Source organism: Mustela erminea, chromosome 19, assembly GCF_009829155.1.
Source record: "Mustela erminea isolate mMusErm1 chromosome 19, mMusErm1.Pri, whole genome shotgun sequence".
NCBI lineage: Eukaryota > Metazoa > Chordata > Mammalia > Carnivora > Mustelidae > Mustela > Mustela erminea.
In genome coordinates this window covers 49,451,062-49,523,150 of record NC_045632.1, presented here as the reverse complement: position 1 = coordinate 49,523,150, position 72,089 = coordinate 49,451,062, and the positions used below count along the sequence as shown (strand labels likewise).

Below are 72,089 nucleotides of genomic sequence, written 5' to 3'. Positions count from 1 at the left end.
ACAAAACAAATAAGCAAAGGGGAAAAAGAGAGAGAGGGAAAGAGGTAGAGGCAAACCAAGAAATAGACTCCTGGCTATAGAGAACAAAATGATGGTTATGAGAGGGCAGCGGGGAATGGATGAAATAGGTGATGGGGATTAAGGAGGGCACTCGTGAAGAGCACCAGGTGTTATATGGGAGTGTTGAATTCCTACAATGTACATCTGAAACTAATAACACACTGTCTGTTAAAAATAAATAAATAAGAAATAAACAAATATTCCACTAGACAAGGAGAGCAAAATAGTACTGAGTGGTCACTGCTTTTTTGTGAATAGCCTTTTTCTCTGGCTTCACCCACAAAACATCTTTTTGACAAGGATTTAACATGACCTCACTTAATTTCCTTAGCAGACAAAAGCAGTTTCTCTATCCTATATCTGATCTCAGGTTTGCCTAGATCTTCTTCTACACTTGGAGGTTTCTCAATAGAGTTTGACAGTAGATATACCCTGGGGATAGTTCAAAACCCTCTCCCTGATATGGAAGACTGTGCTCCCTGAGTCCTCTGACCCACAATTGCATTAAAATTTTAGATACACTACCAATATTACCAGCTCTAAGAGAAGACGAGCCTCACTTCTCAGTTGGACACCACGGAGTTAACTGTAGCTCAGCTGGACATAGAGGTGATCTTGGAAAGAGATATGTTTCTCCTCTGGGGAATGACCTCTTTATACTTACATCATTCTCATTATCATTAAAAAACAGAGTTTACTAATAACCGAACAATCCTGGTCCTTTGCCCTCCCATCATTCTATCCATAAACTTTCTCAGTTTCTGATCCACGTAGATCATGCTAAAGTCAAACACCAAGCCTTTGATCAAAATGGTCACAATTCTCCTGCTACAGTGACTCCCCCTCACTCTACCTATGGGCTGATCTGATTTCCCTATCAAATGTGTCAAGTAAATCTTTAAAGGTGTCCATCAGTTGCCAACATGAGGTCTGGCAGACAAGAGTGCTGCCTTCAAGAAGGAAGAAGAAACCTCCAGAGTAACAGTATAAAAGGCAGTGAGGCTCTGAATATCCGGGGCAGTAACACTACCAACTAACTGAAATTCAAGTCTAGATGTTCATAAGCTGTGGAAATACAGGAAAGCAGTTTTACAGCAGACTTGAAAGTGGGGGATATTCCTTTATTTCCATAACAAGATTAATTTTTCATTTATGGGGGAGAAAAAGCTCCTCGTGAATTTAAACATCATTCCTTGCAGACTTTCAAGGAGCTAGAGAATTTCTACTAAAAATTTTGGATAACCTATTTGAAGTCAAAGCTGTAAGACTCTTTTTTTCTTGTCTCGACTCTATAGAAAGCAAGCCTATATTTAGTGTGAGTTATTGAATAGGGGAATGGCAATTCTAAAGTGGTCTAAAGACTTCTCAATGGCTAGATGTCCCATCTTATCATTCCTTAACAGGGAAGGCTAATGAAGAGCTGCCTCAAATAGTTGATCTATATAAGTCTCATTTCAGCTCCGCTGCTGATTCATCAGATACATTTCTCACTCTGTGCAGGGGCTTTCTGTCTGACAAGATGAAATTTGGCTTAGTAACTAGAATTCTGATTGCTATATCTTCTACTTTCATAATATGTTCTCCTAAAGGTCTTGAAATGAATAGACCAACTCCCCTTGCCATCATCCTCTTGTGCCCTCTAGCAGAAACTAGAGAAGCACATATCTGAGATTTGTATCAATTCTACAAAAAAAGTTGAGAAAAAGAATGCAATGAATGTAATTTTAAAGTAAGAGATAAATGATAAGTTCCAAATGGTCTAGAGTATGACGAACAAAAATTGGAAAGTAATAGAATATGTGGGAGAAATATTACTGGTTTCTTTTGAGATGACAATAGGTTAATAGATTACTTGTTCAGAAAATGTTCAAGGATTTTTGATTGCTTAAGAATAAATTAAAGTGCAATGCTTGCTTTATGAAAGGAAAACTTGAGATAATTATCTGAAAAGTATTACACATTTGAATAAGTGAAAAGAACTTGGCATATTGAAGAATTATAACATAAAGTCTCTTCATTCTGTCTATACAACATTTACTCCTAATATATTTAAATCAAACTGAATGCCTAATAATAGAAGAGAGTGATTTAACATACACATACACATGTGTTTTATATACATCTATATATATGTGCACATGTATATACTCCAATGAAATACACTTTTTTTGTTTTTAAAGATTTATTTGAGAGAGAGCGGGCATGAGCTGGGGGAGGGGCAGAGGGAGAAGGAGAAGCAGACTCCCCACTGAGCGGGAAGCTGGATGTAGGGTTCCATCCCAAGACCCCAAGCTCACGACCTAAGCCAAAGTCAGACGCTGAACCGACTGAGCCCTCCAGGTGCCCCCTTTTTCATTTGTATATACACATATATCCCATGTGCACATGTATGATTTATTTAGAATTAAACTATACTTCTAAAATAATACATTGGAAGTTTTTTTCATTACATTGCAAACCACCAATATACCAAATGAAAAGGGTACAAAAATATTTTTAAACTATGCAATAGACTAAAAATTACACAAAAAGTCATTATGTCGGGGCGCCTGGGTGGCTCAGTGGGTTAAGCCGCTGCCTTCAGCTCAGGTCATGATCTCAGGGTCCTGGGATGGAGTCCCACATCGGGCTCTCTGCTCAGGAGGGAGCCTGCTTCCCTCTCTCTCTCTCTGCCTGCCTCTCTACCTACTTGTGATCTCTCTCTGTCAAATAAATAAATAAAATCTTTTTTTAAAAAAAGTCATTATGTCATATGTAAATTACCTGTAATGTATACAAGATATAACTGCCATAAAAATAAGACGGTTGAGAGATACTGCAGCACAGATTTCAAAGACTTTTTATAACTGTGTTCCTCATTAAGGAGATAATAAATGTCCATTTTGAAAAAAGTGAAAGGGTTTTTTTTTTTAAGATTTTATCTATTTATTTGACAGAGAAAGAGAGACAGCTAGAGAGGGACAAGCATGCACAAGCATGGGGAGCGGAAGTGGGAGAAGCAGGCTCCTGCTGAGCAAGGATCCCGCTGCGGGGCTCGATCCCAGGAGCTCGGGATCATGACCCAGCTGAAGGCAGAAGCCTAACAACTAAAAACTAACAAATAAAAGGGTTTTTAAGCTAAGTTTTTTTTAAGGTTAAATTACAACGAATTATTTTTTTTCCCTAAAGATTTTATTTATTTATTTGACAGACAGAGATCACAAGTAGGCAGAGAGAGGAGGGGAAGCAGGCTGCCCGCCGAGCAGAGAGCCTGATGAGGGGCTCGATCCCAGGACCCTGAGCTCACGACCTGAGCTGGAGGCAGAGGCCCAACCCTCTGAGCCACCCAGGCGCCCCTACAATGAATTATTTTTAAAGAAAACAAAAGATCACCAGAGAAGACTATGAGCACAATTTGATATATAATCTTCCAAACTGGTTTTCAAAATGTATCCTAACACATTGCTATTTTTCAGAAAGCTTTGTTCATTCACTTTGATTCAAACTCAAAAGAAGGAAGAGGAGAGGGTGGAGGAGCAGGAAGTGTTGAAGAGTGTCAACGTTGAACCCTCCGTACTGCATACCCTCATGGTTCACTAGCACATAGTTAATAGAGAGTTTCTGTAATCAAACAGGTCAGTGCATTTATTTACATGTGTTAGTTCAGTAGGCCTATGTCTCAGCAAACAAGACACATCATGTAATTACAAACATATTTGGAGACCCTGAGGTTCTAGGCAATCCTGCACCACCAAGGTGCAAAAAGTTTCCCCTGGGCTGGATTTCTTTTCCCCCATGAAACATGCATGTTTATTTACACTAATACTGCCAATGTATTCCTGGATTCTGGTTCCCTTGTGATAAGGAGAGGGTGTAAATATCATTAACATACAGGAACACCAAGGAAAGTGAAGGCATCGTTGGTATGCATGTCAGTAACACACTGCCACCCCACCACTCTGCTCGAAGTCAGCCACTTCTTTTTTAATAACTGAGCATCACGTGGTTTTCTTTTCATAGAAAAATGGAAACTCTTCTTGGACGCTGTTCCAGTCAGTCAAGACCACACACGCTTACTGAACAGCATCTATGTACGTGCCAGCCACTGTTGCTGGTGCGGGCACTTATGATAAATTATTCTATCTCTGTAACATGTTATTTGGAGGAAGACTGACACTACTGACAAGGAATTTAGGGTTTAATTCTCATCTAAAAATTTTAAATACCCATAATTGTGGATGGCCAGGAACATTACCCATGGTTAATTTGCATATTGTTCCTGTTGTCCCTAAAATACGACGACATTGAGCAAAACCTTATGCCATGTGACATGGCACACCAAACTGAAAGCAAAGATCATTTGATGGATGCTTGGTATGGAGGACTGGTGGGGTCATGATGAGCCACCAGGTTCACGTCATGCACACTGAATCTTGCCTCTGAGCTTACTTCCTGCCTAAGCTCTTGCAGATTCATCCCAGAGGTGTCTGGCTTAGTTATCTTGATCCTAGGTTGCTGTAAGCAGAATTGTACTTCAAGAGGTTCAAAGGGCTCAGGGGTTATCCTTCAGGCCAATTCCATTTCAAATATTAAAAAAAAAAATCTTGTGCGCTCTGGTCAAATTGACATTTTCCCCCATCTTATGTGTCAATAGCACAAAAACTAAAGCTCCTTCCATATTGAGATTCTGAACTTTATTCTCCTTTAATGTAACAGTCCTTTTCCTAAATCCTTTCTCAGGCTCACTGATTGCTTCTCTTGAAAATACTCTAACCTTGTATCCCTTTCTTATAATGAGTAAAACAGTCATCCAGACCTCGAGAAATTTTCCTACGTCTCTAGCACTTTCAACCTGCAACTCTGTGCCAATAGTAAAAACTGAATCAAGGTTCTGTAGGGGAAAAAACTTCGCTTCAAAGGGAAACGATGCATCGTCTATACAGCACGTATCTTCCTGTTATCTAATTATGATTCTATGACAACTCTTCCCCATCTCTGCAAACTCTAGATCACTGATAGCAATGAAGAAAAATTCTTATCTACAGACATGCAAACCTGCCCTACCCACAGAGAGCCAGCTGGCCTCTCAGCCAGCTGTGTAGAAGCCAGGATTTTCTTTCTAATCTATTAAATGTCTACTTGATTCCCTCATTGATTCACCAGTTAAAGAAAATCTCTAATAATTATTCACTTTATATCAGCACAGGAGTCACAATTTCATCTTGTTTTGGAAATTATTATTTAACAGCTCCAAATGAGGAAAAAGAAACATAACTGGATTACTAAGCAGGGAATGTATAAATATGAGATGAGGAAAGAGGACATATCCAGCAAGAGGGGACCAAGAGTCATATTCTCTCATGCTTTGCTTGCTTGCTTGCTTGCTTGCTTGCTTTTTCAGAGAGAGAGAGAGCATGAACAGGGAGAGGGGCAAAGGGAGAGAGGTAACTCTCAAGCAGACTCCCCACTGAGTACAGAGTCCATCATGGGGCTCGATCTCAGGACCTTGAGATCATGACCTGAGCTGAAATCAAGAGTCAGATACTCAACCAATGGAGCCACCCAGGCACCCCTCATCCTTTGTTAAGCATAAAAATATCATAATTTAGGGGGGATGAAAATGAAGATTTATTTAATAATTTTCTCTTAAATTAATAACACTTTTACATTCATACTGAAGTCTTGATGGAAATGATTAAAGGGTGATGGTTAGTGTATGAAACCATTGCCAAAACCACTACACCAGATGAAGTTAAACAGGCAAGGAAGACTTTACTCAGAGCGGTTGCAGTGAGGGAGAAAGACCATTCTGAACTTGATTCCAGTAAAACTACAGGCAGGAGGGTTTTTTGAAGCTGGGTTGGGTGTTATCATAGATCACCTGTGTTCAAATATTGGTTTTTCCAAAGGGAAAATGGAACCAGAAAGAGATTTTAACGCTGAGGGAAGATGATACAGAGTGGTATCCACCAAAACCCAGAAAACAGAAGGAGATTTTCCCCTCTAAGGCCACCAAAGTGAGCACAGCCCTGCTAACATCTTGACTTTGACCTAGCAATACTGATTTTGGACTTCTAGCCTCCAGAACTACAAGTGGAAAATTACCTTTGTTTTAAGCCACCAAGTTTGTGTTTGTTATAGCAGCCACAGAAAACTAATACAGGTGTGCCTGGGTGGCTCAGTCAGCTGGGAGACTAACTCCTGATTTCAGTTCAGGTGATGATCTCGGAGGTCACAGAATAGAGCCCCATATTGGGCTCTGCACTCATCTGGAGTCTGCTTGTTCCTCTCCCTCTGCTCCTCCTTCTGCTTGGATGCTCTCTCTCTCAAATTAAATAGATAAATAAATAAATGAATAAACAAAATCTTTTTTTAAAAAAAGAGTACAGATTTTGGTACTAAGAAATTGGGTGTTGCTGTAACAAATACCTAGAACTGTGGAAGAGACTTTGAAATTGATAATGGACAATGGCTGAAAGAATTCTGAGGCAAAGTCTAGATTGCTTTAAATGGACTATTGGTAGAAATACAAACATTAAAGACAACACTGGGACCACTCAGAAAGAAATGAGAAGCATAATACAACAAGCCTGGATCATCTCAGAAAATGTCTATATTGCCATCAGCAAAATATTGGAAGCAAAATGGTCACTAAAGATGCTACTCAGGAGTCTCAGAAGAAAATGGTAAATGTGATTCTGGAAAATGGAAAGGCAATCCTTGTAATAGAGTGACAGAGAGCTCACTTCACTGAGTTGGGATGTAACACTGCATGGGAAATAGAACTTGCAAATGATGAATGCGGGTATTTAGCTGAGGAGGTTTCCAAGCCAAGCACAGAAAATGCAGCTTGGTTTTTCTTGCTGTTTATGCTAAAATGCTATAGGAAAGAGATAAAGTGAGGAAAGAATCATTAAGTAAAAAGGATCCAGGACTTGATGACTTGGGAAATTCCCAGACTGTCTATATTGCAAAAGATACTAAAATCAGGAGATTCGATGTTATGAAAGCGTGCTCAGGAAAGAAGGCTGGAGAGGGTGCTCATCAAGAGATGAAGCATGAACTAAGAGAAGCAACAGTTGGGGGACTGGAGCAATCTAGGTGAAAAGAAGGGTGCACTGGTCCAGGAATTATGCATGGTGGTCCACCACTACAGGTCCTGAAAAGTGGTTCTTGATATATGGGTTTTTTTTAATATTTTATTTATTTATTTGACAGATCACAAGTAAGCAGAGAGGCAGGCAGAGAGAGAGAGGAGGAAGCAGGCTCCCCGCCTAGCAGAGAGCCCAATGCAGGGCTGATCCCAGGACCCTGGGATCATGACCTGAGCTGAAGGCAGAGGCTTTAACCCACTGAGCCACCCAGGCACCCCCAAGTTCTGGATATATGTTGAAGACAGAACCGATGATATTTTCTGACTGAATGCACATAATTTGTGAGAGAGAAAGGTTGGGGATTGTTTCAAAGCATTGGGTCTAGATAACTGGAAGGATGGAGTTGACATTTCCTAAGATAAATTTATAGGAAAATACCAGGAGGTCAGTTTTTAGCATAATAGATTGATATTTCCATTAAAAAAAAAGTGGAGATTTTGGAAAGATAATTGAATTGAATATGGCAGTTCAGCGATCAGCTTCTAGGTCCAGACAATAGCTATAAATTTGGTATTATCAGTATAGAGATGCCATCTAATGGATAAGACTGGAGGAAATCATCTGGACCGGACTGTAAAATACAAAATAGAAAAGGCTAAAAAAAACTTAGTCACGACAGCCCTCAAAATTAAAAGGTCTAGAAGAGAAGAGACCGAGCAGAGGAGACTGAGAAGAAATGTGGTAGGAGAAAAGCCAGGAGATTGTGGAGTTCTGTTAAGCCAAGTGAAGACACTTTCAATGAAGGGGAGATCAAAAATGTCCAGTCCAGCTACGCAGGAGAGTTAGAAGAGGTCTGAGAAGTGTCTATGGGATTTAGCAAATGCAAGTCCTCAGAGACAGTGTCTAGAGAAGTTCTAATAATGGAGATGGAAGATTAACATGATGACGGCAGAGAGGGGAGGGGATAAGAGAGAATTTAAATATAGTAGCTACAGGAAGTGAAATGAAATGGACTGGAAAGTCAATTAATTTTGCTTTTAAAAAATCCACAAATTTGGCCAGATTAAGCTCATTACTAAGTGAAAAGAGAAAACTTATGCTGAGAGACACCAGACGGCTAGAGGTACGGAGGAAATGAGTAACCAACATGACTCATTCAATTAGAGAGTTTGCTAATTAAAGAAAGAGGTAGTAAGTGCAGCGTAATTTGCAAGATCTAAGGGGAAAGCAAATGTGATTGTTTTAATCTGTTAAATCTGTGTGGTAAAATGGAGACAGAAGAGGCTGAGTGGGGTTCTTGAAGGATGAGAGGCGATGTGAACAGCAGGCAAAGGTGAAGGAAGGAATTGATTTTTGGAAAGAAGTACCTTTTCCTTAGAAACCATAAGGATGGGCAAGAAGGGAAATGTTCACCGGGGTTTCTCAGTCGGAGCACTACTGACATTTTGAGCTGAATGATTCTTTGTTGTGGGAGAGCTGTTCTGTGCACGACAGGACAATTGGCATCCCTGACCTTGACCCACTAGGTGCCAGCAGCACTCCCTCCCATCGTGACAACCCCAACTACCCCCTTAGAGAAAAGCCACCTTGGCTGAGATCCGCTGATAGAGAGATATATTGAAAAGAGAGAATTTCCCTGTTGAACTTAGAGCACTAAGAGCGTACAAAGCCTGAGAAGGGCCTGGGTGATTAAGAGAACTTCTTGGAAAGACATTTTTAATAACAGCTGATACTGTGGTGGCTTTGTTCTGTATTGATTTAGCTGACCACAGACTGTGTTTGCCGGAATCCCTCTTCCTGTGTGGTTCTAGACTCCTGTGGACCACAGGGGATATTTTACATGAGAATTGGAAGGGGAGGGAGTCAAGCCCATTCCTTCCATACTCCGAGGCTCCGTGGCAGGCCCTGGTGCAGCCCACGGAGCACCCCTCATCTGTTGATTCACCTGGGAGTGAGGTCACAACCACACAATTCCTCCAGATACCTCCAAGTGCCCTCCTGCTGTCTCTCCCACTTGGGGAGATCCATCTCACTGAAGGGGGAGACTTGGAAGCAGTGCGAGACCTGTGAGCGTTCCCGTTCATGTCTGAGGGCTCCAGCCCATCCTTGGATTTCCAGTTTGTGCCTACTCGCCCTTGCTTCCCATCCATCTTTTTTCCTAACTGCCAACCCTACTGACTCCAAGCTGTAGCATCATGCCATAACTGTACATAAACTCTTTAACAAGATCTCTCAGTTGTCAGAGGTGAAATCCCCCCAACAAATCCCACATTCTATACCACTTCCTTACTACTGCCTATATGACTGGTATAATAGCACTATAAACTGTGTTTTAGCTTCCTTATTTTATAGAGGAGGACACTGACGCTCGGGAAGACTAACTCCCTCTAGGTCCCATGTTCACATAGAATGTGAACAACATTCACTTTTCTTTAAAATCCTCTCTCCTTCCACTGCATTGGTCTATCATGCTGTCAGTGGCTTTAGGAGGTGAAAAGGAGTAGAACTTTTCAAATGCATTAACCTTGACCTATGGATAAGCGACTCTCTATTGTATTCTAATAATGGTAGCAACTAAATAAAGGCTCCTTCCAAGATAGCATTTAATGATTACTAGAGGTAGGAGGCACAAAATTCCAAGATACAATTTACTTGCTCTTCACAGATAGAAAATAAGAAGAGTTAAAGTTTCCCATCTTTTATGACTGCGTAATGCTTATGAGACACTAACATTTGGTGGCAGCAGATGTCCTAGAAGTTTAGAAGGGACTGTAATCAACCCATCAACATTCAGTTTAATCAGGACTAGGAAAGAGTGATCGGGGTTTAATGGCTGTACTTATGCCACCGTCAACGCCCTGGCTCTAACTTCCTGCCTCTAACTACCACAGGCAGAGCTTCTAAACCTCTCCCTCCCCAAGTTACACTTACAGTAACAAAGCAGCCATATACACAGTACACATGGACGGTGGCAGTAGACCAAAATAGAACGAGTCTTTATTTTTATTTGCCGGTGTTGTACAAATCAGCGGCATAACCAGCCAGGCGTTGATGAAAACATATTAGGTTCTCCGGGTGAACGATCTCAGATGTACATCTCTCTTGTGTCTGCTGTAAAGTATAAAGTCCTAAGGTACAGGGACAAATCTATGAATTGCTTTCCCAATAAAGCTAGACTCACAGAATATCAACATTGGAAGAGATTTTTTTTTTCAGGTCACCTAACCCATTTCCATTCCAAATGGTTGAATCCATTCTAAAACAAGCTAGCCGTCATCCATGCGCTTTTTGCACTCCAAAACACCAGACAATTACCCAACCCAAAAGAGAGCCCACATTCTCCTCTGACAGCTAAAAGCTAGGATGCATTTCTTGCTTTGAGCAAGACTCAAATATGCCTGCCCATGATTATGACCCAAAGGTGTTAGAAGAGTCATTTTGCATCATTCAGAGTATATTTCCTCTATCCACTGTGTGCCATATTTAGTATTTAGTGCATGCTCTGTTGTTAGAATAATGGCAATAATAACGAGATTGACATTAAACTAGCTACTTTGCAAACCAATTTGTTCCATCAGTAAAATCTTCATTAGAGTGATTACTAGAAGCATAAATGATTATTGTTTTTGCCATATTTTTTCACTTTATATCATAGTAGCATGATGGTTATAAAAGCTCAAAAAGGTAATAATTGTTTTAGTAGTCATTTTGAAAAGTCTCTTTTTCATGGTTTGCACAGAAAACTATTCACTTGAACAGTTTATTTTTAAGTCATAGTGAATATAAGATATGTGGGTGTTGTTTTTTTTTTAAATCTTCTAAAAATAAGCTTAGTGTTCCAGGCCACCCTAAGATCGCAGTTGTATTACCTGAGGACAGGATAAAATTTTAAAATTGAATATCTTCATCAAAGAGGGAGTGTAAGTTGGCAGAGTAGCAGAACTCCAAGCTCAATTCATCCCATGTTTATAACTAGATATCACTCACATCCAAGGAAATAAACCAGAGAGCCATCCAAAGACTGGCAGAACAAGCTCCACTACTAATTGTCGAGAAAAAGCCCTATCAGAGAAGTTAGGAAAAACAGAAACAGTGGTTGGGAGCTGCCCACAGGCCAGAAGGAATTGGGTCATAGACAGGCGAAAGCATCAAGGAGTCCACACAGGCAAAGTATCTGGTTTATCTGGCCTTTATCATACTCAGTAGGGAAAAACTGAGACCTTTTCCCCCAACGTCAGGAACAGGATAAGGATGTCCACTCTCACTACTTTTATTCAACATAGTACTGGACGTCCAAGCCACAGCAATCAGACAACAGAAAGAAAGAAAAGGCATCCAAATTGGGAAGGAAGAACTAAAACTTCCACTCTTTGCAGATGGCATGATACTATATAGAGAAAACCCTAAAGACTCCACCAAAACACTGCTGGAACTAATAAACAAATTCAGGAAGGTCACAGGATACAAATCAATATGCAGAAATCTGTTGCATTTTTATACATCAATAATGAAGCAGCAGAAAGAGAAATTAAGAAAGCAATCCCACTTACAGTTGTGCCCAAAATAATAAGATACCTAGGAATAAGCCCAACCAGATAGTGAAAAGCCTATATTCTGAAAACTATAAAACACTCACAAAAGAAATTGAAGATGACACAAAGAAATGGAAAGACCTTCCATCCTCATGGATTGGAAGGACAAATACTGTTAAAATGTCTAAGTACCCAAAGCAATCTACACATTTAATGCAATCCCTATCAAAATACTAACAGCACTTTTCACAGAACTAAAACCAAAACACTCCTCAAATTTGTATGGAACTACGAAAGATCCCAAGTAGCTAAAGCAAACTTGAAGAAGAAAAGCAAAGCTGGAAGCTTGACAATTCCAGAGTTCAAGTTCTATTACAGAGCTGTAATGATCAAAACAGTATGGTATTAGCATAAAAATAGCACATAGAGCAACAGACCAGGATAGAAAACCCACAAATAAACCCACAACTGTCTGGTCATTAATATTTGACGAAGCAGGAAAGAATATCCAGTGGAGAAAAAACAGTCTCTTCAACAAAGGGCGTGGGAAAACTAGACAGCTACGTGCAAAAGAATGAAACTGGGTCACTTTTTTATACCATACACAACAGATAAATTCAAAATGCATTAAAGACCTAAATGTGAGACCTGAAACCATAAAAACCCTTGAAGAATACACAGGCAGTAGCTTCTTTGACATCGGCTGTAGCATCTTTTCTCTAGTTATGTCTCCTGAATCAAGGGAAATAAAAAGAAGAATAAGCTATTGGGACCAAAAATAAAATAAAATAAAATAAAAATATTCATTACAATGAAGAAAATAGTCCACAAAACTAAAAGGCAACTTACGGAATAGGAGAAGATAGTTGCAAATGATGTATCTGATAAAGGGCCGGTATCTAAAATATATAAAGAAATTATAAAACTCAACTCCCCAAAAACAAATAATCCAATTAAAAAATGAGCAGAAGACATGAACAGATTTGTCTCCAAAGAAAACATCCAGATGGCCAACAGATACATGAAAAGATGTTGAACATCACTCATCACCATGGAAAGGCAAATCAAAACTACAATGAGATATCACCCCATGCCTATCAGAATGGCTAAATTCAACAACATAAGAAACAACAGGTGTTGGTGAGGATATGGGGAAAAAGAAACCCTTGGGTACTGTTGGAGGGAATGCAAACTTGTGCAGTCACTGTGGAAACAGTATGGAAATTCTTTAAAAGTTAAAAATAGAACTGGGGCACCTGGGTGGCTCAGTCAGTTGAATAGAACTGGGGCACCTGGTTTTGGCTCAGGTCATGATCTGAGGGATGTGAGATTGAGCTGATTGGGATTTTCTCCCTTTCCCTCTGTCCCTCCAGGACCCCCCCGCCTCTGTCTCTCAACCTCTCTTTCTCTCTTCTTCTCTACCCATCTAAAATAGATAGATAGATAGATAGATCTTATGATCCAATAATCACACTACTAGGTATTTACCCAAGAAATACAAAAACACTAATTCAAAGAGATACAAAGGTCCTGATGTTTATTGCAGCATTGTTTACAATAGCCAGACTATGGAAGCAGCCCAAGGGTCCATCAAGTGATGAATGGACAAAGAGGTATATATATATGTTATACATATATAATGGAATATTATTCAGACATTAAAAAAAAAGAATGAAATCTTGCCATTTGCAATGACATGGATGGAGCTAGAGAGTACACTGCTAAGTGAAATAAGTCAGAGAAAGACAAAGACCATATGATTTCATTCATACGTGGAATTTCTTTTTAAGATTTTATTTATTTATTTGACAGACAGAAATCATAAGTAGGCAGAGAGAGAGGAGGAAGCAGGCCCCTTGCTGAGCAGAGAGCCAGATGTGGGGCTCGACCCTAGGACACGGAGATCACGACCTGAGCCGAAGACAGAGGCTTTAACCCATGGAGCCACCCAGGCACCCCTCATATGTGGAATTTAAGAAACAAATCAAATAAGCAAAGAGGAAAAGAGAGAGAGAAGCAAATCAAGAAACAGACTTTTAACCATGGAGAAAAAACTGATGGTTACCCGGAGGGTGGCAGGGGGTTTTGGGTGAAACAGGTGATGGGGATTCAGGGGTACACTTGTGACAAGCACCGGTTGTTACATGGGATTGCTGAATCACTGTATTGTAAGCCTGAAACTAATAACGTACTGTATGTTAACTATACTGGAATTTTTTTTAAAAAATTTTTTTAAAGAACACCTTCATCAAAACTAGGAACAATTAACTCTTGCGTATTATCTTCTGCTAGTGCCCGATGGATTTTGATTCATGTTGTACCCCTTTCAAGATTGGAGAAATCAAGTCACAAAGGGCTCTTACTATTTTTGAAATCTCACAATCATCTGCCAGATACAGTAGGAAGGGCTTTCAGTGGCCCGTCTCCTGGTACCGAGAGCCCCGTCCCTCCAGGAATGCCTGATTTCACCTCATCAGGCTCTGTCTCCGCTGAGGGAAAGTGGATAGTGCAGGTAGGGACAATATAAATGACCTCAAGAAGAAACTTGTAAGCATGACCAACATGTATTAAAGCACAGAGTTTATCAGGATTAAGAACTGATTCATGGGGCGCCTGCATGGCTCAGTCAGCTGAGCGTCTGCCTTGAGCTCAGGTCATGATCTCAGGATCCTGGGATCAAGCCCCACATCAGGCTCCCTGCTCGGCAGGAAGCCTGCTTCTCCCTCTCTCACTGCCCCCACTTGTATTCCTGCTCTCGCTGTTTTTCTCTGTGTCAAATAAATAAAACCTTTTTTTTTTTTTTAAAGAAAGAACTGATTCATCAGTTCAATTTCTCAGTTACTGGATTAGTATCTGTCCTCTGAATAAATCTGCTTCAGGGATGCCTGTGTTCTGCTCAGTTTCAAGTAAAATAATGTTTAATATGAAAATGAATGAAGGATCACTTCTTTCAGATAAAAGAGTGAAAAGTCCTAAAGGGGAAAAAAAGAACTAGAAATAATAAGAAGCAAATTTAATGATTCAACTTTATATAGCAGTACACAATGGAAAAAAATGCAATTTAGTAAAATTCAATAAATAATTCTTTTAAATTAAATTATTTGTTAAAATTAAGCTGTGCTCTGGGTTTTTAAATCAAAATGAATATACTATGGTAATTGGGGATATGAGAAAAAATAAATTAGCACTACTTGGAACATAGTTAATGTGTCTGAACGGATGCCAATACCTGTTTGTGAGAGGGAATAATATTCTAGTAGATGAAAGTTGCAAATTATGTTTTAATAGGTTCATATACAATGATAGGCACATTCTGATACTCATTTTCTTCTGAATACTTCAATTTGCACTGTTTTCTTCCAATAATTTCTGCTTCAATGATTGTATATTGATCTTTACTATGTATTATTTTTCCTTAAATTAAATACTCTATTTGTAAGTTGCAGGGGAGGTAGGGGATGACACACATGAAGACTCACCCAGATTCTCGTGAAACCACCCAATCTTTCATCACTATGGTGTTTCATTTTCAAAAATAATTCCTGTGGGGTTTTTTGCCTTGAATATTCAGGAATTGGCTGTCCAATTCATTTGTATTTATTCATCTTGCTTTTTCTTCATATTTGATCTTTGTTTCTGCCTTGAGTCATTTCACAGCTAATTAATTTCTCTACCTCCCAAGTGAGAAAAAGGCAAAATAATGTAAGCTATTCTGGTAGTGTCGAAGGAGAAAAAAATTAGAAAGAGACTACAGTTGCTCCAAATGTCTGTGCCCGCTGACCCTGGGTCCACTTCCTTCCTTCCGCACTGCCCTGAGTAGGAACAACTTTTGACATGCAGCTCTACCTCTGCCCCACTCAGAGATGCAGCCAATCCTGCCAAGCCTGGCTATATATATGGAAATAAACATGACAGCTCCATGCCTGTGAGGTTACCAATAATCCTGGTTCCCTAATACAAGATAGCCCTGGAAATGGCATGCTTACTGAGAATTCCCTCCATTACCTCCAAATCCATTTCTCCTAAAGTATACAGTTCTACCTCCTTTTCCTGACTAATAATCTGTCTTCTCTGAAGGGTCTGGAGTTCTCCTCACTCTTACCCTCATGTAGCTAATTTCCAACCACACACCAGCTGGCTCCTCCTTGCCTGCTCCCTTCTCCCAGGGATGAGAATTTGAGCCTGTAACATCAGACACTGTTTTGAACTAGAGATACCCTTGGGAAATGTGTACCACGCACTTATGACAAGTATGTCCACCACCTAGAGATCTCAATAAAGCAGCCCTGTAGAAAGCCGTAGCTGGCTAGAATATGGTTCTCTTCAGCACTTACCCCACGGATAATGTTTGGAGACTTAGCCACTTCTTTGAAGGCAACTCAGCCTTTAATTTGTCCTACTAATTAGTTATCCCCTGACCTTTCTTGGTTCTCTCTGCTCCCCCACACCAGCCAACATTCTAAGTCCTATAACAGCTCATATAATTTAGGTTAATTTCATCTTTTTGTCATTATGTTTCTTACTCCAAATAACCAAAATTTGCCATCAATTGTAGTAATGGCTCAGAACTGATGTCAGGTCTCTCTATAGTAAGTTTCTTTTTAGCAAGGTTGATAAAGTCTACAAGAAAACTGGTATAAAATATTGACCCACTCTTTCTATGTGTCTATGAATGTTTTAACTACTATGAAGAAGGCCTGGAGAGATACCCACTAACTAAAGGGATTACCCATACATTGATATTTTAGTTGGCCTCGTGTTACAGAACTGAAAGATCCCCAACAATACAGAAGCTTATTGTCTTAATCATTGCTGCATCCCTAGGACCTATTGCAGTACATTACTAAAGGTGGGTTTCTAAAACTTTAGTTAAATAAATAAGTGAATGGATGAAGACAGGACCTTGTATCTGAATTCAAGTTATCAAAAATAACTTGAATAAACATCAGGCATGAAATAATAGTGCAAAAATAGTGAGTACTATCAAAATCAGAAGAAAAGAGAGAATGGAATTTAATGAAGAAGTTGGAAGAGAATACATAGAGAATTTGGAACTATTCAGCCTTAAATTTGGGGTAAGATTTAGCATCAGGTAAGGGGAAACATGTATTCTTAGCCCAGAGAACAGAATACATGAGAACCCACAGGTGCATAAGAGAAAAGACTAACAAGGAGGATGACTCTTTGGAGTGAAGAACGTGCAGGAAATACAGTTAGTTGGAGAGACTGAGGCTAGAACATGGAGATCGTGAAAATTCAGGCTAGGGAGGACTGGAAAAGCACCAGTAAAGTTGAGTCTAGTCAAGAAAGATGTTTGTTGTGCATCAAGACATCAACTTCCTCTCCATTCCACTAAGTCCATTTTACCAAAAGATGCTTATTTCTTTCTCATGCTCTGTGTTGAACATAAAACTCCCAGATAAACAGGGGGTAGAGAGTTCATGGTGGACTGAAAAGAGAAAGCCACAATCAAGTACACGACATAGTAACTTGGGCAAGGATATTGTCAAGTGCCTCTTTCCCAAACTGTCACCAAAGCATCTATTGATAAAACAAAGCAGTTAATTGCTCACCATGGTACCGGAGAACACTAGGTCAAAAGAGTCTAGTAATGTCTTAGAGAGGGAAGGACAAAGTCGGGATGTCGACTGAGATTTTGGAGTCTGCTTAAGGTGGGTGTTTCAGTGTGGAGGCTTGATGACTACTGAGCAGGAGTCATGATGTAATGGCTTAGACTAGTGGGCACAGCAATGTGAGACCATTGAGGTGAGGGGTCAGGGTCTGGTGTAAACTGTCCACAGGTGCTTTCGATTCATGAGCTGATAGAACTATCTGGAAGTCCTTGGCATTAAAAAGCTAGTTACATGTTGTATCTTTCTGGGAAAGAGTCTCACGAAATATTGACGTCATGTCAAAGACAATGGAATAATTAAGTCACGCTGCAGAGATGGTGAGCCACAGAGATGGTTTTGATTCTCAATGTACATGCACGCAAAGAGTAGAGGAAGCAGAACCAAAGGAAGAGGGGCCATGCTGTGCTAAGTAGATTGGGAAAAGTCTTCAAAGAAGACATGACCTCCATGCTACCTCCTGAAAACTGAGCGGGGAGTTTGACCCGTGTACAGAAAGAAGAAAGAATTTCAGTGCATATCACTGTGTACAAAAAGGTCTGGAAGAATGTGTTTAGTCCAAAGGACTCTAAGGAGTTTCCATAAGCAGAAGGCTTTTATTCTGGTTCTAAAATAGCAATTGGTATACTTCTATTTTATTAATTTTAATGATTCAGAATATATTATTGGGAATGATCTTTGTGTATAAGAACTAATTTTTTTTCTAATTATTCCTGAAACCCCTTTAGTGTTTTAAGATTAGTTCAAAACAAATATAATTTGGAGAGACAAACTTAAACTCAAGCGGGTTTTTTTCAAAATAGTTTTTTTTTTTTTTTTTTTAAGAATGAATTGTTAAAACATATAGAACCTCGCTCTCACCTAGGGAGAGCTAAAAAGAAAGGAAGCATGGAGCTTCCAACAGGGTTCGTAGTTTCTCTGATACAGTGTGATAGCATTCTAACCCTCCAGGAGAGAAAAGGAAATATTCTGTCCTACTGAAAGCCAGAGTTGAGACCATTTAGATCTCTCTCCTCCTGCATGTCAGGGGACTCTCGGTAAACTAACTTAGAAATAAAACCACATAGGAAACGACTGCCATGCTATATAATAGAAGAGATGGCTTTGAAAGAGATTTAATCAGAAAATAAATTTCAAAATCAAAAGCATGTTTTGCCTGGATTCACCATTCCGGACTTAAACTCTGGTCCACAATGGAGCTCAACAACAAGGAACTAAAATCCCTCTGTGAACCCAGAAAGAACCTCAAACTAGTCTTGAAGTGACTAGATAAGTCTTCTTAAATGTAACTTTCCCTATATGCCATCAAATCATAATACTAAAAAAAAAAATCATAATCCTTAATGCACTCCTTTCGCCTGCCCTCTCCTCACAGCATGTGGGAAGTTCACTAAAACAGCCTCTGTCTCCTTCTGGACCCCTGGCTGTACTCTGTCTTGCACTGTGCTTTGGGCCTTGCCTTCTAAATGCCCTAACCTGCTTTATATCCTCCAGAATAAAGGTCATCAAACTCCAGATGGTGGTTCAGATGGAGTCTCCTATGGACGTCAAATCAAACATCGACAGGGGACCCCTTAATAGATGGGGACAAGGAGAACCCTGACTGCTGCCCTATACAATCACTGCCCCTGCCCAGCAGGAAGTAGCTACAATCAGTAGTCACTCTTCTTCCCTACCAGCAGTTAGGGTTACCTCTTCAAGGGGGAAAATGATGCAAGATAGTTGGAAGGCAGGCAGTCAGGGACAAGGGCCCCCACCCCACCCTAAAAGGAAACCGCCCTTAAAAGGATTTTGCACCGGTCGCCTGGGTGGCTCAGTCGTTAAGTGTCTGCCTTCAGCTTGGGTCATGATCCCCAGAGTCCTGGGATCAAGCCCCACATCGGGCTCCCTGGTCAGCGGGAAGCCTGCTTCTCCCTCTCCCACTCCCCCTGCTTGTGTTCCCTCTCTCACTGTGTCTCTCTCTGTCAAATAATAAATTAAAAAAATAATAAATAAATAAATAAGGATTTTGCGCCACATTGTACGTTAACTTTAAAAAAAAAAAGGCTTTTGCACCAGGCTGGAAGGAGCCCTCCCCCCTTTCCCACATGATAGATAAATGACAAAAACCTGATTGGATGACAGGCGCCAGGAAGGTTCATCAGATTAAAACAACCTACCAGCAAGCCCATAAAGACCCCTCGACTGAGAAACTCTGGTGGCAAACCTCTTGGGTTCCCTCCCTCCTTGGGAGCTTTGTACTATCACTTTGCTATGGCTCAGTAAACCTTGCTTTGCTCTCCACCAAAAGAAAAAAGGCATGCTTTGGTGCCAACCAGCATTTGATCTCAGTAGCCTCACCTAGAAAACTGCATCCTTAACTCTTTAGTGTCCTTGTCACCTGTCCCTTCTGTGAGGTGGTCGGACCCAGGTCCTCCAGCCAGTGATGAGCACAGCTCAGACTCAACACGCTGCCAGCCTGCGAACCCCACACCTGAGAGCCCAAACAGATTCAAAACAACCAGCTAATTAAACCTGGAGCACCAAAAGCTATCATCATCCGAGATTCATGGGCCTCCAACAAGCAGAAGAACTAGCAACACGGCATTCAGCAACAGCTGTCACCTGCTATAATGTTCTTTAATTATCTTAAAATCTCTAAGAACTGACAAATGGGTGACAAAATGCAATTTTCTGTGTCAGGAAGCGAGAGACAAGCCTGTGTTCCTTTGATGAAAGGAAATACTGTAAAATCATCTCTCTCAGCTCTTCTTATTGGGGAGGGGGGCTGTTGTCACTCAATCCTAGTCTGTAAACACTGTTTGCTTCTTCCTAAAGATTAAATGGAAGAAGTCAGAATGGGCACTGGGCTGTGCCAGGCTGTCGCCCTGACCCAGCTCTGGCCCCAGCCGCACAATGTTACTTCACTTCCTCCCACCGAGATGCCCTCCTGGGCTGGACCATTAGCAAAGACTGATTGACCCAAGTTCCCTGGAACCACATCATGCCTCTGGCCACAGATTTCTCCAGGTGCCTGTCCAAATTGTGACCTAACCCCTCTAGGTTGCCATAACGTCTGTTATGACCCCCGTGAGGATTTCCAGGGATCCCTAATTTCTGTTTTGGTCATTACATTCTACCAAATACACATGATGACGTCCTTTGTTCCTCTGGGGCAAGTTTACTTCTACCATTTACACAGCTTTTCCAGCCTTTATACGTAAAAAATGTTCATAAGAACACAAAATAAATTGTAGAAAGAAGGTCACTGTGTAGTAAACAGCTCTTAACATCAGCTAGAAAACCACATCATCTATATAGAGTAGTAGGTCACTCATAAGCCAAGAGCATTCCACTACTCATGGTCACAGAAATAAAACAGAGAAAAATATGATCAAGCTCACATTGCCTGAGAGTATAAGATAGCCCTTACAGCTGGAGGAAAACATATATTAACAGTGTGCTACAACAGATTGTTACATACAATTAAAAGTGATAGATGTGTGTGTAGTTTTTGTATTTGAGAGACAAATAGCATAACCAACCAGCATGCTAGTGTCTGTTACCAGGTATAAACAATCCAAAAGGATCACTAATAATTCTCTAAGCATACAGTATTTGTGACTTGTTCTTAAATACAGACCTGTACCCCTGGCGCTAATAATACATTATATGTTAATTTTAAAATTGAAAAAATAAAATAAAATGAAAAAATTTTTTAAATGTGCAGATATATCAATGCATGTAACAAGGACTATAAGCTCTGGTTACATTTTTGAAACACCAAAACACAGTTTTTATATTAAGATATTAAATTAGAGTGCTAATAGCTGATCCATGAACATTCCTGCCCATAGTTATAGTATAACCACTTAAATTTTGTGTTTGAAAATATTTTATACAGGGACACCTGGGTGGCTCAGTGGGTTAAGCTGCTGCCTTTGGCTCAGGTCATGATCCTAGGGTCCTGGGATTGAGTCCCGCATCGGGCTCCTTGCTCAGCAGGGAGCCTGCTTCTCTCTCCGCCTCTGCCTGCCTCTCTGCCTGCTTGTGTGCTCTCTCTCTCTCCTTCTCTCTGACAGATATATTAATAAATAAATAATTTTTTTAAAAAAGAAAATATTTTATACGATTAGCACATTATTTTTTAATACCTGTTAATAGTTAAATTAGACTGTTTTGTGAGGTCTGAGATGTTAGTTCTCTGGGGACAAGGCCAAGATCTGTCAAGAAGTTTTGTTAGTGACATTCTGATAATGTTAATATTATCAACATTTGGTATCTGAATTTCTTAGAGAAAGAGAGAGAAAGAGCACATGTGCAAGCAGTGAAGGAAGGGGGAGGGCCGGAGGAGAGGGAGAGAGAGAATCCAAGCAGGCTCCACACCCAGCACAGAGCTCAACACAGGGCTCAATCTCATGACTATGAGATCACAACCTGAGCCGAAATCAAGAGTCAGACGCTTAACCGACTAAGCCACCCACGGGTCCCTAATAATTTTTTTTAACAGTTTTATTTATTTATTTGACAGACAGATCACAAGTAGGCAGAGAGGCAGGCATGGGGGGCGGGGGAAGAAGGCTCCCTGCTGAGCAGAGAGCCCAATGCGGGGCTCAATCCCAGGACCCTGAGATCATGAACTGAGGTGAAAGTAGAGGCTTAATCCACTGAGCCACCCAGACACCCACCCCCCGATAATTTTTGATGACAGAGAAAAGTCAACTGTTTTCTTTAAGGCCATGTAGTCAAATTCATCCATTTTTTTCTTTTCTATTTTCAATCTCACTAACCATTCCCATCACTGCAGCTCACCTTATCACTTCAGAGCACAGGTCTGGGAATCCCAGTGTTTAGCACATTATTAGGCCAATGATTGAAATGGCACCTGAAAAAAAAAAAGAAGAAGAAGAAATGGCACCTGAAATGGACATGCCACTAATCTAATGAGATGAGAAGATATTTATTTTCCCATTCGACGTCCACTGAAAACCAAGGGTGGGGCATGATGTTGATCCAGAAAAAGGCACAGCACCAAAAATAAATTAATTGAAACAAAAAAAAGAAAGAAAGAAAGAAAGAAAGAAAGAAAGAAAGAAAGAAAGAAAGAAAGAAAGAAAGAAAAGGGTGGAATCTATGGATTCAGAGAAACTTAAAAAATATATTGATAAGTGCAATTTGGAGCCATTTATGTCCTTATTATTTTGCCCCAGATGTAGAAAGAAAGAAAGGAAGGAAAAGGAAAAAGGAAGACAGGAAAATTTATACAAGCACCAGGTGTTTGATTGCATTAACTATTATTAACAATTTAAGCCTAACAATGAAATCACTTTTATATTTTAAAGATATACACTGAAATATTCATGAACAAAACAATATAATTTATTTTAAATTCCTCCAGGTGGGAGTGGGGTGGGTTTATTTTTGAAACAAAATTTTTGAACCAGGATGATGAATACGTGGCTGATGACTAAATTATTCCGTCTTTTTATATGTTCGAAATTTTCATTAAAAGTTTTTGCAAATAAATAAAAAATAAAACTCATGGTTTGGTTTGTGGTCCAGAGTCATGTATTTTTCATTGCAATGGGCTAACTAGATTCTATTTAGAATGGAATGTGGTTTATATAAAATGCAGTATTCGGTTCAGTCTAATTAATCTACCTGTCCACCCATGAGAAAAGGGAATAAGATAAGAGACACACACAGCTTTCCCCAGTAATTCCTATACCATGTCCAAGGCCAGGTTTCAACAGCCCATGGTGGAGAGCGTCAGTGAGCCACCTTTCAAGTGCCCCAGGCGACCACCCCTGCCTCCATGGACAGGAGCCACTCCCTGCACACTGGCCTGGCAGGCAGAAGTGCTGAGGAAGTAGCAGCCCAAGGAATGGTCCTCAGCAAATGACTATCAGGAGTTGTACTTAGCTTCATAGCCTGTTTACTAGTAAGTTCTGAAGCATGAGCTTTGCCAGATTCCTTGTGGGATCATTCCAGCTGACCCATGATGGCGACTGGCCTGGGGCTCCCCCTTCATTCGGTTCCCTTTGATCCTTCCCTTCCCACCAGTTTCCTACCAACATCCCCTTTGCTTCCCTACTTTCTATCTCAGAATCTGCTTTGGGGAGAACCCGAACTAAGAAAAATAAATATAAGCAGTGAGCTTTCCTTAAAAATAAACTTATTCAGGGGCACCTGGGTGGCTCAGTGGGTTAAGCTGCTGCCTTCGGCTCAGGTCATGATCTCAGGGTCCTGGGATCGAGTCCCGCATCAGGCTCTCTACTCAGCAGGGAGCCTGCTTCCTCCTCTCTCTCTCTCTCTCTGCCTGCCTCTCTGCCTACTTGTGATCTCTCTCTGTCAAATATATAAATAAAATCTTTAAAAATAAATAAATAAATAAATAAATAAATAAACTTATTCAAAAATACTGATATGGAACAACTAATAACAACAAAAACCTAAATATGCTAAATACTGAGTATTTACTGCAGGCTGTGAATATACATACAAGTATATGCATATGCATATGTATATATGTAATAAATATGTGTTGTGTGTAATAAATATTATATGTAATTTATATGATATATAATAAACATATGTATATGGTATATATTTATCTCACCTGATATTCATAATTACCTTATTTTATACATAAAAAGAGATATTAACCTGACCAAGCTCATACAGCTAGTAAATGATGGAGTCAATAATAATATTCTTACATTTTGGTATTAAGCTGATATTGTTATTAAGTTGATAGTGTTAGTTGTTTTGGGGAAAGTTTGGGGAGGGGTGTGTGTGTGCTATGATAGTCTCACTCGGCAAAATAAAATGTGTACTCTAAGTTCTTCTCACTAAAATAATTATGAAAATCACCAGGAAAACTACATTAGCCATATCTTCTGAGAAGGAATATACACAAATGAATAGTCCTTTTATCTGAACCTCCTCCCCCCATCATAATGATGCCAATTTTTTTCTCTCAGAAAGAAACATTTTGAAAACAGAATGAAGAGGAAATGTACACCAATAGGATAATTCCATCACTCCAGGCTTCTGCCCTACAGAGAAGAAAGCCTTCCCGAAATTAAAGCTGTGGCCGCTAACAGAGCACCAAAGACAGCTCAAGATAACTCAAATCACCACATCAGTAGAACAGAGCTGAACCTCAACATGTAGCTGGCTCTGAGACTTGCAAGAAGTATCCCCAGCTGTCAGTCAAAGGACATCTACCTTTAAAACAGAAATACTTTTAAAAAAAGAAAGAAAGAAAGAAAGAAAAAGAAAAAGAAAGACCTCAAATGCAAAAGATCAGTGATACTAAGGGAACTGTTTTATAGCACAGAGCAAAAGAGGTAAATGCTAATGATGTCTGGCCCTGGGATATATCCATCCTGGACAGCGTGAACTAAAATGATTCATCCTAAGGTCTTCACATTTTTGACAATGCGGATGGACCTAGAGGGTATTATGCTAAGCGAAATAAATCAGACAAGAGAAAAACAAATACCATATGATTTCATGTCTATGTGGAATCTAAAAAACAAAATAAATGAACAAACCAAAAAAAAAAAAAAGAAAAGACTTACAAATACAGAAAACAAACTGGTGGTTGCCGGGGTGAAGGGAGGAGGATGGGAGAAATAGGTGAAGGGGATTAGTAAGTACAGACTTCAGTTACAAAATAAAAAAAAAATTTAAAAGTCACAGAGATGAAATATAGGACAGATCATCAATAATATTGTAATAACATTGTATGGTGACAGATGGCAACTCTATTTATTGTAGTGAGCATTGTCTAATATAATCAATTGTTGAATCACTATGTTGTACATCTGAAAGTAATAAAACATTGTAAGCCCACTATACTTCAATAATGAAAACTTAAGTTACTAAATAAATAAAATTATTCATTCTTAGATATAGTTGTTCTCTGCTTTAAGAGAACCCCAGTGGAATACTCAAGTGAGTGCATTTTTATATTCGTAAAACTTATCAGGCAGTAGATGGTAATACATATCAAAATGAACGTCTGTTTACATTTTGACTTGGAATTTCAATTCTGGGAATTAATTGAACAGAGATAACAAATATAGTAATATGTATCTATAGGATTTTTTATTAAACTTATAATCTTGATAGCACAAAACAGAAAGAACTAAATTGCATACAGTATTGACTGAAGTATAATATACATATAAAATGCAATCACAGGCATCCATTGAGAAGAAGGAACCATGTCATCATTGGGCATGGAAAGTATTCTACCGGAGAACATGGTGAGTGAGGGCTCCTCATGTTCTAAACATATATAGAAATATTTAGAACTTTGCATAACAAATTCTGGATAGCTTTATCTCTTCAACTGAGATTAGTAAGTTTTCATTTCAAACCTCATTAATTTCATTATTTTCCAAGTGTATATTTTTACACCACTTTTTTACACTTTTGCAACCAACAGAAAGTAAAGATGTTTCGAAAATCTAAAAAGACAATATAACACAAAAGAAACTGAGCCTACCTGTAATATTATAGCCCTAACAAGGAAATTCTATCCACATCAAAATTCTTCATCAAAAGATACCCTGAGGAATGAATTGTGTTGGTGCTTTTATACTTAGTCACAGATTATAGGCTCCTTGACTGAAGGTGCTAGAAACAGAGAAATTCAAGATTGAGGTCTCAAAAGGCTATTGTCAAAAAGTGAAAAGAATCTCCAAATTTATATCACTACAAATATTATAAATTGGAAAAAAACATAAATTTGCAAAACTCCCACTGAAATTCAATTCCTACAAGCCTATGTCTCTAGCTGCTTAAAGTAGGGTCCAAAAGCCATTGTGCCAACCCAGCTTCCTTTAGGTCTCATGGGAGCCCAGGTCACAGCTGTGCCTCCTCAGGGGCCACTACACCTGCATAGACAACAAAGCAGCAGCACCAGAGCACAAAGGTAATGGATCTGAGTCCTAAGGAAGGAAGATAGAAGTCATTGGCAAGGAAGTGTGGTGCCTGCTGACTTATTACAACCTTCCGGTTTTTTATTCTATTAATTCTATGTTATTATTTACCTTCCTCTTGCATAACCAAAGAGGACATCTTTGTAAGTCTTTGGCACCCTCTTTTGGACAGTCTGATAACTTCCAAACTGGAATTTGTTTCAATGAAACGGGTTTCTGAGTATGGTATAGGCACAATGAAATTAAACCTGTATTGATATTTTTAATATTTTTGTTTTCTATGATTGATAGACTTCACTTTTAGAGCAGTTTCACATTTGCAGAAAAATCAAGCAGATAATACAAAGCTCCCTTACCCTCCTCTCCCCCGTAGTTTCCTCCATGATTAACAACTTGGGATTACTATGGTACGTTTGCTAACGTTAATGGCAGAATATTAGTATATTACTGCGACTAAAAATCCATAGTTTACAGGAAGGTTGCACAGTCTCCTATGTCTGCCACGATAGTATCAGGGAATAGTTTCACTGCCGACTTCATCCTGCCTCTCTTCCCCACTATCCGTGTAACCGCTGATCCTTCTGAGTATCTCTACAGTCTTTTTATGTCTCTCTAGTTTTCCAGAATGATACATACACATATTTTGGGGGCATGTGGGTGACAGAGACAGTTAAGAGTCCTGAGATCAAGCCCCAAGTCATGCTCAACACAGAGTCTGCTTGAGTTTCTCTTTCCCTTTCCCTCTGCCCCTCCCCCCTGCTCTTCTGCACGTACTCTCTCTTTCTAACATAAATAAATAAATCTTACTGTGAGTGTGTATGTGTATGTGTATTTTTTAGACTGGCTTATTTCATTTAGCAATATGCACTTTAGGATCTTCCATAGCTTTTTGTGGTTTGATAGTTCATTTCCTTTTGTCTGAATAATATTCCATTGTATGGATGTACCAAAGTTTGTTTATCCATTTCCTATGGATGAACATTTTGATTGCTTCCAGTTTGGACAACTATGAATAAGACTGCCATAAACATTTATGTGCAGGTTTTTTTGGTGTGTGTTAGTGGATATGTTTTCAACTCATTTGGGTAAACACCAAGAAGTTTGCTGGTAAGACCATGCCTAGAAACTGCCCAACTACCTTCCAAAGCGAATGCACCTTTCTGTATTCGCACAATATATTCTGTATTCTCCCGCAATGAAGGAGAGTTCCTGCCATCCTGTATCTTCACCAGCTCCTGGTATTACTGGATTTTAGTCGTACACACTTGACATATATCCTACTTAGTCATGATGTATAATCTCCTATTCGCTGTTCAATTCAATTTGCTAATATTCTGTTGAGGACTTTGTGTGTATGTTCAAAAGAGATGTAAGTCTGTTGTTTCCCTTTTTATAATGACTTTATCTGGTTTGGGGCAGGAGAGGTTAGTGTAATGTGAGCTTCATAGGATGTGTTAGAAAGTGTTCTCTCTCCTTCTAATTTCTATAAGAGGTTGGAGAGAATTGGTGTCATTTCTTCCTTAAATGCTTTGTAAAATTCACCAGCGAAGCCATCTAGAATTGGTGCTTTCGGTTTGGGAATTTTATTAAATAGAATTCATTAAATAAACACGATTCAAAATAGTTAATAGATACCACCCTGTTCAGATTATCTACTTCTTCTTGTTTGAGTTTTGGTGGTTCTGTTCCACTGGCCCATTTTATCTAAGTTACCAAACTTGTGTCATAGAGTTGTAAGCAAAATTCTTTTAATATCCTGCTATTGTCCATGGAATGAGTAACGAAAGTTCCTTTTTTTTAAGATTTATTTATTTATTTATGAGAGAGCATGTTAGTGGTGAGGGGGGCAGAGGGAGAATGAGATAGAGAATCTCCCATCGACTCCCCACTGAGCAGGGAGCATGATGGGGAGCTCGAGCTCACCACCCTCACACCCTCTTGAGCTGAAATCAAGAGTTAGACTTTTAGCCAGCTGAGCCACCCAGGTACCCCAGAGTAATGATCAGTTCTATCAGTATTTTTTTTAAATAGTTTATTTATTTCTTTGACAGACAGAGATCACAAGCAGGCAGAGAGAGAGAGAGAGAGAGAAGTAGGCTCCCTGCAGAGCAGAGAGCCCAATACGGGGCTCGATCCCAGGACCCTGAAACCATGACGTGAGCCAAAGGCAGAGGCTTTAACCCACTGATTCGCCCAGGCACCGCCTTCTATCAGTATTTTACTTCATATATTTTGATGCTGTTTTGTTGGGAACATGCATATTAAGGATTGTCCTGACTTCTTAGAGCACTGACCCCATTTTCCCTGTGCAGTACTTTTTATCCCTGACAAATTTCCTTGTTCCAAAGTCTGCTTGACCTGAAATATAGTTACTCCAATTTTGTTTTGATTGAAGTTGGCATGGTGGAATTTCCTACAGCCCCTCCCTCTTTATCTATCTGTGTCCTTATATTTAAAATGGCTTCTGGGGCGCTTCTGGGTAGCTTCTGGGTGGCTCAGTCATTGGATGTCTGCCTTTGGTTCAAGTCGTGGTCCCACGGTCCTGGGATCCAGCCCCGCATCCGGCTCCCTGTTCCCTGGTTGTGTTCCCTCTCCCTCTGTGTCTCTCTCTGTCAATTAAATAAATAAAAATCTTTTTAAAAAATAAAATAAAATGGCTTCTTTATAGACAATATATAGTTGGGCCTTTTTTTCTTATCCACTTTAACAGTCCCTCTTTTAATTGGTGTATTTAGACCATTCACATTTAAAGTAATGATTGATATTTTGGATTAAAATATGCCATATTTATAACTTTTCTATTTGTTGCCCTTCTTTGATTCCTTTGCTTTAATCCTCCCCTCTCTTTCTGCCTCTCTGGTTTTAACTGAGCATTTTATATTATTCCATTTTCTCTGCCCTCTAACATATCAATTGTACTTCTTTCCAAAGTTATTTTCCTGGCTGCTATAAAATTTGCAATAGTTATTTACAACTAATCAAAATTCACTTTCAAAGAACATCATAACCTTTCTTCAGTATTGCAGGTATCTCATCACAAAATATCTCCTCCAATTCCTTCCTTCCATCTTTGATAACATTGATGTCACTTATTTCACTTAAAATCTCTACCTAATGAGTGCTGTGAAGTGTGTAAACCTGGCAATTCACAGACCTGTATCTGTATCCCTGGAGCTAATAATACATTATATGCTTATTTAAAAATTTAAAAATTATAAATGAAAAAAATAAAATTTAAATAAATAAATCTCTACCTAAGGGGTGCCTGGGTGGCTCAGTCAGTTAAGCAGCTGCCTTCAGCTCAGACAATGATCTCAGAGTCCTGGGATCAAGCCCCACATCAAGCTCCCTGCTCCGCAGGGAGCCTGCTTCTCCTTCTCCTTCTGCCTGCCAATCTGCCCACTTGTGCTCTCTCTCTCTCTGTCAAATAAATAAAATCTTTTTAAAAAAATTTATACCTAAAATCACCCAATACCCTGTTGCTATTCTTGAATAGTTTTCTATCATATCAATTAATAATAATAAAATATCTTATTTCATCTTCATATATGTATATCTGAGTTTCTGACATGCATTTTCCTTCTCCTTTTGACATTTCTTATAAGGCATGTCTACTATCAACAATTTTCTCCAGTTTTCTTTGTCTGAGAAAGTAGTTTTTATTTCTCTCTCACTTTTGAAAGATGATTTCTCTGGACACAGAATTCCAAATTGGTGGGTATTTTTTTTTTAAGATTTTATTTATTTATTTGACAGAGAGAGACACACTTAGAGAGAAGGAACACAAACAAGGGGAGTGGGAGAGGGAGAAGTAGGCTTCCCACCCAGCAGGGAGCCCAATGTGGGGCTCGATCCCAGGACCCTGGAATCATGACCTGAGCTGAAAGCAGACGTTTAACGACTGAGCCACCCAGGCACCCCCAAACTGGTCGGTCTTTTAAAAAGAAAACAAACATGGTGGGGATATGGACATTGGGGAGTGTATGGGCTATGGTGAGTGCTGTGAAATGTGTAAACCTGGCGATTCACAGACCTGTACCCCTGGGGATAAAAATACATTATATGTTTATAAAAAAAAAATTTTAATTAATAAAAGAAAAAAAACATTAGGGGCACCTGGGTGGTTCAGTTGGTTAAGCATCTGACTCTTGGTTTCAGCTCAGTTCATGATCTTAGGGTCATGAGATCGAGCCTCATGTCAGGCTCTGCACTCAGTGCAGAGTCCGCTTGTTCTTCTTCCTCCCCCTTTGCACCTCCTTTGGCTTACACACACACACACACACACACACACACACACACACACACAGTCTCTCTCTCTCTCTCTCTCAAATAAAAAAATAAATAAAATCCTTTTTTAAAAAAACACTTTAAATATTTCATTACACTCTTATTTGCATAGTTTCTGACAAGGAGTCCAATGTAATTCGTATAGGGGTCCCTCTAAAGAGAAGTCTTCCCACATTTCTGACTTCTTCCTCTGTCTTTTTTTTTTTTTTGTAGTTTGAATATAATATGTATAGGTATAGTATTTTGGTGTTTATTCTTCTTGATATTATCTGAGCTTCTTGGTTCTATTACTTGGTGACTGACATTCACTTGGAAAATTCTCAGCCTTATTACTTCAAATATCTCTTCAGCTCCTATTTTAGTTTTTCCATCTGTTATTCCCATTCTGTGTATATTACACCTTCTGCAATTGTCCCACAGCCCTTGGATATTCTGCTCCATATTTTCATTCTTTTTTCAGTTTGGGGAGAGAGTATGGTGTTTGCTTTGATGGTATCTTACTCATTTTTTATGAAGCTAATTTGATTCATAGATTTCAAATTCATAGCCCTAACCCCCAGTATCTCAGAATGTGACTCTATTTGGAAACAGGGTCTTTAAAGAGATAATTGAGTTAAGATGAGATCACTATGGCAGGTCCTAATCCAATATGACTGGTTCCTTACAAGAAGAAGAAATTAGGACATAGTTACAGAGGAAAAGTAACGTGAAGTCAGCGGGGGAAAGACACTCATTTACAAGCCAAGGATAGAAGCCTTGGAAGAAACCAACCAAGCAGATACACTGATCTCAGATTTTTAAGCCCCAGAATTGTGAGAAAAATAATTTCTGTTGTTTAAGGCACTCACCTTTATGGCAGCCCCTGCAAACTAATACAAACACCAATCGGAGGATGGGCCCAAGTTCTTCCAATGTACATTCATGTACCTACATTGCAGCACCAAACTTTTATTTTGAAACCATTTGTTTTCTTTTTGGCTTTGTAGAAATAAACAGGGAAAGTAATAATAAGCAGGGAAAGTTAGACAGAAATGTGTCTGCCACCATACAGATTTCACATGGCTCAAATGTGGCTACTTCTTGGGGACTGGGAATGTTTATAATCCCCAAATAATACCAAGGTAAAAGCCAAGTCCATGATGAGAAGAGCTGTGGGGCTATGCAATGCCTTATGGTATCTTATCACTTTCAAAGTCTTACAGGGACTTGCCACATGCCCAAGTGAAAAGGGAAAACACCTATAGAAGGCTGGTTGATGAGACTTGGGAAAATTGCAAAGGTTATATACTGAGCATTTTTGTTTGAGCTCTAACCTGTCGTCTGACTTCGATTCTAAGCTCAACTACCAACTACAGGAAGAAGCCAAACAATTCACTTCACTCCACAAGAGGTGCCAGTTTTCTCGTGTGTGAAACAAAAGCATCAATCCATTAGCCACCCTCTGAGGCTTTTAACAGCTCCCAAACTTTATAAATAATAAAAGTAGAAGAGGATAATATCCAGTAAGAAAGATCTGTGATGACAGACTTAAAAGAAGCTTGAGTGAATCTCTCCATAGCATCCACACGACTTCGACAAGTCTCTATGAAAATAACCAAAGGCAAAGCAGTGATCTCACTGCTGTGTAAGTCAAAGAATTGAAGTGATAACAGTGAAAATGTCAGAATAAGAACCTCTGGAAATTTTACCCCCTCATCAGAGAAATGAAACACTAATGGCAAAGATGGTCAGAATCAACTTTTTTGGAGCTTGGATATTAAACCAAGACCTGTAGTAAACCAAGGAATATTTATCCAAGCGGAAAAAAAAAAAAAAATGCTAAGTAGTCATAAGAACAGCAAGATTCTGGTAGGTTTTGTTTTTTGTTTTTAAGATTTATTTATTTATTTTAGAGAGAGAAGAGATGGAGAGGGACGGAGGACGGAGGAAGAGAAACTTCAAGCGGACTCCCCACTGAGTGTGGAGCCTGACTCACGGCTCAGTCACACAGTCCTGAGGTCATGACCTGAGCCAAAACGAAGAGTCCAACGCTCAACCAACTGAGCCACATAGGTGCCCTGTCTTGTGGTGTTTTAACCTACCCTAGTACCATCCCCCCCTGCCCATCTGACAATAGCCTTGGAAACCAACAGTCTGAATTCCTAGGTGCCAGAGAGAGCAAAGGGCATCATCAAGAGACACACCCCACAGAATGGGGATTGGCTATAATTTTTTTTTTGTTAGTGGAATATAGCAGGTGTTGACAAGGATTTGAGAAATTGGAATCCTCATACATGAAAACTTGCACATCTGCTGTGGGAGACAGTTTGGCAGTTCCTCAAAAAGTGAAACACAGGGGTGCCTGGGTGGCTCAGCCAGTTAAGCATCTGCCTTTGGCTCAGGTCATGATCTTGGGGTCCTGGGATCAAGCCCCAGCACCAGGCTCCCTACTCAGCAGGGAGTCTGCTTCTCCTTCTCCTTCTGCCTCTCCCACCACTCATGCTCTCTAACAAAGAGATATAATTAAAAAAAAAAAAAAAGTAAAACATAGAGTTACCACATGACTCAGCAACTCCACTCCTAGCTATATTCTCAAGAGAAGTGCAAACATATGATCACACAAAAACATGTACATGAAGGTTCGCAGCAGCATTATTCATAACAGCCAAAGAATGGAAACAAAGCACATGTTCATCAGTTTATAAATGGATAATAAAATGTGGCACAGCTAGTTGTCCCAAGGGCTAAAATTCATCCATAAAAAGAAATGAAGTATTGACCCTGGCTGCCACATGGAGAAATGTGGAAGTCTTTGCTAAGCGGAAGCAGTCAGGCACAGGACAGGACTCCGCTCACATGACATGTCCCGTATAGGCAAATCCATAGCTACAGACGGTGTATGGGTGGTTTCATCTTTTGGGATTAATGAAAAATTCTGTAATTAGTTACGAAAGTTGCAAGACCTGGTGCATGTATTCAAAATCACTGAAATGTACACTTCTTTCTTTCTTTTTTTTTTTTTTTTTTTTTGAGAGAGAGAGCATGCGTGGGAGGGGAGGGGCAGAGGAGAGGAAGAGAGAGAATCCCAAGAAGCCTCCATACCCTGTGGGCTCAGTCTCACCACCCCGAGATCATGACCTGAGCCAAAATGAAGAGTCAGACGTTTAACCAACTGAGCCATCCAGGAGCCCCTGAAATGTCTACTTTAAAATGATGAATCTTACGGTATCTTAATTACATCTCGACAACAACAACATGCAATTAAACCAAATACTATTATGGATTCCAAAAAATTGACCTTAAGCATGGAGCAAAAACCAGCCACATCAATAAGAATAAAGAGAACACCAGCACTGTGGCTTTTCTGATTCTGACACATATCCTCAATCTTTCAAAAGTCCAATAGTGTTGCCAGTAAAGCATTTTCATTTTAAGCTTCATAATAAGCCGGTCCATTGTTGTCATCATTCCTCGCCTGACATGTGATTTTATTTTATTTCCACAACATAGTAAATTTTGATAGATCACAGTAATTTCAATCCATGAGGAACTTTCAACTGTAGGAGTGAATTAGAAAGATATTTTTATATTGCCTATTTAAGATAACAGGTCCTAGCACCATGCTTCGGGCAAAATACATCAAAAGAATGAACTGAAGGTTAAGTTTCCTTTTAGATCTCAATTTTTATAACATCACAAAAATTCTTGCCTAAAAGCAATCCAAATTATTCAACTGCAAGATATTCTATATTCACCTCGTTCAGCCTGAGGGAAAGAACAAAGCCAGGAACTGGAGACACTTCGAAGGTTGAAGCACATTCATCTTCTCGTTATGCCTTTCTCAGTCACCAATCCCTGAGTGCGACACTGGCCCCTTAGAGAGAAAATGCAAGTAAGAGCTCTTTGAAAAGTTTTCTATGATGTCGGATTTGCAGAGGTAATTCTCACGTGAAAAGGAGCCATAAGAAATTCAAGTAATGAAATTTAAATACCATGTCCAACAATTATTGCCATTTTACCCTACCCAAATCAATTAAATTTAACTCTCTCTCTAGTGTTAGATAGCACTGAATCCCAGTGTGATTTTTTTTTAAAGATTTTATTTATTTATTTGACAGAGAGGGAGATCACAAGTAGGCAGAGAGGCAGGCGGGGCAGGGGGGAAGCAGGCTCCCCGCTGAGCAGAGAGCCCCATGTGGGGCTCGAGCCCAGGACCCTGAGACCATGACGTGAGCCAAAGCCAGAGGTTCAACCCCCTGAGCCACCCAGGCACCCCCCCACCAATTTGATTTTTAAAAAAATACTTTGTATACGTGTTTCTATATTTTTTATAATTTTTCTTGTCATTTACTTAAGTAAATAAATTATTTTTTATTTCTTATTTTTCTTAAAGATTTTATTTATTTATTTGCCAGAGAGAGAGAGAGTGAGCACGAGCAAGGGGTGGGGCAGAGGGAAAAGCAGACTCCCCACTGAGCAGGGAGCCCCATGCAGGGCTGGATCCCAGGACCCCAAGATCATGACCTGAGCCAAAGGCAGAAGCCTAACCAGCTCAGCTACCCAGGTGCCCCGACTTGTTTCTATTTTAAAAAGTATCTTGCTATGATGATGAATGAAATGTGGGAACAAAGTGGGGTTTGCCTGCCTCTAATGCTGTGTACGACAGAGCAGGGTTGGTACTCAGTTTCAGAGGGCTCTGTGGGGGTCTTTACCCGGAAGGGTTTATCTACGAGCCACTGAGACATCCTCATTATGAGATGATTCCAAATATAAAGGAAGCCACAGGCACATGATCCAGGAGCTACTTGGATGACAAATTTCTATAGAGTCAGGTCTTCCTGGCATCCGTCTGTTCTGCGCAGGGCCTGGTCTTTCACACACAAACACACACACATACACACACACAGCCCACTGGGGTTGTGCAACACTGTGTTGCTGCTTAACAAACACTTCTTTTAAAAAAACAAAAACAAAAACAAAGAAACCAAAACAAATAAACAAACAAACAAAAAAAAAACAGAACAGAACTTGAGGCGCCCGGGTAGCTCTATTGGTTAAGTGACTGCCTTCCCAAGATCGAGTTGTGCATTGGGCTCCCTGATCAGCAGGGAGTCTGCTTCTCCCTCTGACCCTCCCCTGTCTCGTGCTCTCTCCCTCTCTCATTCTCTCTCTCAAATAAATAAGGAAAATCTTTTTTTAAAAAAAAAAAACTTTATTGGGCTATAACTGACATATGAAAGTTTGCACACGTTTAATGTATACATCCTGATGAGTTTAGGCATCTGCATGTACCCATCGTACATCACCACACCCAAGATAGGAAACATAACCATCACCTCCCCAAATTTCCTTCTGTCTTTTTGTGGGTTTTTTTGTCTGTCAGTTCGTTTGTTACTGGTTTGGGGGTCAGAACACATAATATGACCTAGTCAGTCTTCATGTATGTTCCACTTCACAGTGTCATATGGGCACAACGTTGAGTAAATGCTTCATGACAATGAACATGACATCAGGTACTACTGCATATGTTCATTTATTTACACAACCAATGATTTCGTATTGACCACTCAGTTTGTGCCACATCCGGTCTTGGCAGTGATGACAGGTTGAGGAATAGGAAAACAAGGCCCCTGACCTCCTGTGGTTTTACATGTAAGTGAAGCTGGGGGGAAAGTAAACACAACATATGTAAACAACATCATTTCGTATACCGGTAAGTGCTATGGAGAAAATACAGTTGAATAATAAGATAAGAAGTGATCGGGCAAAACAGTGCCCAAAGGTTCACTGAAGTGCACAGGGGAAGTGGTCAGCTCATCGGGCCATCCTGTGCTTGCAAACACCAAGGGAGCTCCTATGGAGAGAATATTATGGAAACATGACATATGCCAATAACGGATGTTTGAAGGCCAAGTAAGAAATCAATTTATCAATAAAAGCATCCCACTCATATCAGGTTTATACCAGGGTCTGCTTTAAAAAGTCTCCCCTAAGATTTGGTGCATATATCTTTATACACATGTAGCTCCAGGCTTTTTCAGCTTTCAAGATTTTACTTATTTATTTATTTATTTATTTGGGGGGAGAGAGAGAGTACAGGCAAGCAGGGGCAGGAGCAGAAGGAGAGGGACAAGAAGACTCCCTGCTGAGTGCAGAGCCCTATGCAGGGCTTGATCTCAAGACCCTGAGATCGTGACCTGAGCCCAAACCAAGAGTTGGTCGCTTAACCGAGTGAGCCACCCAGACACCCCAACCTGTTTCAGCTTTCAAAAGGTGTTTGCCTAAAGACTAGCCACAACTCTGCTGTTTAGCAGTGAGAAAAAGCATACTTTCAACTTTCTCTGGAAGACAGAATTCAGGAACTATAAATCCTGAAATGCCTCACTGAACTGATATCACCCTCACACTCAGAAGTAAGAAAAGGGATGCAATTTTCCAATCAACCAATGAACAAGGTCAAGATGCAATCTGGGCATGAAGAAATGGCCGCTGCAAATGGTCTAGCTATAGATTTTTACAACCATTTCTTTCAAGCCAGCGGTCTTAATACTTCACATGATATTAATTAAGAAACAAACCTTCTCTGAATTTATTTCATATCTCTCATGTACGTGATACAATTTATAAACAGTAATTTAGAAGGTTTACTATAAAACTACCTGGAAATTGAGGCGGGGGTGTGATCCTCCTTGCTACTTGGGAGAGCTGCAGCATCTTCAGTGAAGTGGGCATATGCATTTATGAAGGGCTAGTGTTTGGGCAGAGAGACGGAGAGATGAATGTCAATTCAAGCCTCCCTGAGCACCTTCTGTAATACTGCAGCAGAGAACCTAGGTCAAATATTCCTGTTCATCTTTGTTCTTGACCCTGGTCCATTTGAGCTCCTGTAACAAAACACCACTTGTAACTAACAGATACTTACTTCTCACAGTTCTGGATGTTGAAAGTCCTAGAACAGGGTGCTAGCATGGCCGGATTCTGGGGAAACCTCTCTTCTGGGTCACAGGCTACTGACTTCTCGCTGTATCACCACCAGGGAAGGGGTCTTGTTTCTAACACACTGACCGGAGAATCTATCACAAAGTATTGTTCCGAGAAAATTCTAAGCTATGTTCACTTGTAATACCTGAACTTCAGGGGACACAATTATTATTTTTAGTATTTTGCTTTGTTAATTTACAAGAGGCTGAAATGAAATATGTATTATTTGAATTGGCCAGTAACTGTTTATCTCAGACTTAATTGATCTCTGCTCTGATTACCAACAGACAAGCAGCTCCTATTGGTGTCTGCGTTGGTCTCCCGCCTACGTTCTACAACCAGAGCCACAAAGCCTGGGGTGTGTGAGGACACGGGTATTGTAGGCTGCCCAGATGCTCCACAGGGGACAAATAAAACAGTAAGTCTCCAATTTGCACTTGTCTTATATTAATAAATAAGAAAGAAGTTAGATCTCTAATATTGACTTGGGAGAACAATCCTACTGTTTGTGTGTGAGGTAGGCAGTATGCCAGGCTTGAAGAAAGAGAGCAAATTCATTGCCATGTTCAAATACCTTGAAACGATCCAGAGATACAGAGAAAGACATTGAGACTCCGATGTCTTCCGTCCCACTTAAATTAGCTCTGCTATGACTGAAAACACAGATCTAATCAGACCTGATGCGTAATCCGCAAAAAATTCTCAGTTGTCAAAGACGATGTCATTATTACCACAAGCTTCATAGTTTTGTGCATCTTTTATAACTGCATAATATGTCTGCATAGTCCTACATATATATACCTTATATATATGTAAAAATTTATTGGATGTTCATTAAAACAACATTTATTATAAAGACTGTTCAGCATAGTAGGTTAGAGACTCTAGTCAAAAACACCACTTTAATCACATCAATCACTTAATTGAAAACTATTATTCACTCTCCACTGGCTACAAGTTCTATTCCAAGCCCTTAGGTAGCAAATCTGACCCTTCCCACTGTGGTCCCGGTCCCCTTCCTTATGGTTATTTCCTACCGCTCTTTTATTCCTCCTAACTGCGTGGACCCACTCCATTGTCTCTGATCTGGTTATGATATCTTGAGTATCTACCTCCTTCTATGTAATATTTCTACTGCTGGGGATGCACCGTTATTTGCCCCCTTCCCCAGTGAAAAATTTCTACACATCTTTGCACCCCGATAGATGGTTACCTACTCTGTGAAGCATGCCTCGTTGGTCACTGCGGGTCCATATCTGTGTCTCTGCCATGCGGACAGGAGCCCTCTGAGGCAAGAAACACATCTTACCCTCCTCTGCACGTCAGGAATGAATGTTAACTGATGTCTTCATAAATATATCTAAATCCATTTAGAGGTGGAAAACTCCGCTTAACAATGGTAACATTTCTCCTACAGGGTCCTAGTAGACATGATAGTCAATCTATGACATGTATGATTATAGGCAAAATATCTTTATAAAGTTTACATGAAAATAAAAAGAGATATAGAAATAAGGTAGAGCTTGACAAGACAGACGTGTGTACCCAAACTAATAACAGCTATGTGATTTCACAGGTCTCTTAAAAGAACTTAAAAATCCTGGGGGTGCCTGAGTGGCTCAGTTGGTTCAGCGACTGTCTCCTGCTTAGGTCGTGATCCAAGAGCCCCACATCTCGCTCCGTGCTCGGTGGGAAGCCTGCTTCTCCCTCTCCCATTCCTCCTGCTTGTGTTCCCTCTCTCGCTGTGACTCTCTCTCTGTCAACTAAATAAATAAATAATCTTAAAAAAAAAAAGAACTTAGAAGTTCTGTACCCTGGGCCTTTTCTGAAAAGCATCTCAGTTGTACAACATCGCCACCTAGTGGTAGACTTCAAAACACAGTAAATCAATCCTGTCTTCCCAGTTTCAAAGATATTCTCTAGAAGACCTTAGGTTCTGGCCATAGTGGAATGATACAAGATGAATTTGCCCTTTCCCCAGGGAGGAGGGGTGGGAAAAAAACAGATAAAATACACCACACCACTACTCGCAAGACACTGGACAACGGGCAATAAAGGACAGGAGTCCTGTGAAACAGGAAACAAACGAGGTCAGCCCTACAGTTTCCTCTGATTTCTGCCTTGAAAGAGATCCTAGGCCACGGGCAAGGAGAGGAGGAGAGCTGGGGATCTTGACTCTGAGTCAAGATTTGCTTATCAACTGTAACTGTGTCACACTAATACAAGCTGTTAATTATAGGAGAAATTCTGTATTTATAAGAACTCTTTGTGTTTTATACTCATTTTCTCCTGTAAACCTAAAATTGCTCTGCATAGTGTGTGGGGGCAAGGTGTCTGGAGCTCTGGGAGTGCCCCTGGGGACCCAAGTAAAGTTGTTTGAAAGAAGAGCATTGGCCAGGGTTTTGTATTTGTCCCTCTCCCCCATGTCGGCTGAGGTCCGCCTGGCTGCCCAGCACTGGTTTGGTTCCAGGCACAATGCTCTCGATGTTCTCTGAAGTTAGTGGAACTCTGGATGTGAGGTGACTCCACAGTGGCCTCATGTCATATTCATGATGCTCTGTGTCCTGCTTGTCCTGGGGCCAATCAGTAGCAGCACGTCCAGGGCACCTTAGACCAGACCCCGCTCCCCACTCACTGCTGTGTGCAGTGCAGTTGTGATAGTCAAGGTTGGATTTTTCATTATCAAGATCTGAGTTTTAAAAATAGATAAATAAAGATTTTTTATTTATTTATTTGACAGACAGATCACAAGTAGGCAGAGAGGCAGGCAGAGAGAGAGAGAGAGGAGGAAGCAGGCTCCCCACTGAGCAGAGAACCTGATGCAGGCTCGATCCCAGAACCCTGGGATCATGATCTGAACCAAAGACAGAGGATTTAACCCACTGAGCCACCGAGGTGCCAAAAAAAAACCAGATAAATAAAAAGATCTGACTTCATACAGAGACAAAGTGGACACAGGATGGACACCTGTGTGGCTCAGTCCATCGGGCATCTGCCTTCAGCTCAAGGTCATGATCCCAGGGTCCTGGGATAGAGTCCCACATTGAGCTCTCTGCTCAGCAGCGAGCCTGCTTTCCCCTTTCTCTCTGCCTGCCTCTCTGCCTACTTGTGATCTATCTCTCTCTCTCTCTCTCTCTCTCTCTGTCAAATAAATAAATAAATATTTTTTAAAAATCTTTAAATTGAATTTGAAGGGCCTGAGTCAAGTTCAGTGGCACACTTCTGGGAGACACGGTATCAGGGACAGGAAAATTGGAGACTATGAATAAAGACCTAGAAACATCTGACCTTTTACTTGGGTATAAAGTACACATTCCAAAACTACCAAAAAAGGACAAATGTCAAGATAAAAAACAAGTCGAGCTAATCACCAACATACCAGAAAAACACAGTCTTTACCAGCTACATCAGAGTACCCAAATGGAGTCCCTGCAGCTGTTAACATCTGTAAAACCCATTGGGGAAAATGAAGGAAAATTTCAGGGAGCTCTCAGAGATGTTCTGGAGAAAAATTCTCATCTTCAAGGAAGCCTGACACAGTTTTCAAAAGAAGCCAAATGAATGAACAAGAGAGTGAAGACATTTGTTGCACAAAAGAAAATAATATTACAAAACTCTTTTTACAAGGTCAGATCAAGTTTCTGGGTAGACAATGACGAAGATGAGGGCTGGGGCTCCTGCTGCAGGAGAAGACCTGAATTGTGGGAGTCTGGAACTGGATGATATAAGTTCACCAGAAGGTGGGACCAAGTGCAAGGTGAACCAAAGGAAAGACAATGATTGGTGTGGCTTGAGTTTAAACACTCATTTTAAAACTCCTAAAGAGACCAGCTGCATACTATCTGAACTGAAAAATAGGAAATAATCAGTGCCTTGAAAGATCATCTGAAATGTCTCTAAACCAGAAAAGTTTCACAGAAATCAGGGGGAAAAAGGCGCAGTTAGAAAGGGAGACACCACAGCTCTTATCCCCCTTCAAGTGTATCCACATAAAAATCATTTTCACCAAATACCTGATTTAGAGACGATGTACCCTGCAGAGATGTAGGAAACTCCTTCAAAATCATATGACAAGACCATTAATACAAAGAGCTGGACACCTACAAAATACAAGCCAAAATTCTGTCAGGAAAATTCTAAAGAATCATGTGTTATTATTGAAACCTATTCAAAGAGCTCATGACTATGAGTCAGGAGCGCTGTTGGCTGAGAGACACCTCCATAGCTTAAGAAAAGAAAGTGCATACCTGGGGGGGTAGAGAAGGAAAAAAGAAAAACTGAGAAACAATGAAAGTTTCTGAAAAAATATCTTTATGTCCCTGATGTTGCAAATAGGACATTTGGCAGAGGACAGAGACCACCAGGACATCCTCCGGATGTCCAGACCCCCAAGGAATGAACCCCATTAGGCTATGGCTGGCTGGGGATCCAGGGTCCCTCCAAAGATCTGGAGACCAGGGGAAAGACCCCTCTGGCAGGTCAGCTCCATCCTGACACAGATCTTTTTCAAGATCTCAGGATAGCCAGGGTACCCTGGTCATCCTGGTGCAGATAGCAGCTTGGGACTTTCTTTTGACTCCACAAATCACAGGATCCAAATTCCATTGACCTAGACTCTGGTCCTCCCTCTTGCCCCTTATCAGACTTCAGATGTTTTAGAAAACCTTAAGGGGATTGCTCATGGGGGTTAGAACTCTCTGGTCTTCCCCCATTCCAGAATTTCAGAAGAAATTGCCTAGGAATCTTCTCCACCGAGGGGCTTCCCTGGCCCTGCGCACTTCCTCTTCATCCTCCATCAGCCACAGGAAATGTCTCCACATTGAAGGCTGTCTACACAGCCTGAAAACAGAAGTGAGTCACCACTGAGCTGACTCCACCTTCCATTGATCCTACAGCTACAGAACCAGACCACAGAAAGATGTTTTCTCTCCACTCAAATAATTTTCTAATCCTATTTGAGTCTTATGGCTATTAATTGATTCGGTAATGTCTACAGTGAAAACCACCTGGGATTATACTACATAGACAATGTTCTATAGTTGTGGATTACTTCAATGTGAAACTAAGTTAATTGCTTCATTTTATCCTATTTGCAAGCAGCATAATTACAGCTTTTTATTGTTTTTAGCAAGTCTTCTAAAATAATCCAGGAGGCCAGTGTTTCATTTTGCCTTTTTTTTTTAAATAATTTTAATGTTGTTCTTCTGGTTTTATTGTCATTGTAGAAAATGATTACACAACATCTCAATGGGGGACCTGATCAAATTACAACACTGAGGATTGTGGATTATTTTGTGCCTGATGTGAACGGGAATCAGATTTAACCCTGAGGTCACCACTCTGCTCAACCTACCCTCCTTGGGGTGCTTGACTGGGAGGCAACCTTAACCTTGACACTCAAAGGTGACCCAAGTTCATAGGTCAAGCCCAGCTACTCTTTTTTTTTTTTTTTTTTTTTTTGACAGACAGAGATCATAAGTAGGCAGAGAGGCAGGCAGAAAGAGAGGAGGAAGCAGGCTCCCCACTGAGCAGAGAGCCCGATGTGGGGTTCAATCCCAGGACCCTGAGACCATGACCTGACCTGAAGGCAGAGGCTTTAACCCACTGAGCCACCCAGGTGAGCCTAGCCCAGCCACTCTTTACCCAAGGCCTGCCCCAAAGTTACAAAGGTGACCCCACCTTCCTTCCCTGTCCTGTGTCCTGTACCACCCTGCCCCATCACAAGCCTGGATTTGGGACTAGACAGGATCTCAGAGGCTGTCAACCCTCACCTCTCCTTCCCTGAACTGTCTCACCTTTACAACAGCACAGCCAGTGGAAACAATTTAACACCCTAAATGACACCAGGAGTCCATGATGCTCAAAGCCCACCAATGACTCCAAATCATGCTGAGAGTCAAATCCATGCTCCTAGTCTAGACATGCTTATGTCCAAGACCCTCCTACTCAGCCACTGACCATCCTTCTAACCGAAAAGCATCTTAAGGTCACTTGAATGATCTCCTCTGCCAGAAATACCTTTCCCCAGATGGGTGGGTGCTGCCTCTTTCATTTAGATACCAACACTGACTGGTCCTATCTTCCGAAGGTGCCCTTTCCAGACCACCCCAGGCCAGTGGCTCTGCTCAGTCATTCCTCTCTATTCCCTCACCCTATTTATGACCTTGGAACCATGATCCTTTCAGAAATCATCTATTTCCATGTTTATTCACATGTATTTCTGCATCACTCTGGACTACGAGGCAAGTAGGGCAGAGAGATGATCTTATTTCTGCCAAGCCCTCCCTCCTGTCAAGCACCTGACAGTCACTCAAGGATTTGGGAAACTGAGCAAGAAATGAACAAGTGAATCCAGTGGAAAGACACCCATGAAACCTCAGACCTGACCAAACAGCCATTGTGGGCCTCCCAGGGCAGGACCCACATACGTGCGATGCCTCCTTGGAGACTTGCCTGGACCCTGCTGCTCCCATGGGCCAAACGTTCCCTGAAGAACACAGGCTTTGCCCTAGAAACGGCTCCTTTCTCCGGTGTGGGTTTCAGGCCAAAGATTCCACATTAACACTGCTCATGGAGAAGGGAGGGGAAGGTCAAGATTGCGGGGAAAGAAGAGGAGACGTGGTAGGGTAGCCCCTGCCTCCCGTCCTTGGCACTGAGCAGGAAGGAGCTCAGGTGCTTTTGTGGTAAAAGAAAAGCCGCCAGGGACGCCTGGGTGGCTCAGTGGGTTAAGCATCTGCCTTCAGCTCAGGGCATGATCCCAGAGCCCTGGGATCAAATCCCACATTGGGCTCCCTGCTCAGTGGGGGAAGCCTGCTTCTCCCTCTGCCTGCTCTGCCTACCACTTCCCCTGCTTGTGCGCTCTCGCTCTCTCTCTCTCTGACAAACAAATAAATAATAAAATCTTGGAAGGAAGGAAGGAAGGAAGGGAGGGGCGGGGAGGGAGGGCCACCAGACCTCCAGCCCAGGGTTTTCACTGGTTTGGAGAGTCCCTAGCAAGGAGGGACTGGCAAGCACTCAACACTCAGCTCTTTGCTAAGAGTCACGGCCAATATCTGCGAGGCGCAGAACTCAACAAAGCACACACCTTGACAGGAATTCCACCCTGTTCTCTACTTTACCCCCTCAAAACCCACTGATGACCCCACTTCGTGCAGGAGTCCCATGGAGAGATGAGGAAACTGAGGCTCAAACACGCTCCAAATTATGAAACGTTGAGATGGGGTTGTCAGCTCGTGCTCCAAAGCCCAAGGATGAGGCTCGCCTCTACACCTTCCTAGCTGGGTTTCTTTGAGCCACGTCCCCTAAACCAGGTCCCTCGAATTCCTCAACTCTGACCGAGCTATGCAGGTTAAATGAAATGAACTTGCAGAGAATTCTTAGCACATGATAAAAGAAGTTGCTGTTTTTATGATCCCCTTCTAAGTTATCAGCACTCAATCTGGGACATCCGCCCCGAAATTCCACTCATTCCCCATTCTCTGAAAAGCTGCCCAGCCTCGCCTCTGCGGAAGCTGTTACTGCGGCAGACCGCACCGAGAAGCAGTACGAGGACCTCTCGTGGAGAGAAATGGTCATTTACTCAAGAGGAGCTGCTCCAGAGACCGCAAACATGCATGCGTTTGGGCCACATGTGCACAGGTTGGAGGCCTACGAGCACACTCTTCCGAGGGCAAAACCAGACATCAGCAGGTGCAGGGGGAAGGGGCTCAGCCTTGAGTGCAGATCGCGGGAATAGGTCTGGGAGCTGAGCAAGGTCAGGGGAAGTCGGCCATTCCCGGCTCACCATGAGTGGGTAAGAAACAATGGGAGCATAACTAGCAAACGAGCAAATGCAGTCCTAATTAGAACCAGAGGTTCTTCCTGCAAGTGGCAAAAACATTTTGGAGGTAACCATGGGAACAGAGGGGAGAGGGCCCATAAAGAAACACTGGAAATTAACTTGTGTTGCTCTGCAACACTGACAGCTGAAATCCAGGGATGCTCCCTCTGCCCGAGCCCTCACATCCAATTTGATATCACCGCGTTAGCGTCTGAGCCTTTTATCAAGGTCAGAGCGTGGCACGATGTCTGCCTCCCCCTGGCCATGGGTGGCCCAAAAAGCTTTCATTCAGACCACTCACTGCCCCATGTGGGAACTTGATAGGATTGTAATTCTTAGATGGTGCTCTAGAACAGTGGGTGTGGCTCTCAAAATTCAGCGTCTCCCTGTTGCTCTATTTGTAGGTGGTATTCTGTGGCTACTAACGAGTCCACTAACGTCATCGGAAACACAGAATTTCCTTTTTTCTTAAAATGAGACTTTATATTTCTTCTGCTTTCTTTGCTGGTGTGTAAGTAAGAATAGAATTTTGGTTGGCTTTGTTTGACAAGGCCCCATACCATGAACGCTAAGAGGGAATTTTACAGGAGTTCTCTCCAGATTTGAAATGCAACATTTATTTCGGTTGTAACAAGAGCTGAGCTAGTAACAAGAGCTGAGCTACTCTAGTTACAACATTAATATGTTTAACAAGATTAAGTTTTGACATAAGAAAGGGTAAGGGTATGAAACATTTTGTATGGCCAAGCATCCCTTTCTTCACTAGTCATCACACGTACTTGTAATGATGCCGCTACCTTCACCCCTTACCCTCGGAGGGGAACTGTGGCACGGGATACCAGCTCTTAGAGGTGAGTCACACTTGGGAGTCAGTGTTCTCCACCACCAGAAGCCTGATGTGGTTCTCCACCACCATACATGCCAGAACCAGCCTTTCAAAGAATACATTTCAGTTAGGTTTGGCACAGAAGAAATGGGGTCATCAGATTGTGTAAGAGAAACACTGAACTCATTTTTAACCCTAAGGCAAAGCGCTTCTCATTGTCCACAAGCTAAGCTCCCTGGGATGATCCTTCAGACCGAATCTCAGTCTTATCTTTGAGAGGTGTCCCAGGCGGACCCCTCCAACAGTCACTGGACACACCCAGCACTTCAGCCAGGCCAGCTCCCAGCAGGATTATGAAGACTCTAACAGAGACATTTTTAGGACCTTGACCCACTGCTCTATTCTGTGCCCTTCACCTCCTGTCCCCATCACAAGTCTGGCCTTGGGGTTGGAAAGGACCTCAAAGGCCAAGCTGTCAACCCTCGTCCCTCGTAGATGGCCCCATCCACCCTCAGCCACTGCCTGCCAGCCCAGTGACAGCTGGAAAGAAGGTTCATGGACAGTTTAGAACTCTAAGCTTCCTAACGTTCTGTTAATATGTCAAGGTCAGCTTTTGTCTGTTTGTCTGTTTGTTTTGTCTCAGATCCCGCACTGTTTCCTCTGCCAGAAACACCTTTCCCCCAGATAGGTGGGTGCTGCCTTCTTCACTGAGATACCGATGCTGCCCTGGCTTCTGGAAGCACCTTTCCTGACCACCGCAGGCTAGCGTCTATGCTCGCTCATCCCTGCCCTTCCTTCTCCCTATTCAAGGCCTCAGAGCATCCATCCTCTCTGAAGGAATTTTATTTCCTCGTGTATAGTCTGCATTTTCCTCTGAATGGTACAGGTTGTTACAACAGAGTTTATCTTATCCCCATGGAGCCGTCCTGTCCAGCCCATGGCAGGCACTCATTAAGGATGTGAGGAATTGGGGCGCCTGGGTGGCTCCGTGGGTTAAGCCTCTGCCTTCAGCTCAGGTCATGATCTCAGGGTCCTGGGATTGAGCCCCACATCAGGCTCTCTGCTCAGCAGGGAGCCTGCTTCTCCCAACCCCTCTGCCTGCCTCTCTGCCTACTTGTGATCTCTGTCTGTCAAATAAATAAATAAAATCTTAAAAAAAAAAAAAAAAAGGATGTGAGGAATTTAGCGAGAAGTGAATGCATGAATCCAGAGGGAAGGACCTGAGACCTCACACAGTTCCGGCAGGTCGGGCCTCCCTGGGCGGGACACACACATCTGTGGTGCCTTCTTGAGCCTCACCTGGGACCCTGTTGTTCCCCACTGCCTGCAGTTTCCCTGAAGAACCTCAGTTTTTATCAGACCACTCTACCCTCTCTGCGTGGGTGATAGGCCAGCCCCTTTGAGATGGACCCCTGACAGTGAGTCGTACACGCCACAGAAATGTGGGCAGTGGGAATGGGTGCCAGTCCCAGTGTTGTAGGAAAAGAGGAAGATGCTAAAGGAGACGTGGTAGGGTACCAGGACTCCTAAACCACAATTAGGCAGTAAAGAGTGTGGGTGCTGTTGTGTTGAAGGAAAAGCTGCTGGATCTCAGGGACCCAGAACATTCCACCAGCCTGGACAGTCCCAAGTGAAGGAGGTGGGGGAAAGTACAAGCACTTAGCAAGTCTCTCGAAGCCCGGAGTGCTTGCCCCCACACCAGGTTTCTATTTATCTCAGTTAGCCCCACTGTGGCTCGCCTTGAGGAAAGGAATGGCATAAGAGGTGAGGAAACTGGGTCTCAAACAAGTTCTAGAACTCTAAGTTTTTTCCAGGTGTCTCTCGAAACATGATGTTTCCATGTTATTCTATTTGTAGGTGCTGTAATGACAGCATCTTCATTCCTGTTAACAAGACCACTGAAATAATCAGAAACACAAAAGGAATGTGGTCTTTCTTTTGAAATAATTTTGATTTCTTTCTCTTTGTCTTCCTGCCTTTAAGTGATTGCGCAATATGGAGAACTAATAGGATTATAATGTTTAGGACAGTTTTTTATAAACGTTCATTACATAAAACATGAATATTACTTTTGTCATTACTATTTCATCCAGAAACAGGAACACTTTTTCCTCTCTTCTGATGTAATTTTGGACTTTCTTACAATTGTTTTCACTGCTATTGCTAAATAATTGTATATTTGCTCAAACTAAAGCTCAATAGAATGATTATTTTGAAGATAATGCTTCATAAATAGAATTGGTTTGGCAGTAAATTTGGTGAGTGCCTTGTTTCTTTGTTCCAGATGATGTAAGGACAGTATCTCGGAGATGGCAGTTTAATAAGGTCCCATAAGGAGGGCTTATCATGCCAGATCTTACACCTAGAGGGATTAGAAACACAGAGCCTACTTCTGTGTGCCAAGAGCTGACTTGACTCCACTTAAAAAGATGGATATGGCTTACTAAGCTGTTCTTGAAAGAGAGCAGTCTGTGAACCTTCTATAGGAACATCCTTCAGTATTCACCTTGTATTTAATTGTTTGAACATCTCCAAGGAGACATGCCTGCGGACTCGGAAACCTCTAGCCTCTGGCCTCAAAATCCAGCTCTGCACAAAGATGACCACACAGAGGAGTCTGCCTTCAGAGACAACCCAGTCTTATCGTTTTCTTCATGTGGCACCCTACGCCATGCCCCTCGCTTCCCGCTGACCCTCCTGACCTCTCTGACCTTAACTGACAGCCCTCAAAACCAGCCTTTCAGGGCACACACTTCGGTGAAGGAGAATGTAAGTAAAGTGGAGTCACTGGGATACAAGAAAGGGAATCTGAACTCGGATCTAACCAGAGGCCACAAGGCGCTGGGCCTCCCCAGGCAAACACTCCAGCCCAGTGTTCTACCATGGCCAGCCTCAGGCCAGATTATGATGGTGAAAACACTTCCTAGGACTCTTAATTCCCTTCTCTGTTCTAATGTCCTTCACCTCTCCCTCCCCAGCAGAAGGCTTATTTTGCGGGGGCTCCTGGCTGGCTCAGTGGGTTAAAGCCTCTGCCTTCGGCTCAGGTCATGATCTCAGGGTCCTGGGATCAAGCCCCACATTGGGCTCTCTGCTCGGCGGGGAGCCTGCTTCCCCTTCTCTCTCTGCCTGCCTCTCTGCCTACTTGTGATCTCTGTCTGTCAAATAAATAAATAAATAATCTTTTAAAAAACAAAAAACAAAAAACAGAAGGTGGCTTATCTTGGGAATGGAAAGGCCTTCCATGAAGCTGTCCCATCCTCGGCCACTGCCAGGCCAACCCGGTGACAGTTAGAGCTGATGTCCACAGTCTAGAACTCTGTCTTCCACCAGAACAGAGCAAGGGCACCCAGCCCATGCGGAGGAGGAGCCCAGCACAACTGAGCCTTGGGAAGCCCTCTTCTCCCAGGATCAGCTTCCTGTCACTATGACAGGACTGCAAGGAAACATAAACAAGGCTATGGGCATGCCACTGCCCTTCGACCCTCACAGTATTGTCAGCTCACGGGTCATAGCAAGTCACACACAGAAACGACCTTCTACAACAGCAGGTCACTTTCCTGAGGACACTGAGGTCTTTGAAAATGGTGATCTTAATGAGATGGGGCCCAGGAGTAAATGTATTCCATTGCTCAAGTTATCAAAATGCAGAATCCTCCCAGTCTTGTGGAGACGGGCATAACGCATGCAATAGTGTGCATCTCTAACCTTGGCTGCAGGTGAATGAGACTATTAGAGACACACACAAAAAAATCCCAGAGTGGCTCCTATTCAGTTTCTAAAGACAAATCACCCAGTTGTTACTTGGAGGGAAATAGTAGCCCAGAGGAAGCACCTCCTTCCACAGCAGAAGAATCGCTGTGAGTTTTTAGCGGTACCCTGACATTTCACTTGATCACGTGACTGTGGTTTTTCTTTGATCATCTGGAGTTGTGAATGTTTTGGATATCGGCAGATTTGTCCCCACTTAAAGCAAGGACATGGGGTCTCCATCGGTTGATGTATTTTCATTTTTTTTTTAAGATTTTATTTATTTATTTGACAGAGAGAGAGATCACAAGTAGGCAGAGAGGCAGGCAGAGGGGGGGGGAAGCAGACTCCCCACCAAGCAAAGAGCCCAACATGGGGCTCAATCCCAGGACCCTGAGATCATGACTCAAGCTGAAGGCAGAGGCTCAACCCACTGAGCCATCCAAGCACCTGAGGATGTATTTTCATCCTAAGTTACTCTCTAGCACAGTTTCTGCCTGGAGGCTTCCTGATACAACCTGTACCTGAACAGATTGCCACATCGGCCAGGCCCGATGCCCTGCACCCCTGACATGACCCAAGGTGAGACCTGACACCCAGACACATCTCTGAGTACTGATTTACATGAAATGTCCCCCAATATCAAAGGTGCCTGAGTGCCCAGATGGTGTCCAGGACTAAGCCCAATGTGGGTCCAGACAAACAAGCTCCCAGGGAAGAACTGTTTGTGAGCTCACCGTGCTGGGCACTGCGTCCACCCCTCCCCTTGGTACCCTATTCCCAGTTATGTCTTTCTTCGTAACTTTAGTTTGTATTCCTGTTGATGTGGGTGTAAGTTTGTGAATTTTGATTAGGATGTTGAATTCAACTTAAGGATGTCTTAGAATCAGATGTTGGGGGGAAAGTCATGTAGCAAGTGAATATACATTCCAGAATAAATCAAAAGCTATTCAGCATGACTTCATGGTTTGTTCTAAAGAACAAAACTTTTTTAAATAACTGCATTAACCAAGGTGCCTTAAAACAAAATATGGAATCTGAGTTTCAGCAGATAGGAGCATTTTCTTTAATGATACTTTGTACTTCCTCAGTGGACTGAGAGATATGTAAATAACCGAGAAAAACAAAATCAGAAAGGAGGAGAGATTTTAGAATTGAGGCGTGATTATTTGGTTAGACCATTCTTTACATATTTCTTCTAACTGATAGAATATTATCAAATGGAATATCTAATTTATAGAATTGTTAGAATATTTGGGACACTTCAGGTTTCAGAAAGGCAACTGGTCTTTTCTGAGACAAAATAACAGAAGAATAAAAAATAATAAAAGAAGAATATGATCAGAATATATAAGTGCGTAAGTGTTCTATAAATAAATATATATACATATATATTTGTTCATAAATGGTATGCATTCTGTTCTAAGGAATATGAAGAAAGTGCTACCCTAGATTATTAGCAATAAACAGTGAGGTATGCGCTATAATGAATGCAAGATGAGATAAGAAGATGTGATAGGACATAAAGTTTGTGCAATGGAAATCTTAAGATCTGAACACATTATGTTATTTCTGGCCACTTATGTCAAGCGCCCAGGGCCTCACACTTTCTCGCATGTTATTAGCATCCCAGCTTCACCAATTTATTCATGGAGAAGTTCCCCCGACCCCCCATGGTCATACACACATGAGAGAGTTCTGAAGGATCCCAGGATCCTTCTAATAAAATGTGAATTTTATAATCTATAATAAATTTAATAAAATTCACATTCTTGGGAATTTCACTTTTTATTTTGAACTTCTTAATTTGAATACTGCAAATAAAATATGATTGACAATAGAACTTACATATCTTCCGGTAGCACCCAGACAGTGAGAGGCCTCAGATTTTAAGACAGCAGGATTCAGTGATATGTTGATTTTTATGAAGTCTGGAAGTCAAGAGAAAAGTGGCATGAATATCTTAGGAAACAAGAACAATGTGAAAGTATCCAAAATAAAAGGGTAACTTTAAATGATATAATAATAACTATAATTCAAATGATATAATAATTAACAAATATATTAAACAATTATAACTGAGTGTTCTAATAGGAAACATATCATAAATTCTAAATTTATTCATATATTTATATCGTCTGGGCTCATATTGTTGAGACTGGGTTATGAAATAATAATGAATAATTATAGTTTATCAATATAATGATGTAGCACTATTAAAATATTGATTAATAGAAACTTAATTTGAATAAAATTGTAACCAATGTTAGTGATTGGTAAAATATATTTTCATAATTTTTAAGGCAATACTTCCTAAGTTTAACATTAATACTTATTCATAATCACATGCACTATCTCTTGGCCAATAAACACAGTGACATTCCTTAGATTGATGTTATTTTCTTTTTGAAAAAAGAAAGTGAACGCTGGAAATGAATGGATGTTTTTGAGTTACATTTTAGTGCTCTCTCATTTTCAACATTAATCAGATTGTATTATGCATTCCATGCTTTCAAAATTTCCAATATTTGGGGCGTCTGGGTGGCTAAGTGGTTTAAAGCCTCTGCTTTCAGCTCAGGTCATGATCTTGGGGTCCTGGGATAGAGCCCCACATTGGGCTCTCTGCTCAGCAGGGAACCTGCTTCCCCTCCTCTCTCTGTCTGCCTCTCCGCCTGCTTGTGATCTCAGTCTCTCAAATAAATAAATAAAAAGATGGGCGTCTGGGTGGCTCAGAGGGTTAAGCCTCTGCCTTTGGCTCAGGTCATGGTCTCAGGGTCCTGGGATCAAGCCCCACATTGGGCTCTCTGCTCAGCGGGAAGCCTGCTTCCTCCTCTCTCTCTGCCTGCCTCTCTCCCTACTTGTGATCTCTCTCTGTCAAATAAATAAATAATCTTTTAAAGTAAATAAATAAAAAGAAAAAAGAAATTTCCAGTATTTGTCAGTATCTTCTTTGGAGTTATCCACACAATATAATGCATAAAAAAAAATTTTTTCTGGCCAAAGATATGTTATATAAGTACTCAAGTTACAGCAAGTGAGATGATTTTAATCTAAAATGTGTGCCGTGTGAATACAGTACATTGACAACCGTTAATAGCAATGGCCTTAAATTTGATGATAGTGTGTGACTCCTTAATTTACACGTTCATTGGAAGCAGTTTTTCAATATGAACTGTTTTGGGAAAGTTTCCTCCACACATTCACTTACTTGGAGGGTAAACATTTCACGACCCTTTCCATTATGCTGTCTTTCTATGAGTTATTCTCCATTTGATAACAGAGAATGGAGATGTAATTTTATCGAGATGTAATTTATTCACTATAAAATATATCCTTTTACAGTGTGCAATCCAATGGTTTTCAGCATATTGGGAGGGTTGTACAACCATCAACATTGGCTAATTTTAGAAAATTGTTATCATCTTTAAAGAGAAATCCTCTATCAACCAGCGCTCAGTCCCATTCTCCCTCCTCCCTTGGCAGGTAGTGGAAACTACACACCTACTTTCTGCCTCTATGTATCTGTCTACCCCAGACATTTCAGTAGGAATGGAATCAACCAAAAGGTGGCCTTCTGTGTCTGGCTTTCTTGATTCGGCTTAATGTTTGCAAGGTTCACTCGTGTTAATAGCATGTATTTCATTAACTTACATGTCTGAATAATATTGCATTGTAAAATACACCACATTTTATTTGTCCATTCATCAGGTAAAGGAGGCCTCCGAGGCTAACATTCAGTGATTACCAACATCTTTCCTCGTCGTTCTTCTTAAGAGCTTGAGCATAAAATCTGGGAAACAGGTGTGCCCTCCTGGAGGAGAAAAAAGTCCTCAGATGCCACCCCCCAAAACTGGATAAGACTTGTTTTACAAAGATACAACGTAAACTCACTAGGAAATTTGTCTCTAAGAGACTCAATTCGCTGCGCGCAGGCGAGAATGACTCAGTAGTCAACTTGGCACCCAACGTTTATCCAAGAAATACGTGTGCACGCATAGGCACACACAGTCCTACTGGATCCAGTGTACCACTGCCATTTTATTCTCTGAAGTCACGAATGGCTTTAACATTTATTTAGGGTAAGAGCCATTTTTTCCCCCCTGAATTGAAGTACTTTTTCAGTGCTGTGAATATTTTACTCAAAATGCTTTCCATAATAGAAATTTCTGTTTTGTATCAGTTTTTCTATCTCTTTGGAATATTCCTAGATGTGCTACAGGACAGACGCTGCGGTGTTCCAGTGGGGTCACTGCTCAGCCTCCTCTACCCCTTCACCCTCCCCAGGCGGCATCTAGCAGTGAGGAAGCTCAGCACTTACCAGCCCTAAGCTTCCATTTCAGCATTTCCCAGGACTGAGATGGCCGATGTGAGAGAGGGAGGGGGAAGCAACAGATGGGAGAGAGGAGAAGGTAGAGAAGGGTCAGACATCGGGAGAGATTGGAAAGAGGTGGTTCTCAGGGGAATGCCCCAGGGCACCGTGGCTGCCTGCATACTGGTTCTTCCCTTTACAGCAGGTCTTGGATGTCACCAGCCCAGGTTTCCCTCCTCCCCCAGTTGGACTCCTCATGGCTCCATTATTTTCTGACAACACTTTTCTTTTCCATCTTTACTCCAGACCCATATTTGAGAGCAGACAGCACAATGGCTCCAGCAGATGGACTGCAATTCTCGAGCTCACCTCCTGCCCCTACTTCTTGATGAAACATATGAGAAAGAGCAAAGCTGCACCCAATGGCCAGGACCAGGCCTGGTACCCTCAGTTATGTCTTGGTGTTCTTCTGAAAAACTAGAACATTGTCTAAACCACAAAATACCAACCGTCCTCTCTCCTGACCAACACAGGTGACGGCTTCTCCTTCACAATTATGGCACTGGCCTTGTTCAAGCTTTGGTTCCTAAAGATAAGATTTATTAAAATATCAATCATAGAATCATTCCTGCATGTGGTAGCACAAAATCCAGAGAAAAATGTCTGTTTCCATGACCTCACCCCAAAATCACCCAGCCTCAGTGGAAATCCTTATAAGGACTTTCTTCAAGAGTAACAAATGCCAAACCATGGGGGATTAGGAAGATGGGCAAGGAACTCAGCAGCAGGACCGGGAACACTGATGGCGGGCCCTCACAAGGGTCAGAACAGTTCCTTCAACCCCTGCAGCCTGGGGCAGGGCCATCAGGAAAATGCTGCCTGGAAAGGTGCCCTCCTCCCTGCCCCTCTCCTACAGGGGCTGCGCCATGCGGGATCCTTGTCACTCTATGGGGGGAACAGGGTTGGATTCCATTCCCCCTATCACTTAAGGTCTCTTTAACCACAGTGTCCCACACAAGTGCATCTTCCTTCCAGTTGGAGCCCCACTCGGGGTTGACACCTTCCAGGCTACTGCTGCAGTGAAATTAGAGCCGATGAAGTAAAATGAGCATTAGGGAAGTTAAATGAAATAGTTAGGGTCCTACAACAATCTGTGGTCAAATCTGTGAATATCAATTACCTAAGAACCGTGTGCATAGAAGAAATCGATATCTGGGGTATCAGGAAGTGTGTCATTACCTCACCTGGTGGGGCAGCTTGAGCAAAGGAATGGTTGTAGGAAAGATGCATTGTGTGGGTGGGACAGCTGGAACCCTCCTGTAGGACAGAAAGGGCGTCTTCATGAACAAGGGTGAGGAGACTGCAAATGGGTCAGATTCTGAGGGGCCTTGATTGACATGTAAACCATAGGGCCATTGCCTCTACTGGAAGAGGCTGTGGTTCTAGAAAAGGGCATTGCACCACCACAGTCCTGGGAAAGATAGCCTTCATTTTTCACATGCCCTACCCACTGTCTACGTCCTGACATCACTCTGTCCCATCTGCCACCAGGGAGAGAGCTCCTCACCCCCTCTGACGAGGCCCAAAAACTATGTCATCTCAGTTACTTTCTGAACCAAATTCCCCCTTCTATTGGCCCTGAGACTGTGAATTTGTCTCTACTTCTTAATAAACCAATCAGGGTAACCGGATAACGAAATCCAGGGAGGTCTTTAATTCTTTGTGTCCTTTCTTCTTAAAGAACAAGTAAACATCTTCTCCAGGATGAAGAACACATATGGATTCCCTCCTTTCTTGCACATGTACGCAACATTCTGAGTGTCAGGTCCAGGGAGACTCCCTCATTTTCTGCAGGTCACATGACCAGCTGAGCAAATAACTTCCCGTGATCTTCAACCAAATGGATCCCGTCCTGCTAGTGCCCCCTTAGGTTTCACACCTGAGGTAGGATAAGTCTCTTGGAACTTTCTGTTTAGAGAATGAATTTCATGCCCTTCTAAATTTCATGGAAATTTACTGCAGTTAAAAGAGAAGGGGCTATAAAAATTATAAAAACTGGTTTCTTGGAATATTCAGATAATTGTTTAAAGCCTTAACTCTGATCTCAGAGATTAAAATACAAAAACCAAATTTGTACACCCACCTTGGCCTCAATTCTGTCATGGCAATAAGTGACCTCCAAACACGAGTGACTTACCTCAACAAAAGTCTATTTTTCATCCTTTTGGGATTCAGCTTAATGGGGGTCATCATTATGTAGGACAGAGAAGGGTCATGGCAGTGAGAAAAGAGCAATGGCCCCCAAAAATGGAGGATTCTGCTCAAAGATGGTACATTCCTATATTCACTGACTGAAAGAAATCACAGGGCAAAGCCTGAAATCAACAATTTGTGAAGTCCAGTCCCCCTAGAAGACAAGGCCTAATGGGGCTAGTGACATGAGGCTGGGCATGAAATAAGTGGACCCTATTAAATACACCATGGTTCATATGTTTGGTCAACGTTATTAACTTCCATCTCTAAAGTACACCAAATAATCTTACCCTTCTCCACCAGACATAATATGAAACCTCCATTCACACCAAAAGCAACGAGAAGATCCCACTACAGTTCCTTCATCAAGATCTCAAAGAGCAAAAGCCCAGGCTATGAGGCAGCTGAAATAGGGGCTGGACCCATGTAGTGAGCATCCTCTCATCTGTGGAGAAGAGGGGGGGAGATGGCATCCGTTGGAACAGAGCAGTAGCAAGATTCAGCTGGGGAGATGTTTAGGCGTAGACCTTTAAGGGAGAATGCTTCCCCCCTTTTTAGATCAATTTCTGCTTCCTGGCTAAGGTGCCCAGACCAGATCCTTGATTGTCTCTTGTCTTGCTTGGCTTCATTAGTAGGGACCCTAGAGACTGCGGTATTAAGAAAAAAAAAAGAAAAAGGAAAACAGAAGTACGAACCAATTACCCTGATTCCATTTACTTCCGGATGCAGTTAGCTCACCCCCTAACTCATTACGCCTAATTTCTCTCTCATCTTAACTAAAATATCTCGAGCTTATCAGTTCTCTGTGGCAAAAGCACACTCCATTTTTCCCCATGGCAATTTACAGGAATGCTTAAATAATAGAGAAATTACTTACTGGTCGAAGTTTCAATGCAATCCTTGCCATAGACCAAAGGTTTTAAATCACAACCCAGCTTTGATTTTTGCAATTCTTAACTATGTATAAAATTTTTCTTAAAAAGTAGGTCTCCAGCATTTTATGTCTTCATTTAAATGAGTATAAAATCTACCTGTACCCCTTACCCTAAAGTTCATGAATTCTCCTACCCTTCTTCCTGTTGAACAACAATTCCTTTCTCTTTTTTGTTTCCAATAGTAATAGATTATGCCTTTATTAACACATTCCCTTCTGAGCTCATTTCTTTCTAGATGGTCCCAGGCAACAGTGGCCAAGAGCATGTAAATAATGACAGAAAATGGGGCGCCTGGGTGGTTCAGATGGCTAAGCATCTGCCTTTGGCTCAGGTCATGATCCCAGGATCCTGGGATGGAGCCCCACCTTGGGCTCCCTGCTCAGCGGGGAGTCTGTTTCTCCTTCTCCCACATCCCCTGCTTGTATTCCTCCCTCTCTTACTGTCTCTCTCTCTGTCAAATAAATAGAATCTTTTTTTAATAAATAATGACAGAAAATTCTGTTTCCATAATTCAAGGCACAAGTGGGTTTCACCTATTTTCTGCCTTCCAGGTTTTCGCAGCTAACATAGCTTTACCAAAAAAAATTGATAGTGGTGTAACACGAGTAGGCATTTTTCTAGGATTCAACAAAGTTTTCCACCACCCATGGTTTGTCTCTGTGACAAATCCACATATACACTTTTTCCCTGTTAAATGTCATCATTTCCAAATAAGGCCGAGTTCAGCCATCCAACTACAGAAACAGAATCAGTATATATAATGATTAATTGTAAGGAATTAGCCTGTGGGACTTTAGAGACTCACTAGGCAATTCAAAAATTCCTTGTATGGGCTGAACTCTTGAGCATGAGCTGAACATCAATGAACAGGAAGAATGTCTTCACAGGGAAGTCTCTATTGGCTTTTCAGTTGATTGACTTAGGCCCAGCCAGATTATATAGGATAATATCCCTTAAAGTTAAATGATTGTGGACTTTACTCACTTCTACAAAATACCTTCACAGAAGCAACTAGATGAGAGAATAAGTTCTATAGATTAGCCATACTGACACATAAAACTAATCATTTCTGTCTACATGTTGTTGAGCTGTATAAGCCATACACCTCTCCTGAAACCATATATGACTTCCAAATTTAAAAAAGTGATATTTCTGCCTAATATAGTACAACTATCTTGCCTACAGTAGAAACACACTAAGAAGCCTTTCCCAAGAAGACACAACATCCTTGAGTCATGTGCATCATTCTCTTTTGATACACCTTAAATACAGTGATTTAAAGTGAACTATTGGGGTGCTTGGGTGGCTCAGTCATTAAGCATCTGACTTTTGATTTCTGCTCAGGTCATGATCTCAGGATCCTGGGCTCAAGCCCCATGTGGGGCTCTGTGCTCAGTGTGGAGTCTGCTTGGCATTCTCCTTCTCCCTCTGCCCTTCCACCTGCTCGTGCTATTTCTCTCTAAAATAAAAAAATAAAATGAAAAATCTTTAAAGTGAACTATTACTGGGATGCCTACTGGCTCAGCCAGTGGAACATGTGACTCTTGATCTCAGGGTCATGATTTCAGACCCCCAAGTTGAGCATGGAGCCTACTTGAAATAATAATAAAGTTAACTATTATTAATGAATTATTGGGGATAACTGTGGGAAGAAAACAAAGTATTTTACCACATATACAGATTCATAGCAAAACTCTCAAAACTAGTATATCCTCAATTCTGCAAATGGTCACAAGGTAGTAGCTGGTATTAAAAGTTTAATATTTTTTTATTAAGATTTTTATTTTTTATTATTTATTTGACAGACAGAGATCACAAGTAGGCAAGAGGCAGGCAGAGAGAGAGAGAGAAGGAAGCAGGCTCCCGCCCAGCAGAGAGCCCGATGTGGGGCTCGATCCCAGGACCATGGGATCATGACCCGAGCCGAAGGCAGAGGCTTTAACCACTGAGCCACCCAGGCGCCCCTAAAAGTTTAATATTAACAGTATTTCCTTTGACCTCAGCAACCACCTCACATGGCTTTGATTCTGGCCAGGTGACCCAAGTACTTATTTATATTTATATATATTTATATATATTTAAACTTATATATAAATATATATATATTTAAATATATATGTAATATATACAAATATTTATCTATAAGTCTGTTCTTATAGAACTACCTCTAGTGCTAACAGGTGTTAGCACTAGAGGTAGTGAACCAGAAAAACAGGATCAGTAGTGTTCGGAACTCATAGGAAACTAGTGAAATTATACATACACATGTGTGCTCATGTATATATACATATATAGACTTTTGTTATTATGGGCTTATACAATTGTAACACCTGGCTAGGCAAGAATGAGATTTCTGGGGCAGACCCTATGGAAGGCTGAAACTCTCATGTGAATGCAGCTACTTTCCACAGCTGCAGCTTTCTTTCCCGCCAGGAATGCCCAACTTTGCTCTTAAGACTTTTCCATGATTCTGGGTGCCTGGGTGGCTCAGTGGGTTAAGCCTCTGCCTTCAGCTCAGGTCATGATCTCAGGGTCCTGGGATCAGGTCCCATATCAGGCTCTCTGCTCAGTGGGGAGCCTGCTTTCCTTCCTCTCTCTCTCTCTCTCTCTCTCTCTCTATCAGGCTCTCTGCTCAGTGGGGAGCCTGCTTTCCTTCCTCTCTCTCTCTCTCTCTCTCTGCCTGCCTCTCTGCCTACTTGTGATCTCCGTCAAATAAATAAATAAATAAAATAAAATAAAAGAAGATTTTTCCATGATTCTATCAGCCCCACCCGGATTATCAAGGATAATCTCCTTTACTTAAACCCAACTGATTGTATAATTCAATCGACAAAATACCTTGAAACCTAGATACTTTTCTTTTTTTAATAACTAGCATACAGACAAGTGAAGATGGCATGTACACCTTCCTATCAATGATGGAAAGAGATGTGTTTTGGGGCACCTAGGTGGCTCAGTCAGTTAAGCATCTGCCTTCCACTCGGGTCATGATCCCAGGCCCCTGGGATGGAGCCGAGTGTGCAGTTACTTGCTCAGCGGGGAGCCGGAGCCTGAGTCTCTGTCTGCCTCCCACTCCCCCTCCGCTCACACTTTCTCAAATAAATAAATAATACCTTTTTAAAAAAGTGTTTCACTAATGAATCATTGAACATTTATCAAAAACTAATGATACACTTACTATACAGTGGCTAACTGAACAGAATTTTTAAAAAGTGCTTCAGTAAGAACTCAGGAAAAACATAAAGTGACATATATATATCTGTACAATATCGTATCATCATCAAGCCAAAATAATTTATAGAGTACTAAAACACTGTGGAAAACAAAACACTTAGAAATGTCTGTATGTATGTGTAAACTAGAGAGCACAGATTCTAAGTCATATTTGGAAAGACATTAGGAGAGATGTAAAATTGCCTGGTGGAATCTGTACTTCTTAATCTGATTACTTCAAGTTTCTTTCTAAAAGCCCTAAACATTTAATGAAGGGATTAAATAGAAGGGCATTTAAGAAATGGGTGGGTCACCCTGGGTGTTGATAAGGTGTGTCTTGGAGTCCTGCTCAGTTGCCTACTCACCTCTTGAGATCCAGGCAGTTCTTCCCAAGATAGATTTGAACAGCACTAAAAGCGTAAGTTTTCATCTGCAATTTGCTCTTGGATAATGCCACATGCTTTATTTTAAAGAGTTTATAAAAGTTGAAAACACGGGCGCCTGGGTGGCTCAGTGGGTTAAGCCACTGCCTTCGGCTCAGGTCATGATCCCAGGGTCCTGGGATCGAGTCCCGCATCCGGCTCTCTGCTCAGCGGGGAGCCTGCTTCCTTCTCTCTCTCTCTGCCTGCCTCTCTGCCTACTTGTGATCTCTCTCTGTCAAATAAATAAATAAATTCTTTAAAAAAAATAAAAAAGTTGAAAACACAATCATAATTAGAGAAGAATATTGTTGGAGCAGGAGCTGTTTGCATCCGTAAGCTGTGTCGGGGGACTGAAAAGTGCTTTCAAGTTGGAGACTGGAATTTCAAATTTAAAATAAGAGCCATAAGTCCCACAAGTGGGTTGTCAAAAGTTCTGAAGTTGACACCGTAAATGGAGAAAATACACATGGAAAACCTAATGTTTTATATTAAAATGTATTTTACCACAAAGTACTGGCTACTGTGTAATTTATCTCAATTTCTTAAGGTTTTACTTGTTTATTTCCATTATGTTTCCCAGCTCCTATTGCTTCCTATTTTTTCTGAGTAATTTTTCGTATTTTCAGTAACTCATATCACAGATTGTCATTTTTTTTCTATTATACGTACATACTTAACATACATGTCTCCAATTCAGCATGACTTTAGCTGTACTCCTAAAGTAAAAATAGAGAATCATTGTTGAACGTATAGGCTTTCAACCTGGAAAAAAAAGTGAAGACTTAGGTTTACACAGAGTTTTTAATCCATGAACATATCCTCCATACCCCTCTTCCCATTTTCTCTTCATCAGGCATACTACAAAAAGAAACCTGGCAAGGCAGGATTGTTTACAACCAGAGTCAAAAGGATATCCTCCAAGAATGGTTTAAACAAAACCTTTACCCTGACAGAGCTACCAGGAAACAATGGGCCAAAGAAATTGGTATTTCAAAATTGGTTTCCAAAATTCAGGTTAAGCATAGGTTTCTATTTCACTGTCAGATTAAAGGTAAAGAGAAAGGCTGGGCTCGGGACTTTCAGGCCATTCTTATGTCCAGTTTGTTGCTCAGGGGCTTTTTGTTGTATATTAAAAACAAGAACTGCGTTTATATCTTTTACCAATTGTGGAAATTTGGGCTGGGTATGTTCACTGATGGCAGGAGAATACACAGACTGGTTCAGGCTCTCCCAATAGGAGGTAAGTTTTTAAGATTTACATAATTTAGGAAATTATAATGCTATGTTAATGATAAGGTATCATTAAGTATTGAAGTGTACCAGGCACCTTGCTGGCTCAGTTGGTAGAGGCAAGCAATGCTTGATCACAGAGCTGTGAGTTCAAGTCTCACATTGGGGGTAGAGATTACTTAAAAATTAAAAAAAAAATTTTTTTTATTGATAAATACTGCAGGATGAGTATTAATATGTAGCTATAAGGAAACCGTGGGGCAAGAACTCACATATGTTCCCAATTTTCAGGCTAGTTTTTTTTTTTTTTTATACCTGAAGTGTAATTCATACACAGAAGTATATGACATAGGGGCGCCTGGGTGGTTCAGTGGGTTAAAGCCTCTGCCTTCAGCTCGGGTCATGATCCCAGGGTCTTGGGATCAAGCCCCGAATCGATTCAGGCTCTCTGCTCAGTGGAGACCCTGCTTCCCGCCGCCACCCTCTCTCTCTGCGTGCCTCTCTGCCTACCTGTGATCTCTGTCAAATAAAGAAAATCTTTAAAAAAAAATAAAAGAGCATATGAAATAAAATCCCATATTGTATTATTGAATAGAGCTACTGATATGAAAATGAAACTAAGTTGGATTTCTTCAGTTAGCAAGGCGATAATTGTAGACAATATAATTATACCTAGTGAGACAGCATTTAAAACAATGAAGATCAGTAAAAATGTGCTCTTTATGGAAAATAATCAATTCAGATTTTTATGTCTATATATTGAGAGAGCCTCCAATTAGCCATTGGCGTGTATGGACCTTTGTCTGAAGGATGCTGGGAAGAAATATTTTACTTTTCATGCATTTGTTCTAGGTGTAAAGAGACCGTTTACTCAAATCCCAGTAATAAAAGTGGGACTATCTGGTGATGTGCTTAAGACTTACCTGGAAACATTTTAATTTAGAGCACAGATAACCTTTCAGCACAATGCCTGGATAAAGGAGTGGTTTATTAAATATTGGTGGTCATTAACACTAAATTTATCACAAATTATCAAAATAAAACAAGTAATTAGAAAGTACATTGCAAACCCTACTCCAGAAATGAGGAAACAAGGAGTTCCATGGGTTTTATATGTGACAAGTTGCACAGCAAGGTGTACAAGTTATCTGTTGATGATTATAGGTAAGAGGGAATATTGAGGAGTGTCAGTACAGCTCAGCTTTGCTAACTTACTCTCCATTCAAAGATATTCTTGGGGCACTTGGGTGGTTCAGTCAGTAAAGTGTCCAACTCTTGATTTCAGCTCAGGTCATGATCTCAGGTTTGTGAGACTGAGCCCTGGGTAGGCCTCCACACTCATCAGGGAGACTGATTCTCACCCTCTTCCAGTGCCCCTCCCCCGGCTCACACACTCTAAAATAAATAAATAACTCTTAAAAAAAGGTTCTCTCTCTCTCTCTGCCTCTCCCCACCCTGCTCACACATACTTTTTTAAGATTTTTTTTTATTATTTATCTAACAGAGATCGCAAGTAGGCAGAGAGGCAGGCGGGGGTGGGGGGGGCAGCTGAGCAGACAGCCTGATGTGAGGCTCAATCCCAGGACCCCGGGATCATGACCTAAGCCAAAGACAGAGGCTTTAACCCACTGAGCCACCCAGGTACCCCACACTCATACATACTTAAAAAAAAGAAAAAAAAAAAACTCTTTTCCACAATCAATTCTGTATGTATTACACATTATAAAATGGTGTTACTTATAAACAGATGGTAAGCCAAGAAAAGACTTTCACAGATTGAAGACCTGTTATGAGAGAAGTAGGAAAGGGAGTAAAAGAAATATTGATCTGGGCGCCTGGGTGGCTCAGTGGGTTAAAGCCTCTCTGCCGTCTTATCAGGTCATGATCCCAGAGTCTTGGGATCAAGCCCCGCATCAGGATCTCTGCTCAGCAGGGATCCTGCTTCCTCCCCCCTCTCTCTGCCTGCTTCTCTGCCTACTTGTGATCTCTGTCTGTCAAATAAATAAATAAAATCTTTAAAAAAAAAAAAAAAAGAAATATTGATCTCCTTCAGTAGAACTGACAGTGTCTCTTAAGTCATATTTTTTCTTGAGATACCATGTGATAAAAGAAATGCTGTCCTGAATTGTAAGCTAATAGTAATGTAACTCCTAGCATAATACATCAATTTTTTCTTATGGGTATTATCACAATGGTAGTTGATCAAATCAATTTTAATTATATTGATACTTGGACCGACACAGATTGAATTATATGACTCTCACATCTTCTTCTCCCACTTAGGTCTGGTTTAAAAACCACAGATCAAAACAGAGACAATTGGAATTGGGATGCTCCTTAGGAAAAGACAAAACCCAAGGACAACACCATCATCAGCCTTGGACTCAAGGTGAAAAAAAAAAAAAAAAACCACAGGCTCAAATGCATTTCTTCAGTGGGTCCCAGTGAAAATGGAAACAACTTGGCATGTCATGCCCATGTTCTCAAAAAAAAAAAAAATCAGTATCTCGAGAGGCACTTACAGCTTTTATTCTGGGCACCCTAGTGTCAGAAAGATAAGCACAGTCCCACAGCTGATAGGACAGAGAGGTTCTCAGCAGGCAAGGTTCTGGGCCTTTTGGTCCTTCTGTTCCAAGCATCCTCTTCTGTCACCATTGGGGATTCAAGGAGTGTAAGTGTAATCAGCATGACCTTCCCAGGCTCAAGTTTCCAGTTTAAACATGAAAACTGTTCTAAAAGATATCTTCTACTCCCATGTTCTCCTTTAGAATACTTACCAACAGCAGCCAGACAAGACTGGACATCTGTCCCAAGATCTCGAACACACATCCTACTTCAAGCCTCTGAGAGGAACCGATTGCTTGATATTACAACCAGGGAAAAACTGGCCAAAAAAACAGGCATTCAGGAACCAAGAATTCAAGTAAGTTCTGTGTCTGTGACATGAAATATGTTATATTATCCGCCCCCGGTGGGTTGCTGAAAAAACTGACCTATCTTAGATTATCACAATCATCAAGGCTATGTAAAGGTATGGGATGGTAAACATTTAGCACTACAAGTCCCACTCCTGCAAAATGAAGAACTCTTGTCAGTGGTATACCCATTTAGAATCACCAGCCGCAAATACGTGAGGAAATGTGAAAGTATCTATTTTGAGAACAATTTTCTACAGTTGGAACTGCCATTTTGGTCCAATAATTCCTTTATTAGGACGCTGTCCTGTGCCTAGTAGGTATTTTCAGCACTCCTGGCCTCTACCAACTAGTTACCCTGCCCACCTCCCCTCCCCCAATTTGTGACACCCCCAAAACTCTATATACTTAGTCACATGTCCTCCAGTTGGGAGAACAAAATCACTCTCATTGGGTACCTTCTAAAGTTAGGGAGAGGGTGGTTCAGTATGTTAAATGCTCATAACAAAGTAGCAATCATCAGTTTATCAGCACAGAAACAATCCTTGATCAGATTTATACATGTATATATAACATAGGGACTTTTATGCACATGTTGGCAAAGAGAAAAATGTCAACCTGTCAAGAAAATTGGTTTCTGATCCACTGTTGAAATTAAAGGGAGGAAAGGATCTAGATCATATGCCTTTTCAGCCAGTTTCAGTTCCTCTATCGTTGACTGCTGAGTGTTATGACCTCAATTTATGTTTTCATGCGTATACACACACCCTTGTACACATACATACACACACACACACACACACACACACATACATACTGAACACATGAACCAGAGTAACGAATTTCACACATACGGAATACTTATATTTCTGATATTGGGGCAGAAATTAATAGCCCTTTTGCAATTTACACAGTATGAAAAACAGAGCTGCAATCACTTGTCCTGTATCTTCTCTCTTTTCTTCATGTAGATGTGGTTTCAGAACCAAAGATCCCTATACCCAAAGCAGAGCAGAAGCGAGTCCATGAATTCCTTGGCAGATGGCCCAAATGGAAGACCAGATCTGACAGCTCAACAGTACCAAATTCATTTGTCCACTCCCCTGGGCAGGTCTCATCAATTTGCTTTCTCCAATTCCTTCAGCAGGAACCCAACATTTCTACCTGCTCCTGTCCCTTGTGTGAGCCAAGGACCAGGTGTCATGATGGTGCAACCTACACAGGCTACGCAGGCAGAGAATTCTCTCTCTACTCTGACCCTTAGACCTACCTACCAATACCCTCAACTTCAGGAGGGGACCTCTCAGACACTCAGACCCTTTTATGGCTCCCAAACCAAGAAAAATGCCAGAATCACATAGAACAGACTGGCCCAGGAGTATTGCAGTTGAAGGACTATTCTGAGTCTCGGCCTGAGCATCAACACCACCAGTCGCAGGATCTGCTACAGGTGGACATAACTTACGTTCTGCAAAGGTGGGATGAGGTCTGCCAGGCTCTGATCGCAAAATGGGATCCTCAAGAAGGTACATACTGAGATACACACGGCTACAGCACACAGTCAGCTGAGAACCAGCCCACTCCCTCAGTCAACTGCACCAGCAATGTGTAGAGCCTTATGTCAAGCCTTATGTCAGCTCCTGTTACCCACAGATGTTGAGGAAAAGGTTACCTTTTCTGAGTCCCAATCCACAGAAAGAGAACCCTCCAGGACCCCAACTGTGCTTCAGTGAAGATGATTTTCAGGCTGTGTTCCATATGCTACAAAGCTCACCAGGGCCTGAGTTTCAGAAGGAAGAAGTCATTCTCAAAACCTGGTCCAGGCCTCTCTTCTTTTGATGGACAATCAGTGCAACTTAAAGAACAGTAAACAGTGAAGTCATCCTGTTTGGGACAGGATTAATGCAAGAGGAAGGAGAAAACTACTGGAAACCCAAATGGAAGTCTTAACTTCTTTGCGGGCAGTGGTTATTTTCTGTACTCCCTTCACTGACTAAGCTGCATCCAGCCTCTGGAAGCACCATAGGCATTAGCCACCAGACAGGCCTGCGGAATCCTTCTGAACCAAATATTTTTCTGACAAACATGACCCCCTCTCTGTAATCACCACGTCCACCAATCGGGAACATCCATGAACCGTAACCAAACCCAAGCAAAAATAGGTCTACCAGGGACACATCAGCACACCCTTTCCCGCTAGCAAGATGGGAAAGCAAACTTGAAATTAGTTTATCATGCAGAAAATGAAAAGGATAGTGTATTTCCTGATGTGAGTTCATAAAAGTGAGCTTTTCTCCAAAGCTCTGAGGGCTTTAATAGGAACTAGAAACTATCTTAGTATCTACCAATAAGAGAATGATCAAATGAATTAGGATAAATCCACGATACTGAGTAATCTTCACTTGTATTTTTTTTCCTTTGTCTATTTAAAACATAAAAAATTTTACAATGAAAATGCAGTAGTGATTACTTACTCTAATACTAGTATTTCTACATTTTTAGGTTTTTCATATACTCACCAGTGTTATGTGTGGGTCTATATATATACATACACACATATATGTATATATATACACACACACAAACATCCAGAAAATTATAAATTTTCTATTAAACTAAAACCTGAGGATAACCATTGTCATTTTCATTTTTTCTCTTCTGAAATGGTAACTTTTCAAAGTAGATTTTGATGTATGAAGGTGTACTAATGGTTACTTTGGTACAGTAAAAATATCTTTGAAAAGTATTTTTTTTGTTCATTTTATCAATCTGCATTGTCACATTTGCTATTTACTTTCCATATGAAGGTGTCAGAATAAGGGCCTTGCACATACACCCAGTACTACAAAAATAGCCATTTTACACTAACACAAACAGGTATAAGGTATACATCCTTACCGGTGATATATGCGTGCGTTACGCCAAGAGTTTCTCTAGATGCTCACACACTAACACTCAAGCATCAGAATATTCCAACATCAGTATTTATGGTCAAATTACACTCAGGAGAAATTACTTTTCCTAATATTAGCTGGACTTTACCACCTAACAAATTAAAACTCACACATATACACACATAAGGAACACTCAAATTACTGTGGCATCTATCAGAAAAAACAAAAAAAAGAACCAGACAGATTTGGTGTTTGTGAATGAACAGATTACGTTGCTTGAATGACAGAAATTCATTTTCTCACAGTTCTCAAAGTATCTGCCGGTTTGGTTTCTTCTGAGGCCTGTTTCTTTGCTATGCGAACGGCCATCTTCTTCCTGTGTCCTCACATGGTCTTCCCTCTGGGCACACACTGCAGTGTGCCTCTCCATGTATCCAAATTTCCTCTTCTTGCATTTGGTTTTCTTAGCTTTCAGTATATGGTCTCTGGTTTAGGTTTTGGTTTGCTTGCCAAAGGCACTAGAGCCACCCCCCGTCTAATGAGCTCCATGTTTTAACTACTTTAACCTCTGTAAAAATTTATTTGTAAAAAGTTTCCACTACCTGCTTTAAAAATATTAGAAAATAATTTGATTTACTTAAGTCTATATTGTGGAAAAGCCTCCAGTTAAATACACAAAACAGGCAGAACAGTTAGCAGCAAGCTTCTCTGAAGAGCTCAGATGAGCTCTTCCTATCTTTGGACACAAATTTATGACCTGAGGCAGCCCACGGTGCCCAGGCGCCAAGCTTGTAAAACCTGATTCATTCCCCAGAAACACCCCAAAGGCAACAAACTATCAAAACTGAATGCTGCAGAACTGAGGAAGCCCTTTGTTGTTGACAGGCACAACCATACTGAAAACTAGAGAATCTGAGAGGATAAAAGCAAAAAGATAAGCAGAATGAGTTTTATGGTAATGTTTATTATTGACAGAGAAGCATAAATGGCATTTGCTTCAAGAAAATATGCTCAAGGGGCACCTGGGTGGCTCAGTCAGTTAAGTGTCTGCCTTTGGCTCAGGTCATGATCCCAAGGTCCTGGGATTGAGCCCCACATGGAACTCCCTGCTCAGCAGGGATCTGCTTCTCCCTCCCCTTCTGTGCTCTCTCTCTCAAGTAAATAAATAATTTTTTTTAAACGGGGGAAAATAAAAGAAAATATGCTAAAGAAACATATTAAAAACCCTAAGGTAAAGCACAGAAAAATGAGAACTCAAAAGGTTAAGTCCAGGCTGATGATAACAGATAATAATCCACTACTGGGTGGATATTCTTGTTCCTAGAGAAGGTCACTAGGATTTATCTGTACAATTGAAGGTTTTAGACGACTTTTATTTGGGGACTTATGTTCCCCTTCACACATTCCCAGGGAAAGTTATACAATCTGCAGCCCAATAAAGACAGACCTTGAAATTTAAGTCAATCTAGTCATTTAAGAAGTTAGGAAGGGGCATGTGCCAAAATTCTAGCCAATGAGAAGTCTAGGGGCTTCTGAGAACGGTGGCCGACCAATAAAGGAGAAACAAGGAGGAAACAGTCCCTCTCCCACTGTTAGAACTACAGCAGCCAACTTCTGACAATGGAAGTAAGCAGGCTACAAGACAAGCTAGAGATAGCAGAGCAGAAAAATTTTAACTCGTAAGTTAACTGCCTCAGGACTTCTTATTACATATACAAGATATAATCCCATTTCCCTTGTTTGAAGTCCTGTAGGTTAAGTTTTCTGTTATAAGCAATTAAATGCAACTTACGGATATAGGCAGAGGAGGGATATGATCCAGCAAACAGCATTAGACCAAAAACAAGAGATCTCAAGAATTCAAGTAGCAGCTTAAACCTTTAAAATGCAAATACATCTGCTTTAAAGGGACAGGGAACAAAGGAAGACTGAACACCAGGAGCATAATCCACTGCTGCAGTTTGCAAAGAGGAGACCAGAAAAAATGTTTCTGCCACTAATGAAGGTATAGAAGTTACTTAAGTCTTAGAAATTTTCAAAAGCTTAAGTGGGGGTGGGGAATAATGAGGAAGGTCCAGGGGCATCTGGGTTGCTTCAATGGAACATGCTGGAATGGTGAGTGCCCAGAGAACATGGGTAGGGCACCAACCCCTTCTGTTACACACCTGCTGGTTCGTGATTCGCTCCTCTCCACTCCAGCTCTCAGCAGTTCACAGTGTTCTGCCTTCTCTCACAGTCCTTGATGCAGATCATCTCTCTGCTCCATCCGGAAGAACTAGCATCTTTTTAATAGCCTACTAGTTCTAAAATGAAACCACTCTGTTCACTATTGACCTAATTAAGATCCAAAAAATGTCAGTTCCTTCATGGTTTTTATATTAAAAATGTTTTGTGAACACAATCAAATAAAAACACTTGGAGACTCAAAGTTCTATTTATTTTCAACAATAAAAGCAACACAACAAAGAGGAATCAATTCACTAATTTGTAAATCTAACACAATCCTTAGCACAAACTATTTTCAATAAATAAAAACACATTACTATTAACTGAGTAAGATTGTTTTTAAGACTCTCTAGGGTTCTGTGTCTGTTTTAAACAAAATTGGGTGATAAAGAAACACGTGTCACAAGTATGACTGACAAAGACTGGAAGAAAAGAACAGCCAAGGAGCAGGTCCCCAAATAGTAAGTTAACAAAGGGAATATGGGATTTCCAAAGCAGTTGAGAAATCAGAGCTCACGAGAAGATGCAAGGGTTTAGGGAAGTCTGTATTCAAGGCCTTGTAATTAAAACTTTCCACATTTCTAGATTCTTGATTTGGAATCTATACAATCTAGAGGAGCTTCTGCCAAAAGACTGGAAGCTCTTTATTCATGCTGCCCAGAAAGACCAATCTCCTAATCTCCCTCCTTTGACTCTGTCCCTAGCTCCTGAAACAATATAGTAAGGTATCCATTCAGAAAGGATTACTACTACACAGGCCAACCTCCCCCTGGTTTAGATTTTCCTTTCATAAACACGCCGATACTGCCACGGACAGCTCTAAATATATCCAATGTCTTTTACTTTTAGCCTCCTACACAACTCTGCTTGGCTACAAAATCTAATACTCACAGAGAAGCCTATGCAGGGCAATGGCAGCATTGGTCAGAAGACAAGTGTCAGTTCCAATGTACAAATCTCTGAAGTTCAATGATCACAAATCTTTTTTTTTTTTTTTTTTAACCTCACTTGCCAGGTGTTTTCTCTTTTCTCATATCCTGCCAATTATTTCTTTCGGAATTCAATCCTCCGAGCCACATTCTGAGCACCAAATTTTTTGACCAATGCATCTCGGGCATCCTCATCATCTTTTTGCAAATCTAAGTCATCCTGTCGGGACCAAATGGGATACCCATCAGCCCTCTGACCAGACTCTAAAAAGGAGGAAGTAGCCTCCAGCTCACCACTATTTTTTAGGAAGGCTTGTGTTACTGTTGACAGATCCAAGTTAAACTTTTCCATTAACTGCCGGATGATCTTAATAGCAGCTCCCACCTCTGGTGCAGAAACTTTTTCTTCTTCTTCTTCTTCCTCATCCTCATCAGGCTGTGTCTCAGAATCTTCCTCAGGTGTGGGTGGATCATCGTCACACATGGTTATGTGTATTTCAAAATCAGGGCTCTCGTCAACCTAGAGAAAGTGATGAATATGACCAGCTCCTAATTACCAAGTCCCAACTTACTCTTTCAGTATCTACTCTCTCAACCACACCGCCCCCCCGCTTTGTCCTTTTCACGCCAATCACACTTCCCTCAGTCCCTTCAGTACCATCATGCTCCTTCTTATGTTATTCATGTTGGACATGTTTACATATACTTACAGATAATGGGTTAAGGGGGGACTGACCGTGTGTGTGTAGGTGGAAAATATGCAGTGTTTATGCATACATTATGAGCACATACATTTATACATATAACTACAGTATTCCCACAAAACACCAGAAGATACACTAAATATTAAAAAAATGTTTGTGCATACACGTATTCATTAGGTGATCTGTTAAAAG

The 72,089-nt window shown here is 41.1% G+C and overlaps 2 protein-coding genes and 1 long non-coding RNA gene across 5 annotated transcripts in view; 1 reads left to right on the top strand and 2 right to left on the bottom strand.

Annotated features, from left to right (window-relative positions):
* Positions 1 to 26,132: 26,132 nt before the first annotated feature.
* On the bottom strand, positions 26,133 to 38,345 carry LOC116580223. Of its 3 annotated transcripts, none has more exons than XR_004281555.1 (4): positions 38,050 to 38,345; positions 37,154 to 37,620; positions 34,250 to 34,368; positions 26,133 to 26,237 (listed from the first exon to the last, which is right to left on the bottom strand). It is a non-coding gene; the product is annotated as an uncharacterized LOC116580223 (long non-coding RNA). The 3 variants fall into 3 exon arrangements; XR_004281556.1 differs by having other exon boundaries at positions 37,154 to 37,378; XR_004281554.1 differs by having other exon boundaries at positions 37,154 to 38,345.
* Positions 38,346 to 46,081: 7,736 nt separating this feature from the next.
* On the top strand, positions 46,082 to 67,416 carry DUXB (double homeobox B). The gene is given in 6 exon segments (XM_032323448.1): positions 46,082 to 46,145; positions 61,853 to 62,013; positions 64,513 to 64,618; positions 64,998 to 65,152; positions 66,116 to 66,421; positions 66,424 to 67,416. Coding segments are annotated over 6 exon segments (1,050 nt in total). The 3' UTR covers positions 66,682 to 67,416.
* Positions 67,417 to 70,453: 3,037 nt separating this feature from the next.
* Positions 70,454 to 72,089, bottom strand: part of TERF2IP (TERF2 interacting protein) — a 7,646-nt gene continuing 6,010 nt past the window's right edge. The window contains exon 3 of the mRNA XM_032326347.1: positions 70,454 to 71,713. Within this exon, the coding sequence (XP_032182238.1) occupies positions 71,309 to 71,713 (405 nt within the window). The 3' untranslated portion in view covers positions 70,454 to 71,308. The remainder of the gene's footprint in view (positions 71,714 to 72,089) is intronic.